We start from the raw sequence: 63,036 nt of genomic DNA, 5'->3' as shown, positions 1-63,036 counted from the left end.
GCCACCTCGCTCTCAGTTTTCCCCTTAAAAGCATGTTACAGAGCTTCACATGCAGACTGAGCCACCTCACTCTCAGTTTGTTCCAGTAAAAACAATAAAATATCCCCAATTAAAATTTGGATAAAAACAGTAAAATATCCCCAATTAAAATTTGGATAAAAACAAATAAAATACTTTTTCCCCTTAAAAGCATGTTACAGAGCTTCACATGCAGACTGAGCCACCTCACTCTCAGTTTGTTCCAGTAAAAACAATAAAATATCCCCAATTAAAATTTGGATAAAAACAGTAAAATATCCCCAATTAAAATTTGGAAATATCCCCAATTAAAATTTGGATAAAAACAAATAAAATACTTTTTTCCCCTTAAAAGCATGTTACAGAGCTTCACATGCAGGCTGAGCCACCTCACTCTCAGTTTGTTCCAGTAAAAACAATAAAATATCCCCAATTAAAATTTGGATAAAAACAGTAAAATATCCCCAATTAAAATTTGGATAAAAACAAATAAAATACTTTTTTCCCCTTAAAAGCATGTTACAGAGCTTCACATGCAGGCTGAGCCACCTCACTCTCAGTTTGTTCCAGTAAAAACAATAAAATATCCCCAATTAAAATTTGGATAAAAACAAATAAAATACTTTTTACAATTAAAAGCATGTTACAGAGCTTCACATGCAGACTGAGCCACCTCGCTCTCAGTTTTCCCCTTAAAAGCATGTTACAGAGCTTCACATGCAGACTGAGCCACCTCTCTCTCAGTTTGTGCCAGGAATAGCAAAAAATATTTTGACTGAGCCATCGCACATCAGTCAAACTGAGCCACCTCACTCTCAGTTTAACGTACCAGTAAGAATGGATACTTGATACGTATGATGGGGGACGTTCCTATACCTAAAAGGGAGGTATAGTATCTGTGAACCCCAAACACAGAGCGCGGCTTAACTTCGTCATACGTATACACAAGTATCCAATGCTAACTGATACATAACGTTGTCATGTTTTTCATGTCAGTCACTGAAAATAATTTTTAAATGTTACAACTGAAATAATAACAAAAACCTTGATTCCAAGTTGCCTGTGGTAAGAAGTGAAATAATATCAAAAACCTTGATTCCAAGTTGCCTGTGTTAAGTGAAATAACTTCTCTGTAAAATATATCTAGTTTTGAAATTCTTGATGGTTTTCTTAAGGATTGAAGAACATGTGGCATTCCGGTAAACACAGTGTGACAGCAACTCAACTATAAAGTAAAACCAGAAAGATATGAAAATGTAAAAAGTTGAGGTCTGAAGCTGGCATGTCAGTAACTGCTAGTAGTCTGTTGTTATTTATGTATTATTGTCATTTTGTTTATTTTCTTTTGTTTCATATTCTGACATCGAACTCAGACAACTCTTAAACTGAGTTTCACTGTGCGTATTTTTGTGCGATTTTTTTTTCTACATTGGCTAGAGGTATAAGGGGAGAGTTGAGATCTCAAAAAAACATGTTTAACCCCGCCACAATTTTGTGCCTGTCCCAAGTCAGGAGCCTCTGGCCTTTGTTACTCTTGTATGATTTTCAATTGTAGTTTCTTGTGTATAATTAGTTTAGTATGATGTCCATTATCACTGAACTAGTATATATGTTTAGGGGCCAGCTGAAGGACGCATAAGGGTGCGGGAGTTTCTAGCTGCATTCAAGACCCATAAGGTGCCTTCAGCTGTTGTCTGCTCTATGGTCGAGTTGTTGTCTCTTTGACACATTCCCCATTTCCATTCTCAATTTTAGTCTTTAATCATTACTTTTTCAAATTATGACTTGGATTGAGAGTTGCCTCATTGGCACTCATACCACATATTTCTTATATCTATTTAACAATGACTTGTTCTTAGGTGGAAAGTAATTTTACTATTTATTCGAATTTCAAGATATCTCATATAATATATAAGATATCTAATATATGATATCTTATTTAATGTATAAGATATCTTATTTAATATAAGATATCTCATATAGTTTAAAAGATATTTTATAAATTTTATGAGATATCTTAAAAACTATATGAGATATCTTATAAACTATATAAGATATCTTATATAATATGTGAGATATCTTATAAAATTATATGAGATATCTTATATAGTTAATGAGATATCTTATATAGTTTATATTAAAGATATCTTATATAGTTTATAAGATATCTTATATAGTTTATAAGATATCTTATATAGTTTATAAGATATCTTATATAGTTTATTAGATATCTTATATAGTTAATGAGATATCTTATATAGTTTATAAGATATCATTGGCATTCAAGGATAGTTATTCTCATTGGCAACCCTTCCATATATCCTTATTTTGTATATGGTTGAGAGATAAATGTAGTTTCCTGTCTGTATAACCCGTGCATTGAGTTGCACTTTCAGGCTAAAAATAGACTTGATAAATTTCTGGCAGCACATCTATCAAGAATTAGCATATGACAATTTATTCTGTTATAAGTTTCAAGAAAGAAAATAAAAATTTGTCTATCTTTTATGTTGTTTTTTATTCTAAACATATAAAACATTTTCATAATTCATTTAAATGAGCAAAAATTCTTCAATTCATACCAAGAATGTACCGTTTTAAACAAATTCTACTGAAATCTGAAGAATACCATACAAGTTCTTCAAGTCTTTAACTGCATACAAATGTTTGTCACAGACTATTATCTGTCTTGTAAGTGTTCATATGAAAAATACCACATTTAGGTCATACAAATGCTAGTCCAGATAACATCCATGTAGTCTTTGAATTATTTGATTATTGTCTCATTTCTGTTAAGGATTCACTTCTAATACAATTGACCTTGTTCAAAGATGACGTGTTGACAACTCCTCTTCAACCAAATTGCTTGTTCTGAACTTCTCTCAACATACTGAAAAGTAAAAATAAGATTTATTATCCCTAAAGTATGCAAGTTTAATCAGCCATTCATATGTAAAGTTTAGTTTAATCAATTTTGAATAATTGGTAAATGATAATAAAAAAGATGTGGAATGATTGCCAATGAGACAAATCTCAACAAGAGACCAAATGGCACAGAAATTAACTACTTTAAGTCACAGAATATGGTCATAGATAAAAGGCTCCAAAATTACCATAGTAAAATAATTCAAACAAGAAAACTAATGGCCTGATATAAGTACAAAACTAGAGGCTCTAAAGAGCCTGTGTCGCTCACCTTGGTCTATGTTCATACTAAACAAAGGACATGTATACATAATAGATGAGAATAGAATTCATGACAAACTTATGTTTTGATGATGATGTGTTTGTCAATCTTACTTTACTGAACATTCTTGCTGTTTCGATTATCTCTACCTATAATGAACTTGGCTCAGTAGTTTCAAAGGAAAATATTTTGTAAATAAAATGCTCCGCTGGGCGCAGCTTGATATGACCGCAGAGGTCGAACCCTGAACAGTTGGGGCAAGTATGGACACAACATTCAAGTTTGATACAGCTCTGAATTTGGATTGTGATTAAATATTTGACACAGCATAGGTTTCTGACACAGAATGAATGTGGTCTAAGAACTTAAATTTTAATTTACCTAGTATGGTCCAATATCCAAAATCTAAATACATGGTTAGATTCAGCATATCAAAGAATCCAAAGAATTCAATTTTTGATGAAACCAAAAGTTTAATTTTGGACCCTTTTGACCTCAATGTGGACCAATTTGATAACGGGGCCCAAAAATCAAAATACATGGTTAGATTTAGCATATCAAAGAACCCCATATATTCATTTTTTGTTGAAATCAAACGAAGTTTAATTTTGGACCCCAACTTGGACCAACTTGAAAACTGGGCCCATAATCAAAAATCTAAACACATGTTTAGATTCAGCATATCAAAGAACCCCAAGAATTCAATTTTTGTTAAAATCAAACTAAGTTTAATTTTGGACCCTTTTGGACCTTAATGTAGACCATTTTAAAAAACAGGACCCAAAATTAAAAATCTAAATACAGGGTTAGATTTGGCATATCAAAGAACCCCAATAATTCAATTTTTGATGAAATAAAACAAAGTTTAATTTTGGACACTTTTGACCTCAATATGAACCAATTTGATAGCGGGGCCCACATATAAAAAATCTAAATACATGGTTAGATTCAGCATATCAAAGAACCCCATATATTCAATTTTTGTTGAAATCAAACAAAGTTTAATTTTGAACCCCAATTTGGACCAACTTGAAAACTGGGGCCAAAATCAAAAATCTAAATACATGTTTAGATTCAGCATATCAAGGAACCCCATATATTCAATTTTTGTTTAAATCAAACTAAGTTTAATTTTGGATCCTTTGAACCTTAATGTAGACCAATTTGAAAACTGGACCCAAAAATTAAAAATCTAAATACATGGTTAGATTTGGCATATCAAAGAACCCCAATAATTAAATTTTTGATGAAATCAAACAAAGTTTAATTTTGGAACCTTTTGACCTCAATATGAACCAATTTGATAGTGGGGCCCACAAATAAAAAATCTAAATACATGGTTAGATTCAGCATATCAAAGAACCCCATATATTCAATTTTTGTTGAAATCAAACAAAGTTTAATTTTGGACCCCAATTTGGACCAACTTGAAAACTGGGCCCAAAATCAAAAATCTAAATACATGTTTAGATTCAGCATATCAAAGAACCCCATATATTCAATTAATTTTGGTTAAAATCAAACTAAGTTTAATTTTGGACCCTTTGGACCTTAATGTAGACCAATTTGAAAACTGGACCCAAAATTAAAAATCTAAATATCATGGTCAGATTTGGCATAACAAATAAATAAATGTGGTCAAAGATTTTACAAATCTAATGCGCCATACTGTGCAATTAAAGATTACTTCTTGAAATTTTTCAATATTAGAAATTTGAAAAAAAAATAATATTTAAAGAATAATTCTTTTTAATTTCTGAAATCTGAAATGAGAAAAAATTGACCCCCACAATTTCTTTTTACCCCCCCCCCCCTTTTTCCCCCCAAAAAATTCTTTCCCTCAAGATATGGTCATAATCTCAATTCAAATTTCCAATGGAATTTGTAACCATAATTACCCATTTAAATTATGTTTTGTACTAACGTATTTGTCCATATAAATTTGCTTGTTTTGTGCCCCTTTTTTGGCCCCTAATTCCTAAAATTTTGAGGCAATTACCCCCAAAATCAATCCCAGCATTCCCTTTGTGATATGGAATCTTGTGGTACAATGTTAGAGAGATCCATACACTAACACACAAGTTATGTCTGGAAGTTACAAAAATTCGTAAGGGTTCCGCGGAACCCAGTGTCTCACCTACTTTTGCTGTTAATTGCAGGCTCAACAAAAATGAGGAAAAAAATTAATAAAAATATTCCTCTCTATACTATCTTTTGATTGTAAGTAGCTTCTGTCCAAGTTTGGTAAAAATCCAGGATGGTTTTTGAATCTAATAAATGTTTTTAAAACTTTAACTGCAGACTGTATGTAAAGTTAACTGGAAGAAAAACTAAGTCCATTTATAAGTAAAATACGGAAAAAATGGAACATATTTTTATCAAAATTTTCTTCTAGATACTATCTTATGATCATAAATAAGCTTCTGTCCAAGTGTAGTACAAATCCAGGATAGTTTAAGAAAGTTGTTAAAATTTTAAAAACTTTAACCACAGAGTGAATGTAATGTTAACTGGCAGAAAAACTAAGTCCATTTATAAGTAAAATACGGAAAAAATGGAATTTTTTTTTTACAAAATTTACTTCTGGATACTATCTTATGATCATAAACAAGCTTCTTTCCAAGTTTGGTAGAAATCCAGGATAGTTTAAGAAAGTTATTAAAATTTCAAAAACTTTAACCACAGAGTGAATGTAATGTTTCCTGGCAGAAAAACTAAGTCCATTTATAAGTAAAATACGGAAAAAATGGAATTTTTTTTTTTACAAAATTTACTTTTGAATATAATCTTATGATCATAAACAAGCTTCTGTCCAAGTTTGGTAGAAATCCAGGATAGTTTAAGAAAGTTATTAAAATTTCAAAAACTTTAACCACAGAGTGAATATTTGTGGACGCCGCCGACGACAACGACGACGACGGAATGTAGGATCGCTATGTCTCGCTTTTTCGACAAAAGTCGAAGGCTCGACAAAAATGCTTATTTTTGGCCCCTTTTTGGCCCCTAATTCCTTAACTGTTGGTACCATAACCCCCAAAATCAATCCCAACCTTCCTGTTGTGGTATTGAACCTAATGGTAAAATTTCATAGAGATCCATTCACTTAAACTAAAGTTAGAGTGCGAAAACTAATGTGTCTTCGGACGACGACTCCGACGCTGGACAACGACGCCAATGTCATACCAATATACGACCACAAAAATTTTTTTGCGGTCGTATAAAAATTACAAAAATTTACATAATTTACGAAAATTGTTTAAAATTTACTAAAACGCAATAACTCCTTATTGACCATTTTGGTCAAGTTGACTTATTTGTAGATCTTACTTTGCTATACATAATTGCTGTTTACAGTTTATCTTTATCTAAGATAATATTGAAGATAATAACCAAAAACTGCAAAATTTCTTAAAATTACCAATTCAGGGGCAGGAACCCAACAACAGGTTGCCTGATTTGTCTGAAAATTTAAGGGCAGTTAGATCTTGACTTAATGAAAATATTTTAATGAATGAGATTTGCTCTTTATGCTTTGAAATTCAGAGATATTAGCCAAAAATTGCATTTTACCCCTATATACTATTTTTAGCCATGTCGGCCATCTTGGTTTGTGGACAGGGTCATTGGACACATTCTTAAAACTACATACCCTTAAGATGATGATTGCCAAGTTTGGTTAAATTTGTCAAAGTAGTTTCAGAGGAGAAGATTTTTTTAAAAGATTACTAAAATTTTTGAAAAATTCGTAAGGGTTCCGCGGAACCCAGTGTCTCGCCTACTTTTCTGTTAATCGCAGGCTCAACAAAAATGAGGAATTAAATCAATCAAAATATTCCTCTTGATACTATCTTTTGATTGTATGAAGCTTCTGTCCAAGTTTGGTAAAAATCCAGGATAGTTTATGAATCTAATAAATGTTTAAAAACTTTAACTGCAGACTGAATGTAATGTTAACTGGAAGAAAACAAAATTTCCTTCTAGATACTAGCATTTGATCATAAACAAGCTTCTGTCCAAGTTTGGTACAAATCCAAAATAGTATAAGAAAGTTATTAAAATTTTAAAAACTTTAACCACAGAGTGAATGTGTTGTTTCCTGGCAGAAAATCTAAGTCCATTTAAAAGTAAAATACGGAAAAAATGGATTTATTTTTTTACAAAATTTCCTTCTAGATACTAGCTTTCGATCATAAACAAGTTTCTGTCCAAGTTTGGTACAAATCCAAAATAGTATAAGAAAGTTATTAAAATTTTGAAAACTTTAACCACAGAGTGAATGTGTTGTTTCCTGCAGAAAATCTAAGTCCATTTAAAAGTAAAATAAGGAAAAAATGATTTTTTTTTTTTACAAAATTTACTTCTGGATACTATCTTATGATCATAAACAAGCTTCTGTCCAAGTTTGGTAGAAACCCAGGATAGTTTAAGAAAGTTATTAAAATTTGAAAAACTTTAACCACAGAGTGAATGTAATATTTCCCGGCAGAAAAACTAAGTCCATTTATAAGTAAAATACGGAAAAAATGGAATTTTATTTTTACAAAATTTACTTCTGGATACTATCTTATGATCATAAACAAGCTTCTGTCCAAGTTTGGTAGAAATCCAGGATAGTTTAAGAAAGTTATTAAAATTTCAAAAACTTTAACCACAGAGTGAATATTTGTGGACGCCGCCGACGACGACGACGACGACGACGCCGACGGAATGTAGGATCGCTATGTCTCGCTTTTTCGACTAAAGTCGAAGGCTCGACAAAAATGGTTAAAAATTGACTATAAAGGGCAATAACTCCTTAAGGGGTCAACTGACAATTTAAGTCATTATGACTTATTTGTAGATCTTACTTTGCTGAACATTATTGCTGTTTTCAGTTTATCTCTATCTATAATAATATTCAAGATTATAACCAAAAACTGCAGAATTTCCTTAAAATTACTAAATTGGGGGCAGCAACCCAACAACGGGGTGTCCGATTTGTCAAAAAAAATTCCGGGCAGATAGATCTTGACCTGATAAACAATTTTTCCCCATGTCAGATTTGCTCTAAATGCTTTGGTTTCAGAGATATAAGCCAAAATCTACATTTTACCCCTATGTTCTATTTTTAGCCATGGCGGCCATCTTGGTTAGTTGGCCGGGTCATCGCACACATTTTTTAAACTAGATACCCCAATGATGATTGTGGCCAAGTTTGGTTAAATTTGGCCCAGTAGTTTCAGAGGAGAAGATTTTTGTAAAAGTTTACGGACGACGGACGCCAAGTGATGAGAAAAGCTCACTTAGCCCAGGTGAGCTAAAAATAGGCACGTAAACACTGAGATTACTATATAATAATACTATGCTTTGGGGTAGACATCAACCTGAACCATTGATCTTTTGATTCTTAAACCTTCACCCCAGCCACACAAACACACACACACACAGTCGATGCCTTATGCAGAAGTTCTGTTCTGTTCATACTATCGTAACAATATTCAAGAAATTCATATTTTCTTATATCCTCTACTGTAAAATCCCTACCTGCTTAGGAATTTGAATTAATGTGGTCATTACACACAGATCTGAGATTACTGGAAGATAGTTGATTGATTTATTGCTAAACATCCAGTGGCAAATAGTTTTGCATGATCAGGACAAAAACAAATTTACGATACTAGTAAATACAACAGTTAGCCACTAGGTCCTGTAATAGGGGTCGTCCAGGATGAAAGTCTGAACTTTTGAAAATGCCATTGGAAAATTAGGGTTTATTGATCTTTATTGGATAGGGACAGATATTTTGCCTTTCAGCAGACCCCTCAAAGAGTTGTTGCAAGTGTTATTAGCGTGCAGAGAGCGAGGCGAAAATTTGTTTGGACTATTTTAAGCTAAAGGCCTACAGAGGGTCAAGGGAAACGATTTTCAACTTTTTCGAACGAATCTTTTAACTGACATTGGGGAAAAATTGGTTAAACAAATCTAAAATTTCTGAACTTTTATGAATAACTTTCAGATCCAGTTTCATACACAAAGTCAATGATACACTTATTCAAAGTCAAGTCAACGTTTTTTTTCTGCCAATAAAATCAGTTATACTCTCATCAACTTCAACATTGAGGTGTGGGTGGGTATGAAGAAGGGATAGATTAGAAAGTCGCTCATCTCCGATCTCAGGTAGGACTTGATGCGTCCCATCGCACTAAAGGATCTTTCACTAGTTGCCGATGAAACGGGCATTGTCAATAAAATCAAAATAATCCTATGCACCGAAGGGTACAGATCGGTGTTTGAATACGGACGGGCACCGTATAAGTAATAATACGCATTAGAATTACAATGTGTATTTTTATTTTTTTATTCCAAAGGGGTATATAATTGGCAAATTTATGTATAGGCACATGCCTAGTCGAGCCTTAGGTAGCTATGCCACTGAATGTGACAGCCAAGCGATGCATTTACTAAAAATTCGTAAGGGTTCCGCGGAACCCAGTGTCTCGCCTACTTTTTCTGTTAAACGCAGGCTCAACAAAAATGAGGAAGTAAATCAATAAAAATATTCCTCTTGATACTATCTTTTGATTGTAAGAAGCTTCTGTCCAAGTTTGGTAAAAATCCAGGATAGTTTATGAATCTAATAAATGTTTAAAAACTTTAACTGCAGACTGAATGTAATGTTAACTGGAAGAAAACAAAATTTCCTTCTAGATACTAGCATTTGATCATAAACAAGCTTCTGTCCAAGTTTGGTACAAATCCAAAATAGTATAAGAAAGTTATTAAAATTTTAAAAACTTTAACCACAGAGTGAATGTGTTGTTTCCTGGCAGAAAATCTAAGTCAATTTAAAAGTAAAAAATGGAAAAAATGGATTTATTTTTTTTACAAAATTTCCTTCTAGATACTAGCTTTTGATCATAAACAAGCGTCTGTCCAAGTTTGGTACAAATCCAAAATAGTATAAGAAAGTTATTAAAATTTTAAAAACTTTAACCACAGAGTGAATGTGTTGTTTCCTGGCAGAAAATCTTAGTCCATTTAAAAGTAAAATAAGGAAAAAATGGATTTATTTTTTTACAAAATTTACTTCTGGATACTATCTTATGATCATAAACAAGCTTCTGTCCAAGTTTGGTACAAACCCAGGATAGTTTAAGAAAGTTATTAAAATTTTAAAAACTTTAACCACAGAGTGAATGTAATATTTCCCGGCAGAAAAACTAAGTCCATTTATAGGTAAAATACGGAAAAAATGGAATTTTATTTTTACAAAATTTACTTCTGGATACTATCTTATGATCATAAACAAGCTTCTGTCCAAGTTTGGTAGAAATCAAGGATTGTTTAAGAAAGTTATTAAAATTTCAAAAACTTTAACCACAGAGTGAAAATTTGTGGACGCCCCGACGACGACTGATTTTGAAATTGATTTGAAAAGAAGTTGTTGACATATTTTATAATACCAAACAAAGAAAAATGTTGCTTGCTTAAATGAAACCAGTAAATTGTTGTTATTTGCAAATCACGTATCAGTTAACAAGTTAAAAACCAGATGCGTTGACCTCTAGACGTCTTTTATTATTTTTGTGTGTCGTTTGGTTGCTGTCTTATATATACACCACAATTTCGTTAATTCACATTGAAAAAAATTAGATACCGATTTCAAAAATTCGTTTCACATCGCTTCATGATTATGTGCTTTACCCAAGATGAAGTCAGGAAGTCACTCTATCTTTATAATTTTGTCATTTTCGAAATTTGGTGTCAATGACAGATCTTTTATAGTCTCTGCAAATTGTATTCACAACTGTGTTGCTCTGGCCGGTTTAGAGCTTGATATATATTATTTAGACACTTGTCCATTGTTGGAGGACGTTTGTTAATATCGTTTGACATTTTTTTTTTATCTATGTCGATAAAATGCTGTCTCGCTTGCGTGTAACCATTTCCTTTTATTCCCATTTATCGGTACGTCAAGCAAACTTGAATAATTGGATTGTTTGAGTCTGCATGATTTGTTCTTCAGACTCCTTTTCCTCGTACTAATCAATCTTAAAAATGCATAACTATTGGTTTTATTTGTGCACCTTTTCTGTATTGACTTGTTCGTAATCAGCTGACTGCTTTGGTGCTGTCATAGCGGCCAAAAACCAGCAACGATATGACTAAGCCAATGTATTATCTATTTCATAATATTATGTTACAGCCTACATATATTACAAAATTGTTTGCATCACTCTTTGAAGGTCGATTGTCTCCGTCGAGTTCTCTAGCATATTCAATAGGCAAATTAGTAGAGCAGCATTATACTGGTTTATAAACAAATTGTCGTCACTGAATCAGTCCAACACTCATGTCCGTTTATCGAGGTATAACTGGACCCTGTCATTTCATATATTTCTTAAGAAAATTAGACAGAACAGATAAATTTCCAACAACAAAATTCTTCTTTGTGTTTACTTAATTCTCTGAGCTTCAGGCGGGCTTTGCCCCCTACCAGAGCTTTGCACACAGAACCTGGCTACGCCACTGAAGTGCCCGGTATATGGTTTAGCAACACTCAGCGGCTATGGGTTTTGTAACCATGTGTGTTAAACAATCAATATCCTAGAAGTATACTGAGCCAGGGATAACTTCTTATATAGATATAGGAAGATGTGGTATGAGTGCCAATGAGACAACTCTCCATCCAAGTTAAAATTTATAAAACCATTATAGGGCAAGGTACGGCCTTCAACATGGAGCATTGGCTCACACCGAACAGCAAGCTATAAAGGGCCCCAAAAAATTACTAGTGTAAAACCATTCAAATGGAAAAACCAACGGTCTAATCTATATTGAAACGAGAAACGAGAAACACGTATGAACTACATAAACAGACGACAACTACTTTAATCAGATTCCTGACTTAGGACAGGTGCAAACATTTGCAGCGGGATTAAACGTTTTAATGGTACCAAACCTTCTCCCTTTTCTGAAACAATAGTATAACATCACAACATAGAAAAACACACTATAAAATATCAATTGGAAGGCTTAACTCAATCAAAAAACGTAAATTAACACATAATGAACAAATAAATTTGACCTGTGACACCTGAATGAAAATACACAGTTAATAAAAAATTACAAGGGACAAATAATTAAAGTCAAAAGTAAATAAACAGGTTTAAACAAAGTTAAAGTATGATATCACTGTTATATCTATTTTCAGGCTAGTGATACAGTAGTTTCACTACTTAGACCATTCAGCCACAGAGGCCCCATTATGGCAGATCCAGGGGAGGGTTGCTGGGGTTGGAACCCCCCTTTTTTTAACGATCAATGCATTTGAGGTCATATAGTTCTCTTACTTTAGATTGCCTTAACTAAATGGTATGAAAGTTATAATACACAATACTTATTACCACAAAACTCAGTTCAAGTACAAATTTGGGTAGCATCACTTTTACCATTCTTCATGATCAGTTATGTCCCTTTATGCCAATATGTTTTTTTCAGTAAAATACAAATCTATACAGTAGGGTCAAAATATTGACCCTAGAAACTGATGAGTATAATAGTACCAGGTAAAATATGGAATTTATGAATATTAGTCCAATAGTCCATGTAGAATATGGAAAATGAATAAAAAAAATTATATCTTGAAGCTACTCCTGAATTTCAAATGGCAATTGTTCATAAAACATGTAAACCATAATGCCAAAGAAGTATAAGACCTATGTCTTCTTTTTGTTTGTGACAATGCAAACATTCTGTAGCCAATGTCAATGAATTAAGACTGAGATGTAGGGTTAAATAATTTCCACGAAGACAAGAAATGCCAATGCTAATCATTCTTATACAATTTTATACCAAAACTACCATTCATTGACTAAAATTTATAAGCGGTTCCCTCTAAACTGGATAAAGCACAAACTTGAACCTATATTAATTACATTTTTCTGATACTAACTTTTCATAGATTATGAACTATGATGAGGGAACAGTACAATGTAATTTCCATAGAAATGAGATGAGCAAATGCTTATAGCATGTATAGGATTGCATACCAATATATTTAACAGAAAAATTTCGATCTGATCTGGAAATTTGAGTGATAATACAAGAACGCAAATGTTTCTATTTCTATTCAATAACTGGTCGTCTCCTTTGTAACAACTTCTTATATGAAGAATCTGCAGATGGTTTGTTGCAAAGCAAATTTTATTGCCACCACCACCTATCTTTCGTCCATAGCTAGTTCCTCCCCTCTCCAACAATTTTTACAAAATTTTTAGAAGCTACTTAAGTTATTTACATCTATTAACATTTTATATCATCTTGAATATGCATTAAACATTTGCCACATTACAGTAAACAAGCAATGTCTAAGCAGATGCATAGCTGAAGATATGGTATGGGTTTTGCTCATTGTTGAAAGCCATAGTAACATACCATTGCTTAAATCTCCAATATTTGGACTCTCAGGGATAGTTGTCTCATTGGCAATCATAGTACCACATCTTTTTTATTTATGACTATTGATAAAAATCAACCGATCAAGTCTCCTACCTGTAAACTTTGATTAAATCTTCTGTGATGAATGACCTCTCCTTTATATCAATTTCAAAATTCATAACTGCTTCTCCTTATGTCAATCATTGGCTCTCTTCAAATATCCTTTCTATGCATTTAACCATGACGATTCTTCATTTGATTCATTTACTAATAGAAATTTCCTGCAAAACATAAAAACATGTCAATTAGGATAAATAAATAGGCATATTATTTTTAGAATATTTGTACAAAACTGAGTAGTTTTGGTAGTATAATAAAAATCTGACCCTGCAATATTAATAATCAGTACAAAGAAAGATAACTCTGTTCATTTAATATGACAATATCAACGGGATGGCTCTAGGGAGTGTGTTGGTTTGTGCAAACTTGTCATATAAGGGCAATCACGATTTTGGCAAAATTTGACATATTTGTAGATCTTGTCTTGCTGATCATTTTTGCTATTAAAGTGGCTTTCTATCTATAATAGTTAAATGTAAAATATTATTATTGTTTTTCAGAAAAGGAAAACAAATGATAAAAGTCATCATTAAACAGTCAATAACTCTAATAATGAGTAGTTTTTAATTTCATTAAAGTTTGACTTGTTTGTAGATATTGTCTTGTTGATCATTTTTGCAATTTGAAGTTTCTTTAAGCTGTAATGTTTCCTGGGGCTGATCCAGCAATTACATAAGGGGGGAGGGGGGTTCCAACCCAGGATAAAAAGGGGGAGGGGGTTTCCAACCATATGTCCCCATTCATTTACATTAAATGTAAAAAAAAAAGGGGGGTCCAATACATAATTACTTTTAATTTTTTTGGCAATAACTGAGATATTCAAATATTGTTTGGCATAAATTCTTATAAAATGACTATTTAGACTTATCTGATTGAACCAATATTTTATAAATATGTGCTTTTGTGTTTCATAATAATCATTCATTTGAACCTTTTATTCTGAAATCATTCATTTTGACCATTCATACAAAATCATTAATGTAATACATTAATTCATATCAGTATATTAGAAGGCATGTGAGGTATTAATTATGGAACACTGACCTTATTTGAAAAAAAATCAAAGATGTCCACCAAATTTGAATAAAATTATATAAGGAACAGCACAGCTCCAATCAGTTCAAACTATAAGTAAAGTCTGACTAAACAAAAGAATTTCCCTCCTAAATAGACACATGACTTAATAAACCAATTATCATAAAGGAGATAGAGTTTTCATAGCACAAACTAGTTAAACCTAGAGAGTAAACTAATACTCAATGGATCAAAATTCACTGAGCCATGAAGAAAGAAGTCTTACAATAAATAAAACCACTGATGCATGACTAGAAACTACTCATTAATTACTTAGAATTAAATTTACTAAAATCTGATGTAAAATATAAAAATATCAAAGTATGATACACAAAACAACAGTATCCAAATTAACATACTACATGTAGTTACCATGGTTACTTGTTTGATTAACATTCAGTGGCAATAACATTTAAATGGAGTACTTCTGAGTTTTCCCCCAAAAAAACCATACATTTTCTTTTGAATATTAAAAAAAATATCTGAAGATTTTGTTTTGGTGATTATTTTGTGAATCTTGTCCTCATGATCATTTCTGCTCTGAATTTTTTTATTGCCCCTGCCGCAGTTGAGGGGCATTAAGTTTAACCCTTGTCTGTCTGTACGTACGTACATCCCAAAATTGGTTTCAGTTTTCTAACTTTAGTTTGCCTCAACCAAATGTTATGAAACGTTGAACACAATGCTTATTACCACAAAACACAAGACAAGTTTGAATTTTGGTGGCATCACTTTTACCATTCAAGAGTTATGCCCCTTTACAAATGAAAAAAAATTCTGAATTTTTTGTTACGTTCTCCCACTTCAGTTTGACTCAACCAAATGATATGAAACTTATACACAATGCTCATTACCACAAAATACAGATTGAGTTTGAGTTTTGGTGGCGTCACTTTTACCGTTCAAAAGTTATGTTTTTTTTACAAATAGAAAAGTTTCTGAATTTTTTGTTTCCAACTTCAGTTTGTCTCAACTAAATGTTATGAAATGTATATACAATGCTTATTACCACAAAACTCAGTTTAAGTTCAAATTTTGGTAGCGTCACTTATACAGTTAGTGAGTTATGTCCCTTTATAACGTTATATGCTAGCGGGGACATCATCTGAGTCCCTATGGACACATTCCCCATTTATTTTATCTTTTATAGTTTTTGAATTAAAAGGAAAAACACTAAAATTGGTAAAAATCATCAATTAGGGGCAATTACTCCTTTACAGAGTTAACCAACAGTTTTGTCCTTGTCATATTTCTTGTCTTGCTGTGGCAAGGTGAGCTAAAGTAAGGAGTTGTTGTATAATTGCAAATGAGACACTTATACACCAAATACCAAATGATGTAGATGCTAGCTACTTTTGGTGATCATACAATCTTCAACGATGATCCTTAAAGCCATAAAACTCTATAGCAAGATATAAAAGGTAGTCATGAACCAATTTAAAAAATAAAATAAAATGAGAAAACCTATGTCTGATTTAGGCTAAAACTATAATATTAGAATTACAGCCATTCAATCACAGGCGCCTGACTTTGGACAGGAATTTAAAGAATGTGTTGGGTGGGGGAGGAGGTTTTCATAGGACTTAATAATGTTCCCTATGAAATAATGTACCGTATAACATAATTTTTTTCATAATAAATATAAATACTGTCCATGGACAATATTTACTTATTTAAATGTGTCCAAGTCACAATTTTCCTATGAAAAATGGCCTTAAGTATGAAAAAGTGTCCATGAACATATATCACTGTATATAGCCATATTTAATCATGTTAATACTAAACATATTTTAACCTATTATATATATGTATTGCTTACTTTTAATACATTGTTTCTTTGACAGAGAGAAGTGTTGTCTCATTGGCTCTCATACCATCCTTATATTCTTGTTTACATTTTTATACGACCGCAAAAAATTTTTTGGGTTCGTATAATGCTATGATGTCGTCGTCTGCATCGTCAGCATCGTATGCATCGTCATCCAAAGACATATTTGGTTTCCGGACAATAACTTGAATTTATGTGAATGGATCTCTATGAAATTTTTTAAGAAGGTTATTACAAAAGGATGGTTGGGATTTATTTTGGGGATGATGGTCCCAACCGCTTAGAAATTAGGGGCCCAAAACAAGCATTTTTCTAGTTTCAGGATACTTACTTGTGTAAAAGTATTTCGATTGGTCTGAAATTATACCACAATGTTTAATGCCACATTTTGGGGGTTATGGTGCCAACAGATTGGGAACTAAGGGCCAAAAAGGGTTAAAAAAAAAAGCATTTTTGTGGTTTCCGGACAATAACTTGTGTGTAAGTGTATGGATCTCTCTGACATTGTACCACAAGGTTCCATATCAAGGGAAGGCTGAGATTGAGTTTGGGGGTAATTGCCACAAACATGCAGGAGTTGGGGGGCAAACAAAGGACCAAAAACAAGCATTTTTCTAGTTCAATACTACAAAGGGAAGGTTGGGATTTATTTTGGGGGTAATGGTACCAAAGGTTTAGAAATTAAGGGCCCCAAAAGGGTAAATAAACAGCTGCGCCATGAGCGCATGATACACCCGTCGTCTTGTGTGTGAATTTTTATGCAATAAGCATAAATAGTTTCTGACATACGGCGTGACATGCGAAAACCCCTCTTTTTTTTTACAAAAAACTCAATATCTCTAAAATAAAATTTTGAATCAAAACCAAAAAGTATACAGATCTTTAGATTAATATAACTAAGAAGTGTGTAAAATTTTAAGCAATAATCATAAATCGTTTTTGAGATACGGCGCGACATGTGAAAACCCCCCCTTTTAAAAAAAAAAAAATCAATATCTCAAAAATAGAATTTTGAATCAAAACCAAAAAGTATACAGATCTTTAGATTAATATAACTAAGAAGTGTGTAAAATTTTAAGCAATAATCATAAATCGTTTTAGAGATACGGCGCGACATGTGAAAAACCCCTCCCCCTTTTTTTACAAAATACTCAATAACTCAAAAATAAAATTTTGAATCATCACCAAAAAGTATACAGATCTTAAGGTTAATATAACTAAGAAGTGTGTAAAGTTTTAAGCAATAATCATTAACTGTTTTTGAGATACAGCGCGACATGTGAAAAAAAACACACACCTGTTTTAGTTAGTAAGTCCCGTAACTCAAAAAGTTTTAATCTTATTTTCACCAAAAAGTATACAGATAGTTTGACCATCATAAGAAACAACTATGTTAAGTTTCATAAAATTTGGATAAGTCATTCTCAAGTTATGGTGCGACATGTTTACGCCGGACAGACAGACGGACAGACAGACAGACGGACAGACAGACAGACGGACGGACGCCGGACATTTGTATAACATAATACGTCCCGTCAAAAATTTGACGGGCGTATAAAAACAAGCAATTTTGTAGTTTCCTGACCATAACTTGTGTGTAAGTCTATGGATATCTCTGAAAATGTACCACAAGGTTCCATATCACAATGGGAATACTGGGATTGGTTTTGGGTTATGGTACCAACTGTTTTAAAAAAATTGGGGACCAAAAAGGATAAAAAAACAAGCAATTTTGTAGTTTCCGGACCATAACTTGTGTGTAAGTGTATGGATCTCTCTGAAATTGTACAACAAGGTTCCATATCACAATGGGAAGGCTGGGTATGAGTTTGGGGTAATTGTTCCAAACGTTCAGGAATGAGGGGCCAAAAAAGGGGCTAAAAACAAGCAATTTTGTAGTTTCTGGACAATAACTTGTGTGTAAGTGTATGGATCTCTCTGAAATTGTACTACAAGGTTCCATATCTCAATGTGAAGACTGGGTAAGAGGTTGGGGGGTAATTGGCCCAAAAGTTCAGGAATTAGGGGCCAATCAAGGGGCAAAAAAATAGCATTTTTCTTGTTTCCAGATAATAACTTGTGTCTTAGTGTATGGATCTCTCTGAAATTGTACTGCAAGGTACCATACCTCTAAGAGAAGGCTGGGATTGAGTTTTGGGGTAATTACTTTAAGGGGGGTCAAAATAATTGGGGAGGGGGGGGGGGGGTCATAAATTTTATGTATTTTTTTTTTAATTTTCCATTTTTCAATCAATTATATTAGATATATGTAAAAGCAAAAAATATTGATATGACAGGAGAAACACACAAGTTATCATATGAAGTATTGTGCAATAGCAAGAAATCTTCCAATTGCATAGAATTGCGCTATAGCACAGTATTGCACAATAGCAAGAAATCTACAATTGCACAGTATTGAGCAATAGCAAGAAATAACCAATTGCAAAGTATTGCACAATAGCAAGAAATCATCAATTGCACAGTATTGCACAATAGCAAGAAATCTTCAATTGCACAATATTGCACAATAGCAAGAAATATCTTATTGCACAGTATTGCGCAATAGCAAGAAATCTTAAATTGCACAGTATTAAGCAATAGCACAGTATTGTGTGTAGTAAGATGTCTCATTTCAGATTTCAGAAATTAAAAAGAAAATGTCTTCAAATATTCAATTCACAACAGCATAGTGTATTGCACAAAAGCAAAACATTGAATATAAATTCAAATAATATAACCAATTCTAAGTTCTTTGACTACAGTTATTCTGTGTCAGAAACATGGTATGTGTCAAATATTTAATTACAATCCAAATTCAGACCTGTATCAAGCACGAATATTGTGTTCATTTTTGCCCCAACTGTTCAGTGTTGAACCTCTGCGGTCGTATCCAGCTGCGCTCAGCGAAGCAATTTATTATCCATTTGGGAATGGGGGTCAAAGGGGATATTTTTCCTTTTTTAAGACAAAATTTTTAAATTGTACATATGACTGTTTTTTTATATATTTTTCAATTTTATCTCAGTTAATTTTAAGCCCCCCAAGTCAAATCGGAGACTAAAAAACTGGTACTCCAAAAGGAAAAGATAGGTGACCCACTGCGGGTGTTTGTCTTGGTGAACTAATGTAACAAAAAATTTGTTCCGGCATGACATTTGTTCCACCGGAACAAATTTCATAGGAAATATGTTCCATCGGAATTTATATCACAGAAAATATGTTCCAGCACTGTAAAATTTGTTCCAGAACTAATTTTATGACCAAATGTGAAATAAGTTCCGGAACAAATATCATAGCTCCAAGAATTTTGTTCCAATTAATATTACATGTATTTAGAGTTATAAATAAGATAAATATTTAAGTTTCTGTGATATTAGTTTTAAACGAACATATACATATTTCATAGAAATTAATAAGTTCAGCTCAAACATATTTTCACAGAAATTAGTACTTTTGCAACATATTGCACAGCGAAATATTTTCTTGTTACACTTAAATTATAATGCAAGCTAAATGCTGTACCGAGTGTGCTTGCATGGGATACATTTGCAATCAAGGGATGTCTGTAACCATAGGATGAAGATACGAAATAAAGCCATTGAAAAGTATTATAATTTGTATTTATTTTTTATGTAGTATTCCTCCTTGGTTCCTTTTAATTGTCATGGCCCCTTGTTTTTGTCATACATGTACTTAGGTCATGACACAGTTTCAAAAGAGTATGTCTTTTGAAACTACATGTCTTTTGATACAATTGATCAGTTATTATGTCCTTTTCAAATAAGTACATATGTTTATCCTTAGCTATACTTTTTTCTGAATGATTTTTCTTATTCTACTCTTTTCTGGCTCAAAAGTGTCATTTTGATATTTTTACAGAGTATATAACTAAACAAATTGCTAAACATTTGCTATACTCCACAGGATCCGAATTGGATGATTTATACTGTTTGCTTATATTATTAATATAATACTTATTTTTATAATGCATATGAATGATAACTTTAAACGCACTGATGACAAATGCTCAGTATATAAGATAACTTGTTTAACCATTGGAACATATTTTACAGACAAGGAACTTATTTCACCAGGTGAGGAACAAATCTCACAGACCTAGAACTTATTTCACCAGGTGAGGAACAAATCTCATAAACCTGGAACTTATTTCACTAGGTAGGGAACAAATTTCACCACCCCAGTACTTATTTCACCAGGTAAAGTGTGGAACAAATTTTATAGAGATGGAACAAATAATATAGAAATCATCTGTGAAAAAAGTTCTCCCAGAACATATTTCCTGTGATATTACTTTTTTCACAGGAACAAATTTTGGCTCATACTAGCACCTTAAAGACTCGCTAACCCACAGGACGGCTGGCTAGTACATTAGCAGACAGGTATTTTTAATACCATTAGCATTTTTTAACTTTGGCATTTTTTCATTTTGCTTTTTGCTTTTACATGTTGTTTTACTATTCATATTTTTATATCATTTGGCATTTTTTCATCAACACACCAAAAACACTTTGAAATTGAGAGTTAAATATACACTTTTGGCATTCATAATGTTTATCAATCAAAATAGCATTCTATTTTTAAATTTACATTACACAATTTGGCTTTCTGTAACTTTGGCTGTTAATCTTTTGTACGAATGCTATGATGACTATTATGTGTAGAAAATAAGACTACATTTCTAAAAGTGGCTCAGTATCATATGTTTATGTTTGGTATCAATTAGTTCTAAATTTCCTTCATATTTCTAAAATGTAAATTCTTCCATTTCTGGTACATCTTATAATATTGTATTCATCTACTAACCCAATCTTCTCATAGGGACTTAACACAAAGCAGAAGGGGTATAGGTGGTAGGTGGTTAAGGGTGTTACGAAAAAGCGAAAGGGCAAGAAAGGGAGGGATAAAAAATAAAATGATGGAGAGGATGATGGTATATGATTGTGAGTGGAAATTAGAGAGGGAGTTAATCTGTGAGAGAATGTGATTTCATAGTAAGGGTAGGATGTACTGGTCTAATGGAATTGCAGTTTCTGTTTTCTTCATCAATCTGATAAGTTTAAATATTGAAATTGCTGCCGTCTACAGTTCACAGGTTAACAGCCTTTCTTGTTACTGTTTATGTGCTGCTTAATTTATATATAAACATTGTAGCTCTTCTCAGTAGCTAGATAGAGTTGTAGCTTTTCATCAAATTAAGCAGTAGCTTCTTTACAGTCTATTTTAGAATGATGCCAAGTGGTGATAGCCTTATTCTTCTGTGCTTTTCTTTGAAGTTTAGAAATGTTCTTATCTTACTATGAACTGAACTAGTAATTACACATGATTAAGCTGTTAGTTTTCAAACTGGTTTATATTCAGATCATTGTGAACTCTCTCGTTTAGTCTTTTCAATCTTGATGTATCTTGGAATAATATACTAGTTAGCTGTTTATCTAATGTCATAAAAATTCATAATATCTAATAAGATTAGTAGGTTTTGCTAACAAAGTCCTTATATTTGAATAAAGTAACATTCATTTTAGTGGAAAATTGTTTTAACGTTAATTAAGCTATAACAAGCATTCTGAGAGTATTGCATGGCAATACATAGTCCCCTACCGGTTAAAAATTCATTATACTGGAACAAAATGCTAACTTATTCTATAACTTGTCATGGTGCAAACAAATAAAAAATATCAAGTCAATATCTTCAAGCATGACTAAAAACAGTGTGGAAAACTGAATATATGAGAGAATTTTTTCAAGTCCAAGGACCATAACTCTGCACAAAATTATCAGACTGAAACAAAAATTTGAACTTGATCTGTAACTTGTCATGATAAAACTATATACCAATTGTCAATCAATATCTTCAAGCATGATGAAAAAAAGTGTGGAAAACCTATAACACTCTAACATTAGATATGATGTAATACAATGTATATCTATTTTCGAATTACAATCAAATATAATTAATAGTTCCAAATATTTTTTTCTTTCATTTGTCACAAACTAATATAGATTTGTAACTTATCTATAAAATGTCAACAACTTTTATCTACACAATTTAATGTAATGAAATATATACTTTAATAAAAATAGATTATTGTCTAATTAAAGGATTTCACTTAATAAAAAATATATATATATATATAAATACATGTAGCAATCAGAAAATTAGTTTATACAAAATAACATATAAACCTGCCACAAAATTCCTCAATTTACCAAAGAATGTCTTTTAAAAAATGAGTTATCTCCCTTTGTACAGATATATGGTTTAACATAGTACTCTTAACATTAGTTATGGATTTTTTTTATGGACCATAACTCTGGACTAAATCATCAGACCAGAACAAAATTCGAACTTGATCTATAACTTGTCATTATAAAACTATATACCAAATATCAAATCAATATCTTCAAGAATGAAGAAAAAACGTGTGGAAAGCTGAGTTGCTGAATATAACAATGGCCATTTTCCTGACTTGGTACAGGACATTTTAAGAAAAAAAATGGTGGGTTGAACCTGGTTTTGTGGCATGGCAGATTCCATATAAGTAAGTGAAACAACTCCCATAAGCACGTTAGGCAAAAATCATAAGCAATGAACTTCTGTTTTTGAATACATGCTTTACTAATAACGATAAAGACAATTTGACCAAAAAAAAAATTATGAGCATCATCCTTTTTAAATAAACGAAGCCTTAAATATTATGTTTCTGACATAAGATTTGACAGACTTTATTGTTTCTGACATAAGATTTGACAGACTTTATTGTTTCTGACATAAGATTTGACAGACTTTATTTTTTCTGACATAAGATTTTGACAGACTTTATTATTTCTGACATAAGATTTGACAGACTTTATTTTTTCTGACATAAGATTTGACAGACTTTATTATTTCTGACATAAGATTTGACAGACAAATTGAGTTTCTGACATAAGATTTTGACAGACTTGATTCTGACATAAGATTTTTCATACATAAGATATTTTGACAGACAATATATATTTGTTTTTTTTGACTGACATTGGAAATCAAATCCTAGTTGAAAGTCATTTTTAAAACTCCTGGAAAATACTGTAGGCTTACATCTAACAAGATTTCACTACAGGTCAAAGAACTTTAACTGTTAGCACATTCAAATGTTTCAGACATAAGAAAACAAGTTTGACAGATCTTATGTAGGAAACATATAAGTTAAAACTATTGCTTGAATAAAGTTAAATGAAAGAATCAACATGTGTTTTTTCTTATGTACAGCATGACTTACAGTTTTAACTGGCATATATTGGAACCTACAATGATTTTGAAAGTTTTTACAGCGATATTCCTGACATAAGATTTATTGACAGACACTGAGCTATAAAGCAAAATATTTGAAAGTGAAAAAAAATATATATCACAGATGTTTTTGACTAAAAAAAGTAACAAATTTGGGAACAGGGATGTTTGAATAACCAGACTACACTAGTAAAAACCAGTATACAAGTGTCAACATAAAGCATTGCAACACATAAACATTGTGTTAAAAAATGGGAGTTAATTCTGTCAAAATTTTTGCATTTTTTCAACTTGTTTTAATCATTTCTACTTAAAACGGAAACAATCATATCCAAAAATTATTTTTATAATTTCTTTTAACATCATTATTCTTCAAAACATTTACAGATTATCTTTAAAATAACAGTAATTATTATTTTTATTTATTTATTCATTTTGACAGACATTTCAATTTCTTATATGGAATCTGCCGCATGCCAAACCTCCCGCTTTTATGGCAACTTCAAACACAACACCAAAATGACAACATCACATGACAGGACCACAATACAATTAAATGGGAGAACATATAGGACAAAGAAACACACGAATAATAGCTAACAAAAGGTACTAGGCTTAAAATTCAATACGCCAGACGTGCGTCTCGTCCACACAAGACCAACCAGTGACGCCCAGATGAAAAAAGTCTGAAAGCCAAAACAAGTACAAAGCTGAAGAGCACCGAGGACCAAAACTTCCAAAAAGTTGCACCTAACACGGCCAGGGTTTTCTGCCTGGGACAAGAACATCCTTATTATTTAGAATAATTTATAATTTTGCAAACAGTAAATTTTATAAAATGACTATATAATAGATATACATGATAAAACCGAAGTGGGGACTAACTACAGAATAAAAATGGATACATTACATTAAACAACTTAATCCAACACATAAAAATACACAGCCGAGTTAGCCAAAGCCTCAACGCACAAAGTGACGTCACATTTGAAATTCTAAAAAAACACACAAAGTGACGTCACATTTGAATTTGTAAAAATATTTCCCAAAAATAAGATAGGATTAGGATTGATTCAAGATTAGATTTGTAATACTGACATTACATTTATTAATAACAATGAAAATTACAATACTTATTAATATCAGATTGTGGTAGTAATTAGATAATTAATTGTAATATCTAGCTATGTCGGTGTTTCTTCTGAATCAAACTGAAAACCAAATATATTGTATAAATTACAGGGGAATATAGGTAACTTAGTTTTCGGCTATCAACGGCAGAATGAAAAACTTTAATTCCTTTAAATCACAAGTCTATAAAGGAACCAATCAAAATTCATTGTTATGTTATAAAAATCATAACAAGTTGTATCATTAGCTAAATGTAAAGAACCGAAATAATTCGAACAGTATAAAGTCTATTTCTTTAATCTTCAGTCGCCAATTATATATTTTTAATTAATTAAAAATAGCACGATTGACAAAAAATACAGTATCAACTGAACATACTTTCCCAAACTGAGGGATGAGTCAGGTGTAGGAAAATATGAAATAATTTTACATACAGATGAAAATGAATTTTTGAGAATTTTTGAGAATTTTGTATTCACTGCACGATAAAAGACCTAAATGCACTAGTGGCCTTAGGTTTTTAAAAATAGCAAAAAAAGTAAACGGTCATGATACACATTCAAATTCATTTCTGAATAGTAAAATGAAAGTACTTCAGTTAACTGTGAATGTAGAATTTTTGGCAGTGTTAGAAAGTGGTGGAAATTCTAAAAAGGCTATCATTATCCCTTATGGGCCAGGAAATACTACCGTGCCACCTATAAGTAAGTGAAGTGAAAGTGAAAAATGATTAAGGTAGATTCATGGTATACCGCCATCTTGGATTGTACAATCCCAGTACAAAATCGGTCTAGATATTTGCCCAAATCTGCAAATTTGGAGACAGATTTTCAATTTATTGGTTAGACTGTTTATTTATATAAAGAAAACTTGATGATTTATTGTATAACTCAAAATATTTAAACAAATATCAAATTTTGTGTTTTTAGAATCATTTTAAATAAGCCATTTAAGAGGAGATAACTCTTTTAGTAAAAATTATATACTGGACTGATAGGGACATTTTTTATTTTTACTTGTAGCAAGAAAACAAGTTCGGCGACACCATTTTTTCTTTTTATTTTCTTAAAACATATTATAAAACCTATCTTCTCACAATTTATTTCAAAATTCTATCTCATAGTTTTTTTTTATGCACATAAATGTGTTTTTTCATGAACAATCTAACCAAATTTAGGCAATTTTCAACGACTCATAGCTTGGAAAATAGCACGGTGACCCATACTTTATATTTTTGAAAAAAAGCATAGTAAAATCTTCATTTTGGCAAAGTATAAGAAAATTCTACCTCAAGAAATATATACCTTTGATCTACCTTAAATGGCAAATAAATTCCACAATTTCCGGTTCAAAACGTGTGAAACAATTCCGGAAAATATTCCACTACAGCTGAGCGAGAGAGTGCGCGTTTTGCAGTTAAAAAAGCTGTTAAAATTACGGTGTTAATTAATTTCAAAATTCCCTTCACGTTTGTCACAAAAGATTTAATTTTATGTTTAGATAACTCCAATTACAAACTAACGATTTCGCCGGACATTTTGACCTCCTTGTAGATCTTGTCTTGCTGGTAATTTTTGCTATTAAAAGTAACCTATCTACTTAATAATTCAATATAATAGGCAAATATGGAAAGCCTCAGCTGTCATATATTAGAGATTTACAAAACGTTATGCTGTAGCTTAAAATGTAAAGTTAAGGCAGCGTGATGTTGAATTGAGTCATCAAAATGCTAACTCTAAATAACAATATACTAAGTTGAATTTGCTCAATGTTGACTTGCAATGACAAGTGCTGTAGTCGTGATATTATAATGATAAGTCACGATGTTGTGATGATATGCCAAACACACGTAACGTTGGGTTTAAAGTACATGATGTGAAGTTGACGTTGCATGATGTTAGCTTGCAGATGTATACTGCTCAGTCATCCACTTCGATAGCTATGATAACAAATAAAATGAATAGCTAAAATGTATGGTGCTGACTTGTTATTAATAAATGTTGAGTTGAGATAGTATGATGTTATATCATTGTGATATTACGATTGGTCTATCATGCAATCTGTTGATTTAAAACACCATGATGCACAGTTGAAAGTACATGATGTTAAGTTAAGATAACACGATGCTACACCACTATATTGAAACGAAAGGCTTACCATACAATTTGTTGACTTAAAACAAAACGATGCAACGTGTTAAGCTAAGATGCTCCCTTGAAACTACACGAAGTACAGTCGAAATTTTGTAATGTTTAGCTATGATAGTACGATGTTATATCATTATAATGTCACAATAGGCTCATTATACAATTTGCTCATTTAAAACTACATAACGTACAGTTGAAAGTACGTGATGTTTAGCTAAGATGGCACGTTGTTAAATCATTAGAATGTCACGATAGGCTTACCACACGATATGCTCGTTTAAAACTACACGACGTACAGTTGAAAGTATGTGATGTTGAGCTATGATAGCACGACGTTATATCATAATAATATCACAATAGGCTTGCCATACAATATGCTCATTCAAAACTACACGACGTACAGTTGAAAGTACGTGTTGTTGAGCTAAGATAGCACGATGTTATATCATTATGACGTTACGAGAGACTTATCATACAATGTGTTGACTTGAAACTACACGATGTAAATTTGAAGTAGTTTGGTCTTGACTTGAAACAGTAAAATGTTAAGTTATAAAAACAGAACGTAAAGTCAAAACAAAACAATGATAGGATGACATATACTTGTGCAGAATTGAAGTTTTTTGTTGTTGACTTCGAATATAGTACAAATATTAGATCGTTTTATGTTAAATTGAAAGACAATAATGATGCGTAAAACATTACAGAATTATGTGAATTGAAACTGCAATTCTATGGAAAAGAATGAGGGACAAATCCCCAGGATTTTTTCTTCTTCATTTGCAAGTTCGGAGGCAAAATGATATACAAAGAAAGTTTTCCATAAATTCATAAAGCAAAAGAATTACCCATCGCTATATATTACACTTGAATACAGTTTTGCCGTATATTTTACATGTTTTGTTTGGATCTTTTTTTATGATTGAAAACCAGACTTTTTTTAATGAACAATATTTAAGAAAATATTTATCTATGTTGTGTGTTCATATATACAACAGAATATTGTGCTTATAAGACTTATGACTGTGAGGGTCAAATTTTACTCATATAAAATCACATCTATGTAAGAGTTTGCGGAGAATTTGTATTTATCACTTCCGTTTTCCCCGAAATAAAACATAAGAATCTGGAGTCTAAATCTTAAAAAACAAAGATCAACTGATATGACAAATAATACGCTAAAGCGTAGGACTGAGAGGGTCAGAGCTATATCAGAATGTGACCCCCCACCCCCCCGGCCTTGTTAGAGGTATCTGAAAATTTGAATTTTCTTTTCCACGCAATAAAACAAAAAGAATTGATAGGTGGAAGTCCTACTGCATGGGACCAACCATAAAGTATGGTAGATTCTGTTGTTTACTTTTCGCTCATACATGAAGTCTATATGAAACCTAATGAAATTTGATCTAGAGCCTCTAGTCTAAATCATCAACTTTCAAAAAAAATACATCATTTACAGCAGTGCAAACCATTTTTCAGCACCAAGTAAAATAGTTCCCAGGGTTATGTATATATCCACTCGGAGAATATTTCATTTTTTTAAATTGGTAAACTCATTAATGGACAATGACCCCTATAACTTATAATAAGAAGCAAATTAATGATTTCCGTCACTTATTTTCTTGTCCATAGTGATTTTGTTGGTTCTTTGCAGCTTCTCTCTATCTATATGTGTTTTCAAAGAAAAAGAAAAAAATCAAAAATCTGTAAAAAAATTTTAAGTCCATGAATTGATTTGGTATTGCTTTGATTAATTTGTAGATATGTTTTTTTTATGTCAACAGTTTCTCTCTCTCTCTTATAGTTTTCATGAGTGTGGTCAAAATTAAAATCGGTAGATTTTTTTTGATTATTTGCCAAAATGTAGTTTATTCTTTTTTGAAAAACATAATAAAAATTTGGGCCACAGAGCATTTTGCAAGCTACAGGTTATGCAGTATTGTCAGATTTTGTATAAACTATAAATGGAAAACTCAATGTTATCATGAAAATAAAAATAAAAATTGGGATCACGAGACTCATTTCTGTCTACAAAACAAAATAGATAAAGTCCCTACACATTCCATCATTAGAGACGAAATATGCCAAAGGGATTTCAACCTCATAAGTCGAAAACAGACTGACAATGCCATGGCAAAAAAGTAAAAAAAAAGTAAAAACGACAAAAAATAATGTTATCCGAGTTATCTCCCCTATGTGGAAAAGTTGAAAAACATATGCAAAAAACGGTCTGTATTCAAAAACAAATAGTCGTTTTAATCAAATAAATCTCATAATTTTCTTCATCAAGATGAAAAGTACTACATATGAATAACATTCCTCTCTCAAAATGTGTATATTTTTTTTAGATCTAGACCGATTGTGTTGAGCTATATGAGAATTTAAGGGAGCTACCATGTGATTTTTTAGGGGGGCTAGGATGCAAAATTTTGTCCTGCCTTTTTTTTAGTTGTGATCTCTGTCCTTCCTTTTTATTTTTCACTCTATTCGGTCCTGCATTTTTTTTTTTTTATTATTTTTTTCTGACTTTTTTTTTTACATAAATTATCATCGTGCCTTTTTTTTTTTTTTTTGCCAAGTTGCTCATCCTGCCTTTTTTTTCACTCAAAACTCCTGTCCTGCATTTTTTTCAAATTTCATCCTAGCCCCCAATAAAAATCGAATGGTAGCTCCCTAAGATGGCGGAAGACACCTGATCTACCCTAAGGGCAATATATCAAATGAGGAAGAAACTTACAATTTCGGTCACGTCGAGTTACTTGTAGATCTCCTTTTGTTGAAAAGGGTTTCTGTTTTCATTTATCTATCTATTATACTGTTCATGATGAGGGGAGAATCGAAAAAACAAATACACAAAAATGGATAAAAGAAGGCGAAAGATACAAAAGGGATAGTAAAAATCTTAACCAAACTGACAATGTCATGACAAAAACTCATCAGCCGAAATAAACGAGAGAGAAAAGATCGAAAGCCAAACAACAGTATATTAAGAGCAACATATAGAAAACCAAAAACTGAGCAACACGAAACCATCAAAAAAGGGGTGATCTCAGGTGCTATAGAAGGGTAAGCAGATCCTGTTTCATATGTGGTACCCCTCACTTAGCGATTTTGTAAATAAAGAAGGAATGTTTTATAATTTTCGAGGAACTCCTTAAAAACATGAATTACAGGATGTCAAATCGATGAACGTGCTTAGAATAAGCTCCTTTTCATAAAAAAGAATTGATAACAATGTATTTGTATTTAGTGTACAGTGGCAAATATCACATGCATATTAGGACGAGAATATGTAAGTGTGTTATAAATATGAACAAATCTTGGCTCTGTACAAGACATATTTTGCTTGCTTAGCCGAATTTTTAACAAACTAGTTGACAAACCGTCTCTGACAATCTATGGAAATCCAAATAGCATCGGTTTTGATTAAGTCCAGATTTTTTTGTTTTATTTTGGGGGGAAAAGGGTGCGTTTTACGTACAGTGGCATATATTACATGCATATCAGGACGAGAACATGTAAGTGTGATATGAATATGAATAAACCCTGCTTTGTTACAAGACAACTTTACTTGCCTAGAATTTTCAACGAACTAGTCGACAAACTGTCTCTGACATTCTATGGAAATCGTAATCGCATCGCTTTTGATTAAGTCCAGATTCTTTTGTTTTATTTCGTGGAAAAGTAAATTCAAATTTCAGATACCTCTAACAAGACCGGGGGGGGGGGTCACATTCTGATATAGCTCTGACCCTCTCAGTCCTACGCTAAGCGTATTACTTGTCATATCAGTTGATCTTTGTTTTTTAAGATTAAGACTCCAGATTCTTATGTTCTATTTCGTGGAAAACGGGAGTGGTAAATACAAATTCTCCGATCATAGATGTGATTTTATATGAGTAAAATTTGACCCTCACAGTCATAAGTCTTATAAGCACTATCTTGTGTTGTATATATTTACACACAACATACATAAATATTTTCTTAAATATTGTTCATAAAAAAAGTCTGGTTTTAAATCATAAAAAAAAAAATCCAAACAAAACATGTAAAATATACGGCAAAAGTGTATTCAAGTGTCATATATAGCGATGGGTAATTCTTTTGCTTTATGAATTTATGGAAAACTTTCTTTGTATATCATTTTGCCTCCGAACTTGCAAATGAAGAAGAAAAAATCCTGGGGATTTGTCCCTCATTCTTTTCCATAGAATTGCAGTTTCAATTCACATAATTCTGTTATGTTTTACGCATCATAATTGTCTTTCAATTTAACATAAAACGATCTAATATTTGTACTATATTCGAAGTCAACACCAAAAATCTTCAATTCTGCACAAGTATTTGTCATCCTATCATTGTTTTATTTTGACTTTACGTTCTGTTTTTATAACTTAACATTTTACTGTTTCAAGTCAAGACCAAACTACTTCAAATTTACATCGTGTAGTTTCAAGTCAACACATTGTATGATAAGTCTCTCGTAACGTCATAATGATATAACATCGTGCTATCTTAGCTCAACAACACGTACTTTCAACTGTACGTCGTGTAGTTTTGAATGAGCATATTGTATGGCAAGCCTATCGTGATATTATTATGATATAACGTCGTGCTATCATAGCTCAACATCACATACTTTCAACTGTACGTTGTGTAGTTTTAAATGAGCATATTGTATGGTAAGCCTATCGTGACATTCAAATGATATAACAACATGCTATCTAAGATTAACATCACCTACTTTCAACTGAAAGTCATGTAGTTTTAAATGTGCATATCGTGTGGTAAACCTATCGTGACATTCTAATGATATAACAACGTGCTATCTAAGCTTAACATCACGTACTTTCAGCTGTATGTGGTGTAATTCTAAATGAGCAAATTGTATAACAAGCCTATCGTGACATTATAATGATATAACATCGTGCTGTCTTAGCTGAACAACACGTACTTTCAACTGTACGTCGTGTAGTTTTAAATGAGCATATTGTATGGCAAGCCTATCGTGATATTATTATGATATAAGATATTGCTATCATAGCTCAACATCACGTACTTTCAACTGTACGTCGTGTAGTTTTAAACGAGCATATCGTGTGGTAAGCCTATCGTGACATTCTAATGATTTAACAACGTGCCATCTTAGCTAAACATCACGTACTTTCAACTGTACGTTATGTAGTTTTAAATGAGCAGATTGTATAATGAGCCTATTGTGACATTATAATGATATAACATCGTGCGATCATAGCTAAACATTACAAAATTTCGACTGTACTTCGTGTAGTTTCAAGGGAGCATCTTAGCTTATACGTTGCATCGTTTTGTTTTAAGTCAACAAATTGTATGGTAAGCCTTTCGTTTCAATATAGTGGTGTAGCATCGTGTTATCTTAACTTAACATCATGTACTTTCAACTGTGCATCATGGTGTTTTAAATCAACAGATTGCATGATAGACCAATCGTAATATCACAATGATATAACATCGTACTATCTCAACTCAACATTTATTAATAACAAGTCAGCACCATACATTTTAGCTATTCATTTTATTTGTTATCATAGCTATCGAAGTGGATGACTGAGCAGTATACATCTGCAAGCTTACATCATGCAACGTCAACTTCACATCATGTACTTTAAACCCAACGTTACGTGTGTTTGGCATATCATCACAACATCGTGACTTATCATTATAATATCACGACTACAGCACTTGTCATTGCAAGTCAACATTGAGCAAATTCAACTTAGTATATTGTTATTTAGAGTTAGCATTTTGATGACTCAATTCAACATCACGCTGCCTTAACTTTACATTTTAAGCTACAGCATAACGTTTTGTAAATCTCTAATATATGACAGCTGAGGCTTTCCATAGGCAAACATTGAAAGTAGTAAAATTTGTCATATTAAGGCGATATCTCCTATAAGAAATCATTTGACCGTTTTGACGGAGATTCACTTGTTGTCGAGTATCAAGTTGCGAGTTGTGAGAATCGAGTTGCGAGTTACGAAAGTCGAGTTGCGAGTTACGAAAGTCAAGTTGCGAGTTAAGAAAGTCGAGTTGCGAGTTAAGAAAGTCGAGTTGCGAGTTAAGAAATTCGAGTTGCGATTTAAGAAAGTCGAGTTGCGAGTTACAAAAGTCGAATTGCGTAAAAATGTGGAAAAGAAACTATTTTAACTATTTGGTGTAACTGTTTAACATTTTAGAATGATGATTGCTTATAAAATTGTATACAGTATTGTTGATTATTTTTGTTGTTTGGACTTCATCTGAGTCTCTTGTAAAAATAAAATGGATTGCTTTTAAAATCACTACGTATGGTATTTTCTGAAGCAGCAGATATCCTTTTGAAATACAGCGGATAGCTTGCAGTTTAATCATTATTAAATTTCATAGCTAGCACTGTCATATTAATCGTAAAGGGAGATAGCAACAAACTATAATAGTACATATATGTAAAAGGCCCCTTCTGCAGATTTCGTTTAGAGTGGGCTTTTTGGGGCAGCTGCAGAGCCGGGCAATATTCGTTAGGGACCGCAAAATTTATGACACTCAAAATTGTGGACGTTAAAATTATATATGTCGAGACCTACATTGGCTAGAGATGAAGGGGAAATGATGGGCGTGCATAAAACCAGTTTAAACCATATGCCGCCGCATTTTTGTGTCTGACCTAGGTCAGGAACCTTTAGCCTTTGTTGCTCTGTTATATTTTTCAATTTTGGTTCATCTTTATATTTAGGAGCATAGAATGGCGTCCATATTTTTGATCTAATGAACATTGTGTTTCGGGGACTGCTCGGGGTTCCCTCTAGGTGTGTGATTTCTCGCTGTGTTGAATACTCAATGACCTTTGGTTGAATTGTATATTTTGGTTGGGTTGCTGTCTCTTTGACTCATTACCCGTTTTTATTCTTTAGTCTATACATCTAGCTGTCAAAGATACTATTGTAAAAACTACATTTGCACCATTTTACAGGTAAGATTTAATTGGAAAGTTTAAAATGTTTATTGCTCCATCGTGAATAAGAATTTTTTTAAGTATTCCTCCTGGGTATGGGGTAACTTATAAAACTGAGTCACTTAGGTTTAAAATTATATAGTGTTCACATGTTTGAGATTGTCAATTAAGAGTTAGTAAAACGGTTTCCGTTAAGTTTCCAAGAATTTAATTTGGATTGTTTCACATTTTTCATGTTTGGGCCGTTTATAGCAGACTACAAAGCATGGATTTTGAAGGCCATACGGTTGTCTATGGTGGCTTTAATCCACTTCATTTGACCTTGATAGTGCCTCATTGCCAATCATACACATCTCCTTATTTTTATATAGTAGAAATGATTCTGTAGCTTTCTAGGACCACACATATATAGGCAGTTATCCAGTGTAAATTAGTACGTCTGACCTATTGCTTTCAAGTCTTGTGTTAGAACAAACTTTTGGTTTAACTATTGTGTATAGTGCTTTCTTTTAGTTTTTATGATGTCGTTAATTTATAACAGAACTGAGCTTTAACATTATTAGTGGTTACGATGTCCTTTTCTGGAAATATGCTTTATTATGCAATAAAAACTATGCTTTAAAGTTATTATTAAAATTATCTTTTGAATAAAACTATTTTTATACTATTTACCTGTACTTATATGTTGTACCTGTATTATTGGCGTAAATGATTTTTTTTTATTTTGGCGCAAAATGACTGAATACTTATAGTATCTGCGAAATACACTTGAAAAGTAAACACTGACCACTGAACCATGAAAATGAGGTCAAGGTCAGATGACAACTGCCAGTTGGGAGGTGTACACCTTACAATCATTCCATATATCAAACATAGAAGACCTATTACTTATAGTATCTGCGATATGGACTTGACCACAAAAACATAACTTTCTTCACTGATCCATGAAATGGTCAACGTCAATTAAAAACCGTGTGACAGGCATGGGGACGTTGCAGGATACGCACATACCAAATATAGTTATCATTTTACTTATGAGGGAGAAATTAATATAGCAGGTCCAAAAGGCTCAATAACTACAAATGGACTATCTATGGGTTCTTTATAGTGATTTTATTAACACTGACTGCATATTATTAAACCTTATAACATATATAACAATAATAAATACACATTACATAGACAACACATAACAACATAAAACAGACTTATAGACAAAGGGGAATAAGTCAAATATATTCCAATGCTATTACTTCTCTTATATTAAAATGAAATGCACAAATAACGTCTCATAATCATGTGCTCTAAAGGTTACAAGAGCGCAATTATTCGTAATGCATTTTCCATAGGGTACCAGTGGTGTTCCGTATTTTTTTTCTCGAAGACTACACAAACTAGCAAAAAACGTGTAGCAGTTCCTGTTACTGGAAATGCCAGTGTTGCATAATAACCAACAAAATACATATGGTCATGCGGCAAAATTGACTTAAAATGCAGTTGAAAAACATCGTCTATTTTTTTGGCTTAATGAAAAGGGCATATTTTTAATTGCTCCGACGTGCACAAATGGAAGATATTTTCTATACTTTGTAAAATGGGAATTAGATTTTCTGGATTTTTTAAACCTAATTGGATAAGCTTTCGATTAAAAGTAATTCCAATCCTGTATCATCCAATCAGAAGCCGTACAAGATTCTATTCTTAGTACCATCTTGGGGTAAAAAACTTGCCGGTAAAATGTAAACAAATAATTGCGCTCTTGTAACCTATAGAGTGATGGTGAAATTTTTCAAAAATTAAGCGCACGGGCCATATGAAGCGCAAGCGTCTATCTAGCTCATATCACAGCTTCAAAACATTATCTGATTATTGGACGTCGATCTGGCCTAAAATTTGAACTGATTTTTTGACCAAATACGGCACTGTTCAAAAGGACAAGAAGATAATGTTAATTTACTGCCCTAATTTTTTAAAGGTCATCCAGCACTAACCATTTGGCCGACAAAACCGTTCTGATATGGAAAAGCTACATAGAATTTTGAAGAATGGCTTTAAATGAAACCATTTTTTGAAAAAATACGTTTTTGAAACAGACTATAGTTTTTCCAAATTTCGAATATATGAGAATATTACTACTTTGGCATGAAAAACTATTCTCTAACTACAATACTTAATGCAAAGATTAATTTTTCCACTTTGCAATTCAACTCAATCATTGGTGTTTGCTGAGGGGCTCTTTCTGCCAATTTTCACCAAATTTGCTTTTTGTTAGATTAGCAACTGAGTCACGATCATTATGTTTAAAAAAACAAAATATATCTCCAAATGCAAGCTATATACATGCTTTTCCCAATAAAAACAGTAGATATCACAAAAACGTTCTATTCTCTTCATACTATATCAACATTCGAGCCCACCCTAGTTTCAGATATAGAAATCAATACAAATAGGAAACAGACTATAGCTTGAATACACGCTGATGAAAAGTCCATTTGACCCCATAAATTTCTGTTTCACATTTTTTGCAAGCAAAATGACTATTTTTAACATTTTTCAAAGCCTTATAAAAAAAAAATGTCATTTTTCCTATAGGTTACAAGAGCGCAATTATTCGTAATGCATTTTCCATAGGGTACCAGTGGTGTTCCGTATCTTTTTCTCGAAGACTACACAAACTAGCAAAAAACGGGTAGCAGTTCCTGTCACTGGAAATGACAGTGTTGCATAACAACCAACAAAATACATATAATCATGCGGCAAAAATTGACTTAAAATGCAGTTGAAAAACATCGTCTAATTTTTTGGCTTAATGAAAAGGGCATATTTTTAATAGCTCCGACGTGCAGAAATGGAAGATATTTTCTATACTTTGTAAAATGGGAATTAGATTTTCTGGTAATTCCAATCCTATATCATCCAATCAGAAGCCGTACAAGATTCTATTCTTAGTACCATCTTGGGGTAAAAAACTTGCCGGTAAAATGTAAACAAATAATTGCGCTCTTGTAACCTATAGAGTGATGGAGAAATTTTATAAAAAGTAAGCGCACGGGCCATATGAAGCGCAAGCGTCTATCTAGCTCATATCACAGCTTCAAAACATTATCTGATCACTCTCTGAATTTTGAGATTAATTTATTGGACGTCGATCTGGCCTAAAATTTGAACTGATTTTTTGACCAAATACGGCACTGTTCAAAAGGACAACAAGATAATGTTAATTTACTGCCCTAATTTTTTAAAGGTCATCCAGCACTAACCATTTGGCCGACAAAACCGTTCTGATATGGAAAAGCTACATAGAATTTTGAAGAATGGCTTTAAATGAAACCATTTTTTGAAAAAATACGTTTTTGAAACAGACTATAGTTTTTCCAAATTTCGAATATATGAGAATATTACTACTTTGGCATGAAAAACTATTCTCTAACTACAATACTTAATGCAAAGATTAATTTTTCCACTTTGCAATTCAACTCAATCATTGGTGTTTGCTGAGGGGCTCTTTCTGCCAATTTTCACCAAATTTGCTTTTTGTTAGATTAGCAACTGAGTCACGATCATTATGTTTAAAAAAACAAAATATATCTCCAAATGCAAGCTATATACATGCTTTTCCCAATAAAAACAGTAGATATCACAAAAACGTTCTATTCTCTTCATACTATATCAACATTCGAGCCCACCCTAGTTTCAGATATAGAAATCAATACAAATAGGAAACAGACTATAGCTTGAATACACGCTGATGAAAAGTCCATTTGACCCCATAAATTTCTGTTTCACATTTTTTGCAAGCAAAATGACTATTTTTAACATTTTTCAAAGCCTTATAAAAAAAAAATGTCATTTTTCCTATAGGTTACAAGAGCGCAATTATTCGTAATGCATTTTCCATAGGGTACCAGTGGTGTTCCGTATCTTTTTCTCGAAGACTACACAAACTAGCAAAAAACGGGTAGCAGTTCCTGTCACTGGAAATGACAGTGTTGCATAACAACCAACAAAATACATATAATCATGCGGCAAAAATTGACTTAAAATGCAGTTGAAAAACATCGTCTAATTTTTTGGCTTAATGAAAAGGGCATATTTTTAATGGCTCCGACGTGCAGAAATGGAAGATATTTTCTATACTTTGTAAAATGGGAATTAGATTTTCTGGTAATTCCAATCCTATATCATCCAATCAGAAGCCGTACAAGATTCTATTCTTAGTACCATCTTGGGGTAAAAAACTTGCCGGTAAAATGTAAACAAATAATTGCGCTCTTGTAACCTATAGAGTGATGGAGAAATTTTATAAAAAGTAAGCGCACGGGCCATATGAAGCGCAAGCGTCTATCTAGCTCATATCACAGCTTCAAAACATTATCTGATCACTCTCTGAATTTTGAGATTAATTTATTGGACGTCGATCTGGCCTAAAATTTGAACTGATTTTTTGACCAAATACGGCACTGTTCAAAAGGACAAGAAGATAATGTTAATTTACTGCCCTAATTTTTTAAAGGTCATCCAGCACTAACCATTTGGCCGACAAAACCGTTCTGATATGGAAAAGCTACATAGAATTTTGAAGAATGGCTTTAAATGAAACCATTTTTTGAAAAAATACGTTTTTGAAACAGACTATAGTTTTTCCAAATTTCGAATATATGAGAATATTACTACTTTGGCATGAAAAACTATTCTCTAACTACAATACTTAATGCAAAGATTAATTTTTCCACTTTGCAATTCAACTCAATCATTGGTGTTTGCTGAGGGGCTCTTTCTGCCAATTTTCACCAAATTTGCTTTTTGTTAGATTAGCAACTGAGTCACGATCATTATGTTTAAAAAAACAAAATATATCTCCAAATGCAAGCTATATACATGCTTTTCCCAATAAAAACAGTAGATATCACAAAAACGTTCTATTCTCTTCATACTATATCAACATTCGAGCCCACCCTAGTTTCAGATATAGAAATCAATACAAATAGGAAACAGAATATAGCTTGAATACACGCTGATGAAAAGTCCATTTGACCCCATAAATTTCTGTTTCACATTTTTTGCAAGCAAAATGACTATTTTTAACATTTTTCAAAGCCTTATAAAAAAAAAATATCATTTTTCCTATAGGTTACAAGAGCGCAATTATTCGTAATGCATTTTCCATAGGGTACCAGTGGTGTTCCGTATCTTTTTCTCGAAGACTACACAAACTAGCAAAAAACGGGTAGCAGTTCCTGTCACTGGAAATGACAGTGTTGCATAACAACCAACAAAATACATATAATCATGCGGCAAAAATTGACTTAAAATGCAGTTGAAAAACATCGTCTAATTTTTTGGCTTAATGAAAAGGGCATATTTTTAATGGCTCCGACGTGCAGAAATGGAAGATATTTTCTATACTTTGTAAAATGGGAATTAGATTTTCTGGTAATTCCAATCCTATATCATCCAATCAGAAGCCGTACAAGATTCTATTCTTAGTACCATCTTGGGGTAAAAAACTTGCCGGTAAAATGTAAACAAATAATTGCGCTCTTGTAACCTATAGAGTGATGGAGAAATTTTATAAAAAGTAAGCGCACGGGCCATATGAAGCGCAAGCGTCTATCTAGCTCATATCACAGCTTCAAAACATTATCTGATCACTCTCTGAATTTTGAGATTAATTTATTGGACGTCGATCTGGCCTAAAATTTGAACTGATTTTTTGACCAAATACGGCACTGTTCAAAAGGACAACAAGATAATGTTAATTTACTGCCCTAATTTTTTAAAGGTCATCCAGCACTAACCATTTGGCCGACAAAACCGTTCTGATATGGAAAAGCTACATAGAATTTTGAAGAATGGCTTTAAATGAAACCATTTTTTGAAAAAATACGTTTTTGAAACAGACTATAGTTTTTCCAAATTTCGAATATATGAGAATATTACTACTTTGGCATGAAAAACTATTCTCTAACTACAATACTTAATGCAAAGATTAATTTTTCCACTTTGCAATTCAACTCAATCATTGGTGTTTGCTGAGGGGCTCTTTCTGCCAATTTTCACCAAATTTGCTTTTTGTTAGATTAGCAACTGAGTCACGATCATTATGTTTAAAAAAACAAAATATATCTCCAAATGCAAGCTATATACATGCTTTTCCCAATAAAAACAGTAGATATCACAAAAACGTTCTATTCTCTTCATACTATATCAACATTCGAGCCCACCCTAGTTTCAGATATAGAAATCAATACAAATAGGAAACAGACTATAGCTTGAATACACGCTGATGAAAAGTCCATTTGACCCCATAAATTTCTGTTTCACATTTTTTGCAAGCAAAATGACTATTTTTAACATTTTTCAAAGCCTTATAAAAAAAAAATGTCATTTTTCCTATAGGTTACAAGAGCGCAATTATTCGTAATGCATTTTCCATAGGGTACCAGTGGTGTTCCGTATCTTTTTCTCGAAGACTACACAAACTAGCAAAAAACGGGTAGCAGTTCCTGTCACTGGAAATGACAGTGTTGCATAACAACCAACAAAATACATATAATCATGCGGCAAAAATTGACTTAAAATGCAGTTGAAAAACATCGTCTAATTTTTTGGCTTAATGAAAAGGGCATATTTTTAATGGCTCCGACGTGCAGAAATGGAAGATATTTTCTATACTTTGTAAAATGGGAATTAGATTTTCTGGTAATTCCAATCCTATATCATCCAATCAGAAGCCGTACAAGATTCTATTCTTAGTACCATCTTGGGGTAAAAAACTTGCCGGTAAAATGTAAACAAATAATTGCGCTCTTGTAACCTATAGAGTGATGGAGAAATTTTATAAAAAGTAAGCGCACGGGCCATATGAAGCGCAAGCGTCTATCTAGCTCATATCACAGCTTCAAAACATTATCTGATCACTCTCTGAATTTTGAGATTAATTTATTGGACGTCGATCTGGCCTAAAATTTGAACTGATTTTTTGACCAAATACGGCACTGTTCAAAAGGACAAGAAGATAATGTTAATTTACTGCCCTAATTTTTTAAAGGTCATCCAGCACTAACCATTTGGCCGACAAAACCGTTCTGATATGGAAAAGCTACATAGAATTTTGAAGAATGGCTTTAAATGAAACCATTTTTTGAAAAAATACGTTTTTGAAACAGACTATAGTTTTTCCAAATTTCGAATATATGAGAATATTACTACTTTGGCATGAAAAACTATTCTCTAACTACAATACTTAATGCAAAGATTAATTTTTCCACTTTGCAATTCAACTCAATCATTGGTGTTTGCTGAGGGGCTCTTTCTGCCAATTTTCACCAAATTTGCTTTTTGTTAGATTAGCAACTGAGTCACGATCATTATGTTTAAAAAACAAAATATATCTCCAAATGCAAGCTATATACATGCTTTTCCCAATAAAAACAGTAGATATCACAAAAACGTTCTATTCTCTTCATACTATATCAACATTCGAGCCCACCCTAGTTTCAGATATAGAAATCAATACAAATAGGAAACAGACTATAGCTTGAATACACGCTGATGAAAAGTCCATTTGACCCCATAAATTTCTGTTTCACATTTTTTGCAAGCAAAATGACTATTTTTAACATTTTTCAAAGCCTTATAAAAAAAAATGTCATTTTTCCTATAGGTTACAAGAGCGCAATTATTCGTAATGCATTTTCCATAGGGTACCAGTGGTGTTCCGTATCTTTTTCTCGAAGACTACACAAACTAGCAAAAAACGGGTAGCAGTTCCTGTCACTGGAAATGACAGTGTTGCATAACAACCAACAAAATACATATAATCATGCGGCAAAAATTGACTTAAAATGCAGTTGAAAAACATCGTCTAATTTTTGGGCTTAATGAAAAGGGCATATTTTTAATGGCTCCGACGTGCAGAAATGGAAGATATTTTCTATACTTTGTAAAATGGGAATTAGATTTTCTGGTAATTCCAATCCTATATCATCCAATCAGAAGCCGTACAAGATTCTATTCTTAGTACCATCTTGGGGTAAAAAACTTGCCGGTAAAATGTAAACAAATAATTGCGCTCTTGTAACCTATAGAGTGATGGAGAAATTTTATAAAAAGTAAGCGCACGGGCCATATGAAGCGCAAGCGTCTATCTAGCTCATATCACAGCTTCAAAACATTATCTGATCACTCTCTGAATTTTGAGATTAATTTATTGGACGTCGATCTGGCCTAAAATTTGAACTGATTTTTTGACCAAATACGGCACTGTTCAAAAGGACAAGAAGATAATGTTAATTTACTGCCCTAATTTTTTAAAGGTCATCCAGCACTAACCATTTGGCCGACAAAACCGTTCTGATATGGAAAAGCTACATAGAATTTTGAAGAATGGCTTTAAATGAAACCATTTTTTGAAAAAATACGTTTTTGAAACAGACTATAGTTTTTCCAAATTTCGAATATATGAGAATATTACTACTTTGGCATGAAAAACTATTCTCTAACTACAATACTTAATGCAAAGATTAATTTTTCCACTTTGCAATTCAACTCAATCATTGGTGTTTGCTGAGGGGCTCTTTCTGCCAATTTTCACCAAATTTGCTTTTTGTTAGATTAGCAACTGAGTCACGATCATTATGTTTAAAAAACAAAATATATCTCCAAATGCAAGCTATATACATGCTTTTCCCAATAAAACAGTAGATATCACAAACACGTTCTATTCTCTTCATACTATATCAACATTCGAGCCCACTCTAGTTTCAGATATAGAAATCAATACAAATAGGAAACAGACTATAGCTTGAAAACACGCTGATGAAAAGTTCATTTGACCCCATAAATTTCTGTTTCACATTTTTTGCAAGCAAAATGACTATTTTTAACATTTTTCAATGCCTTATAAAAAAAAATGTCATTTTTCCTATAGGGTGATGGAGAAATTTTTCAAAAATTAAGCGCACGGGCCATATGAAGCGCAAGCGTCTATCTAGCTCATATCACAGCTTCAAAACATTATCTGATCACGCTCTGAATTTTGAGATTAATTTATTGACGTCGATCTGGCCTAAAATTTGAACTGATATTTTGACCAAATACGGCACTGTTCAAAAGGACAAGAAGATAATGTTAATTTACTGCCCTAATTTTTTAAAGGTCATCCGGCACTAATCATTTTGCCGACAAAACCGTTCTGATATGGAAAAGCTACATAGAATTTTGAAGAATGGCTTTAAATGAAACCATTTTTTGAAAAAATACGTTTTTGAAACAGACTATAGTTTTTCCAAATTTCGAATATATGAGAATATTACTACTTTGGCATGAAAAACTATTCTCTAACTACAATACTTAATGCAAAGATTAATTTTTCCACTTTGCAATTCAACTCAATCATTGGTGTTTGCTGAGGGGCTCTTTCTGCCAATTTTCACCAAATTTGCTTTTTGTTAGATTAGCAACTGAGTCACGATCATTATGTTTAAAAAAACAAAATATATCTCCAAATGCAAGCTATATACATGCTTTTCCCAATAAAAACAGTAGATATCACAAAAACGTTCTATTCTCTTCATACTATATCAACATTCGAGCCCACCCTAGTTTCAGATATAGAAATCAATACAAATAGGAAACAGACTATAGCTTGAATACACGCTGATGAAAAGTCCATTTGACCCCATAAATTTCTGTTTCACATTTTTTGCAAGCAAAATGACTATTTTAACATTTTTCAAAGCCTTATAAAAAAAAATGTCATTTTTCCTATAGGTTACAAGAGCGCAATTATTCGTAATGCATTTTCCATAGGGTACCAGTGGTGTTCCGTATCTTTTTCTCGAAGACTACACAAACTAGTAAAAAACGGGTAGCAGTTCCTGTCACTGGAAATGACAGTGTTGCATAACAACCAACAAAATACATATAATCATGCGGCAAAAATTGACTTAAAATGCAGTTGAAAAACATCGTCTAATTTTTGGGCTTAATGAAAAGGGCATATTTTTAATGGCTCCGACGTGCAGAAATGGAAGATATTTTCTATACTTAGTAAAATGGGAATTAGATTTTCTGGTAATTCCAATCCTATATCATCCAATCAGAAGCCGTACAAGATTCTATTCTTAGTACCATCTTGGGGTAAAAAACTTGCCGGTAAAATGTAAACAAATAATTGCGCTCTTGTAACCTATAGAGTGATGGAGAAATTTTATAAAAAGTAAGCGCACGGGCCATATGAAGCGCAAGCGTCTATCTAGCTCATATCACAGCTTCAAAACATTATCTGATCACTCTCTGAATTTTGAGATTAATTTATTGGACGTCGATCTGGCCTAAAATTTGAACTGATTTTTTGACCAAATACGGCACTGTTCAAAAGGACAAGAAGATAATGTTAATTTACTGCCCTAATTTTTTAAAGGTCATCCAGCACTAACCATTTGGCCGACAAAACCGTTCTGATATGGAAAAGCTACATAGAATTTTGAAGAATGGCTTTAAATGAAACCATTTTTTGAAAAAATACGTTTTTGAAACAGACTATAGTTTTTCCAAATTTCGAATATATGAGAATATTACTACTTTGGCATGAAAAACTATTCTCTAACTACAATACTTAATGCAAAGATTAATTTTTCCACTTTGCAATTCAACTCAATCATTGGTGTTTGCTGAGGGGCTCTTTCTGCCAATTTCCACCAAATTTGCTTTTTGTTAGATTAGCAACTGAGTCACGATCATTATGTTTAAAAAACAAAATATATCTCCAAATGCAAGCTATATACATGCTTTTCCCAATAAAAACAGTAGATATCACAAACACGTTCTATTCTCTTCATACTATATCAACATTCGAGCCCACTCTAGTTTCAGATATAGAAATCAATACAAATAGGAAACAGACTATAGCTTGAAAACACGCTGATGAAAAGTTCATTTGACCCCATAAATTTCTGTTTCACATTTTTTGCAAGCAAAATGACTATTTTTAACATTTTTCAATGCCTTATAAAAAAAAATGTCATTTTTCCTATAGGGTGATGGAGAAATTTTTCAAAAATTAAGCGCACGGGCCATATGAAGCGCAAGCGTCTATCTAGCTCATATCACAGCTTCAAAACATTATCTGATCACGCTCTGAATTTTGAGATTAATTTATTGACGTCGATCTGGCCTAAAATTTGAACTGATATTTTGACCAAATACGGCACTGTTCAAAAGGACAAGAAGATAATGTTAATTTACTGCCCTAATTTTTTAAAGGTCATCCGGCACTAATCATTTTGCCGACAAAACCGTTCTGATATGGAAAAGCTACATAGAATTTTGAAGAATGGCTTTAAATGAAACCATTTTTTGAAAAAATACGTTTTTGAAACAGACTATAGTTTTTCCAAATTTCGAATATATGAGAATATTACTACTTTGGCATGAAAAACTATTCTCTAACTACAATACTTAATGCAAAGATTAATTTTTCCACTTTGCAATTCAACTCAATCATTGGTGTTTGCTGAGGGGCTCTTTCTGCCAATTTTCACCAAATTTGCTTTTTGTTAGATTAGCAACTGAGTCACGATCATTATGTTTAAAAAAACAAAATATATCTCCAAATGCAAGCTATATACATGCTTTTCCCAATAAAAACAGTAGATATCACAAAAACGTTCTATTCTCTTCATACTATATCAACATTCGAGCCCACCCTAGTTTCAGATATAGAAATCAATACAAATAGGAAACAGACTATAGCTTGAATACACGCTGATGAAAAGTCCATTTGACCCCATAAATTTCTGTTTCACATTTTTTGCAAGCAAAATGACTATTTTAACATTTTTCAAAGCCTTATAAAAAAAAATGTCATTTTTCCTATAGGTTACAAGAGCGCAATTATTCGTAATGCATTTTCCATAGGGTACCAGTGGTGTTCCGTATCTTTTTCTCGAAGACTACACAAACTAGCAAAAAACGGGTAGCAGTTCCTGTCACTGGAAATGACAGTGTTGCATAACAACCAACAAAATACATATAATCATGCGGCAAAAATTGACTTAAAATGCAGTTGAAAAACATCGTCTAATTTTTTGGCTTAATGAAAAGGGCATATTTTTAATGGCTCCGACGTGCAGAAATGGAAGATATTTTCTATACTTTGTAAAATGGGAATTAGATTTTCTGGTAATTCCAATCCTATATCATCCAATCAGAAGCCGTACAAGATTCTATTCTTAGTACCATCTTGGGGTAAAAAACTTGCCGGTAAAATGTAAACAAATAATTGCGCTCTTGTAACCTATAGAGTGATGGAGAAATTTTTCAAAAAGTAAGCGCACGGGCCATATGAAGCGCAAGCGTCTATCTACCTCATATCACAGCTTCAAAACATTATCTGATCACTCTCTGAATTTTGAGATTAATTTATTGGACGTCGATCTGGCCTAAAATTTGAACTGATTTTTTGACCAAATACGGCACTGTTCAAAAGGACAAGAAGATAATGTTAATTTACTGCCCTAATTTTTTAAAGGTCATCCAGCACTAACCATTTTGCCGACAAAACCGTTCTGATATGGAAAAGCTACATAGAATTTTGAAGAATGGCTTTAAATGAAACCATTTTTTGAAAAAATACGTTTTTTAAAAAGACTATAGTTTTTCCAAATTTCGAATATATGAGAATATTACTACTTTGGCATGAAAAACTATTCTCTAACTACAATACTTAATGCAAAGATTAATTTTTCCACTTTGCAATTCAACTCAATCATTGGTGTTTGCTGAGGGGCTCTTTCTGCCAATTTTCACCAAATTTGCTTTTTGTTAGATTAGCAACTGAGTCACGATCATTATGTTTAAAAAAACAAAATATATATCTCCAAATGCAAGCTATATACATGCTTTTCCCAATAAAACAGTAGATATCACAAAAACGTTCTATTCTCTTCATACTATATCAACATTCGAGCCCACTCTAGTTTCAGATATAGAAATCAATACAAATAGGAAACAGACTATAGCTTGAAAACACGCTGATGAAAAGTTCATTTGACCCCATAAATTTCTGTTTCACATTTTTTGCAAGCAAAATGACTATTTTTAACATTTTTCAATGCCTTATAAAAAAAAATGTCATTTTTCCTATAGGGTGATGGAGAAATTTTTCAAAAATTAAGCGCACGGGCCATATGAAGCGCAAGCGTCTATCTAGCTCATATCACAGCTTCAAAACATTATCTGATCACGCTCTGAATTTTGAGATTAATTTATTGGACGTCGATCTGGCCTAAAATTTGAACTGATATTTTGACCAAATACGGCACTGTTCAAAAGGACAAGAAGATAATGTTAATTTACTGCCCTAATTTTTTAAAGGTCATCCGGCACTAATCATTTTGCCGACAAAACCGTTCTGATATGGAAAAGCTACATAGAATTTTGAAGAATGGCTTTAAATGAAACCATTTTTTGAAAAAATACGTTTTTGAAACAGACTATAGTTTTTCCAAATTTCGAATATATGAGAATATTACTACTTTGGCATGAAAAACTATTCTCTAACTACAATACTTAATGCAAAGATTAATTTTTCCACTTTGCAATTCAACTCAATCATTGGTGTTTGCTGAGGGGCTCTTTCTGCCAATTTTCACCAAATTTGCTTTTTGTTAGATTAGCAACTGAGTCACGATCATTATGTTTAAAAAAACAAAATATATCTCCAAATGCAAGCTATATACATGCTTTTCCCAATAAAAACAGTAGATATCACAAAAACGTTCTATTCTCTTCATACTATATCAACATTCGAGCCCACCCTAGTTTCAGATATAGAAATCAATACAAATAGGAAACAGACTATAGCTTGAATACACGCTGATGAAAAGTCCATTTGACCCCATAAATTTCTGTTTCACATTTTTTGCAAGCAAAATGACTATTTTAACATTTTTCAAAGCCTTATAAAAAAAAATGTCATTTTTCCTATAGGTTACAAGAGCGCAATTATTCGTAATGCATTTTCCATAGGGTACCAGTGGTGTTCCGTATCTTTTTCTCGAAGACTACACAAACTAGCAAAAAACGGGTAGCAGTTCCTGTCACTGGAAATGACAGTGTTGCATAACAACCAACAAAATACATATAATCATGCGGCAAAAATTGACTTAAAATGCAGTTGAAAAACATCGTCTAATTTTTTGGCTTAATGAAAAGGGCATATTTTTAATGGCTCCGACGTGCAGAAATGGAAGATATTTTCTATACTTTGTAAAATGGGAATTAGATTTTCTGGTAATTCCAATCCTATATCATCCAATCAGAAGCCGTACAAGATTCTATTCTTAGTACCATCTTGGGGTAAAAAACTTGCCGGTAAAATGTAAACAAATAATTGCGCTCTTGTAACCTATAGAGTGATGGAGAAATTTTTCAAAAAGTAAGCGCACGGGCCATATGAAGCGCAAGCGTCTATCTACCTCATATCACAGCTTCAAAACATTATCTGATCACTCTCTGAATTTTGAGATTAATTTATTGGACGTCGATCTGGCCTAAAATTTGAACTGATTTTTTGACCAAATACGGCACTGTTCAAAAGGACAAGAAGATAATGTTAATTTACTGCCCTAATTTTTTAAAGGTCATCCAGCACTAACCATTTGGCCGACAAAACCGTTCTGATATGGAAAAGCTACATAGAATTTTGAAGAATGGCTTTAAATGAAACCATTTTTTGAAAAAATACGTTTTTGAAACAGACTATAGTTTTTCCAAATTTCGAATATATGAGAATATTACTACTTTGGCATGAAAAACTATTCTCTAACTACAATACTTAATGCAAAGATTAATTTTTCCACTTTGCAATTCAACTCAATCATTGGTGTTTGCTGAGGGGCTCTTTCTGCCAATTTTCACCAAATTTGCTTTTTGTTAGATTAGCAACTGAGTCACGATCATTATGTTTAAAAAAACAAAATATATCTCCAAATGCAAGCTATATACATGCTTTTCCCAATAAAAACAGTAGATATCACAAAAACGTTCTATTCTCTTCATACTATATCAACATTCGAGCCCACCCTAGTTTCAGATATAGAAATCAATACAAATAGGAAACAGACTATAGCTTGAATACACGCTGATGAAAAGTCCATTTGACCCCATAAATTTCTGTTTCACATTTTTTGCAAGCAAAATGACTATTTTTAACATTTTTCAAAGCCTTATAAAAAAAAATGTCATTTTTCCTATAGGTTACAAGAGCGCAATTATTCGTAATGCATTTTCCATAGGGTACCAGTGGTGTTCCGTATCTTTTTCTCGAAGACTACACAAACTAGCAAAAAACGGGTAGCAGTTCCTGTCACTGGAAATGACAGTGTTGCATAACAACCAACAAAATACATATAATCATGCGGCAAAAATTGACTTAAAATGCAGTTGAAAAACATCGTCTAATTTTTGGGCTTAATGAAAAGGGCATATTTTTAATGGCTCCGACGTGCAGAAATGGAAGATATTTTCTATACTTTGTAAAATGGGAATTAGATTTTCTGGTAATTCCAATCCTATATCATCCAATCAGAAGCCGTACAAGATTCTATTCTTAGTACCATCTTGGGGTAAAAAACTTGCCGGTAAAATGTAAACAAATAATTGCGCTCTTGTAACCTATAGAGTGATGGAGAAATTTTTCAAAAAGTAAGCGCACGGGCCATATGAAGCGCAAGCGTCTATCTACCTCATATCACAGCTTCAAAACATTATCTGATCACTCTCTGAATTTTGAGATTAATTTATTGGACGTCGATCTGGCCTAAAATTTGAACTGATTTTTTGACCAAATACGGCACTGTTCAAAAGGACAAGAAGATAATGTTAATTTACTGCCCTAATTTTTTAAAGGTCATCCAGCACTAACCATTTGGACGACAAAACCGTTCTGATATGGAAAAGCTACATAGAATTTTGAAGAATGGCTTTAAATGAAACCATTTTTTGAAAAAATACGTTTTTGAAACAGACTATAGTTTTTCCAAATTTCGAATATATGAGAATATTACTACTTTGGCATGAAAAACTATTCTCTAACTACAATACTTAATGCAAAGATTAATTTTTCCACTTTGCAATTCAACTCAATCATTGGTGTTTGCTGAGGGGCTCTTTCTGCCAATTTTCACCAAATTTGCTTTTTGTTAGATTAGCAACTGAGTCACGATCATTATGTTTAAAAAAACAAAATATATCTCCAAATGCAAGCTATATACATGCTTTTCCCAATAAAAACAGTAGATATCACAAAAACGTTCTATTCTCTTCATACTATATCAACATTCGAGCCCACCCTAGTTTCAGATATAGAAATCAATACAAATAGGAAACAGACTATAGCTTGAATACACGCTGATGAAAAGTCCATTTGACCCCATAAATTTCTGTTTCACATTTTTTGCAAGCAAAATGACTATTTTAACATTTTTCAAAGCCTTATAAAAAAAAATGTCATTTTTCCTATAGGTTACAAGAGCGCAATTATTCGTAATGCATTTTCCATAGGGTACCAGTGGTGTTCCGTATCTTTTTCTCGAAGACTACACAAACTAGCAAAAAACGGGTAGCAGTTCCTGTCACTGGAAATGACAGTGTTGCATAACAACCAACAAAATACATATAATCATGCGGCAAAAATTGACTTAAAATGCAGTTGAAAAACATCGTCTAATTTTTTGGCTTAATGAAAAGGGCATATTTTTAATGGCTCCGACGTGCAGAAATGGAAGATATTTTCTATACTTTGTAAAATGGGAATTAGATTTTCTGGTAATTCCAATCCTATATCATCCAATCAGAAGCCGTACAAGATTCTATTCTTAGTACCATCTTGGGGTAAAAAACTTGCCGGTAAAATGTAAACAAATAATTGCGCTCTTGTAACCTATAGAGTGATGGAGAAATTTTTCAAAAAGTAAGCGCACGGGCCATATGAAGCGCAAGCGTCTATCTACCTCATATCACAGCTTCAAAACATTATCTGATCACTCTCTGAATTTTGAGATTAATTTATTGGACGTCGATCTGGCCTAAAATTTGAACTGATTTTTTGACCAAATACGGCACTGTTCAAAAGGACAAGAAGATAATGTTAATTTACTGCCCTAATTTTTTTAAAGGTCATCCAGCACTAACCATTTGGCCGACAAAACCGTTCTGATATGGAAAAGCTACATAGAATTTTGAAGAATGGCTTTAAATGAAACCATTTTTTGAAAAAATACGTTTTTGAAACAGACTATAGTTTTTCCAAATTTCGAATATATGAGAATATTACTACTTTGGCATGAAAAACTATTCTCTAACTACAATACTTAATGCAAAGATTAATTTTTCCACTTTGCAATTCAACTCAATCATTGGTGTTTGCTGAGGGGCTCTTTCTGCCAATTTTCACCAAATTTGCTTTTTGTTAGATTAGCAACTGAGTCACGATCATTATGTTTAAAAAAACAAAATATATATCTCCAAATGCAAGCTATATACATGCTTTTCCCAATAAAAACAGTAGATATCACAAAAACGTTCTATTCTCTTCATACTATATCAACATTCGAGCCCACCATAGTTTCAGATATAGAAATTAATACAAATAGGAAACAGACTATAGCTTGAATACACGCTGATGAAAAGTCCATTTGACCCCATAAATTTCTGTTTCACATTTTTGCAAGCAAAATGACTATTTTTAACATTTTCAAAGCCTTATAAAAAAAAAGGTCATTTTTCCTATAGAGTGATGGAGAAATTTTTCAAAAATTAAGCGCACGGGCCATATGAAGCGCAAGCGTCTATCTAGCTCATATCACAGCTTCAAAACATTATCTGATCACTCTCTGAATTTTGAGATTAATTTATTGGACGTCGATCTGGCTTAATATTTGAACTGATTTTTTGAGCAAATACGGCACTGTTCAGAAGGACAAGAAGAAAATGTTAATTTACTGCCCTAATTTTTTAAAAGTCATCCGGCACTAATCATTTTGCCGACAAAACCGTTCTGATATGGAAAAGCTACATAGAATTTTGAAGAATGGCTTTAAATGAAACCATTTTTTGAAAAAATACGTTTTTTAAACAGACTATAGTTTTTCCAAATTTCGAATATATGAGAATATTACTACTTTGGCATGAAAAACTATTCTCTAACTACAATACTTAATGCAAAGATTAATTTTTCCACTTTGCAATTCAACTCAATCATTGGTGTTTGCTGAGGGGCTCTTTCTGCCAATTTTCACCAAATTTGCTTTTTGTTAGATTAGCAACTGAGTCACGATCATTATGTTTAAAAAAACAAAATATATATCTCCAAATGCAAGCTATATACATGCTTTTCCCAATAAAAACAGTAGATATCACAAAAACGTTCTATTCTCTTCATACTATATCAACATTCGAGCCCACCCTAGTTTCAGATATAGAAATCAATACAAATAGGAAACAGACTATAGCTTGAATACACGCTGATGAAAAGTCCATTTGACCCCATAAATTTCTGTTTCACATTTTTTGCAAGCAAAATGACTATTTTTAACATTTTTCAAAGCCTTATAAAAAAAAATGTCATTTTCCTATAGGTTACAAGAGCGCAATTATTCGTAATGCATTTTCCATAGGGTACCAGTGATGTTCCGTATTTTTTTTCTCGAAGACTACACAAACTAGCAAAAAACGGGTAGCAGTTCCTGTTACTGAAAATGCCAGTGTTGCATAACAACCAAAAAAATACATATGGTCATGCGGCAAAAATTGACTTAAAATGTAGTTGAAAAACATCGTCTATTGTTTTGGCTAAATGAAAAAGGCATATTTTTAATGGCTCCGACGTGCAGAAATGGAAGATATTTTCTATACTTTGCAAAATGGGAATTAGATTTCTGGATTTTTTAAACCTAATTGGATGAACTTTCGATTAAAAGTAATTCCAATCCTGTATCATCCAATCAGAAGCCGTACAAGATTCTATTCTTAGTACCATCTTGGGGTAAAAAACTTGCCGGTAAAATGTAAACAAATAATTGCGCTCTTGTAACTTATAGAGTGATGGAGAAATTTTTCAAAAATTAAGCGCACGGGCCATATGAAGCGCAAGCGTCTATCTAGCTCATATCACAGCTTCAAAACATTATCTGATCACTCTCTGAATTTTGAGATTAATTTATTGGACGTCGATCTGGCCTAAAATTTGAACTGATTTTTTGACCAAATACGGCACTGTTCAAAAGGACAAGAAGATAATGTTAATTTACTGCCCTAATTTTTTAAAGGTCATCCAGCACTAACCATTTGGCCGACAAAACCGTTCTGATATGGAAAAGCTACATGCAATTTTAAAGAATGGCTTTAAATGAAACCATTTTTTGAAAAAATACATTTTTGAAACAGACTATAGTTTTTCCAAATTTCGAATATATGAGAATATTACTACTTTGGCATGAAAAACTATTCTCTAACTACAATACTTAATGCAAAGATTAATTTTTCCACTTTGATATTCAACTCAATCATTGGTGTTTGCTGAGGGGCTTTTTCTGCCAATTTTCACCAAATTTGCTTTTTGTTAGATTAGCAACTGAGTCACGATCATTATGTTTAAAAAAACAAAATATATCTCCAAATGCAAGCTATATACATGCTTTTCCCAATAAAAACAGTAGATATCACAAAAACGTTCTATTCTCTTCATACTATATCAACATTCGAGCCCACCCTAGTTTCAGATATAGAAATTAATACAAATAGGAAACATACTATAGCTTGAATACACGCTGATGAAAAGTCCATTTGACCCCATAAATTTCTGTTTCACATTTTTGCAAGCAAAATGACTATTTTTAACATTTTCAAAGCCTTATAAAAAAAAAGGTCATTTTTCCTATAGAGTGATGGAGAAATTTTTCAAAAATTAAGCGCACGGGCCATATGAAGCGCAAGCGTCTATCTAGCTCATATCAAAGCTTCAAAACATTATCTGATCACTCTCTGAATTTTGAGATTAATTTATTGGACGTCGATCTGGCTTAATATTTGAACTGATTTTTTGACCAAATACGGCACTGTTCAAAAGGACAAGAAGATAATGTTAATTTACTGCCCTAATTTTTTAAAGGTCATCCAGCACTAATCATTTTGCCGACAAAACCGTTCTGATATGGAAAAGCTACATAGAATTTTGAAGAATGGCTTTAAATGAAACCATTTTTTGAAAAAATACGTTTTTGAAACAGACTATAGTTTTTCCAAATTTCGAATATATGAGAATATTACTACTTTGGCATGAAAAACTATTCTCTAACTACAATACTTAATGCAAAGATTAATTTTTCCACTTTGCAATTCAACTCAATCATTGGTGTTTGCTGAGGGGCTCTTTCTGCCAATTTTCACCAAATTTGCTTTTTGTTAGATTAGCAACTGAGTCACGATCATTATGTTTAAAAAAACAAAATATATCTCCAAATGCAAGCTATATACATGCTTTTCCCAATAAAAACAGTAGATATCACAAAAACGTTCTATTCTCTTCATACTATATCAACATTCGAGCCCACCCTAGTTTCAGATATAGAAATCAATACAAAAAGGAAACAGACTATAGCTTGAATACACGCTGATGAAAAGTCCATTTGACCCCATAAATTTCTGTTTCACATTTTTTGCAAGCAAAATGACTATTTTTAACATTTTTCAAAGCCTTATAAAAAAAAATGTCATTTTCCTATAGGTTACAAGAGCGCAATTATTCGTAATGCATTTTCCATAGGGTACCAGTGGTGTTCCGTATTTTTTTCTCGAAGACTACACAAACTAGCAAAAAACGGGTAGCAGTTCCTGTTACTGGAAATGCCAGTGTTGCATAACAACCAAAAAAATACATTTGGTCATGCGGCAAAAATTGACTTAAAATGCAGTTGAAAAACATCGTCTATTTTTTTGGCTTAATGAAAAGGGCATATTTTTAATGGCTCCGACGTGCAGAAATGGAAGATATTTTCTATACTTTGTAAAATGGGAATTAGATTTTCTGGATTTTTTAAACCTAATTGGATAAGCTTTCGATTAAAAGTAATTCCAATCCTGTATCATCCAATCAGAAGCCGTACAAGATTCTATTCTTAGTACCATCTTGGGGTAAAAAACTTGCCGGTAAAATGTAAACAAATAATTGCGCTCTTGTAACTTATAGAGTGATGGAGAAATTTTTCAAAAATTAAGCGCACGGGCCATATGAAGCGCAAGCGTCTATCTAGCTCATATCACAGCTTCAAAACATTATCTGATCACTCTCTGAATTTTGAGATTAATTTATTGGACGTCGATCTGGCCTAAAATTTGAACTGATTTTTTGACCAAATACGGCACTGTTCAAAAGGACAAGAAGATAATGTTAATTTACTGCCCTAATTTTTTAAAGGTCATCCAGCACTAACCATTTGGCCGACAAAACCGTTCTGATATGGAAAAGCTACATGCAATTTTAAAGAATGGCTTTAAATGAAACCATTTTTTGAAAAAATACATTTTTGAAACAGACTATAGTTTTTCCAAATTTCGAATATATGAGAATATTACTACTTTGGCATGAAAAACTATTCTCTAACTACAATACTTAATGCAAAGATTAATTTTTCCACTTTGATATTCAACTCAATCATTGGTGTTTGCTGAGGGGCTTTTTCTGCCAATTTTCACCAAATTTGCTTTTTGTTAGATTAGCAACTGAGTCACGATCATTATGTTTAAAAAAACAAAATATATCTCCAAATGCAAGCTATATACATGCTTTTCCCAATAAAAACAGTAGATATCACAAAAACGTTCTATTCTCTTCATACTATATCAACATTCGAGCCCACCCTAGTTTCAGATATAGAAATTAATACAAATAGGAAACATACTATAGCTTGAATACACGCTGATGAAAAGTCCATTTGACCCCATAAATTTCTGTTTCACATTTTTGCAAGCAAAATGACTATTTTTAACATTTTCAAAGCCTTATAAAAAAAAAGGTCATTTTTCCTATAGAGTGATGGAGAAATTTTTCAAAAATTAAGCGCACGGGCCATATGAAGCGCAAGCGTCTATCTAGCTCATATCAAAGCTTCAAAACATTATCTGATCACTCTCTGAATTTTGAGATTAATTTATTGGACGTCGATCTGGCTTAATATTTGAACTGATTTTTTGACCAAATACGGCACTGTTCAAAAGGACAAGAAGATAATGTTAATTTACTGCCCTAATTTTTTAAAGGTCATCCAGCACTAATCATTTTGCCGACAAAACCGTTCTGATATGGAAAAGCTACATAGAATTTTGAAGAATGGCTTTAAATGAAACCATTTTTTGAAAAAATACGTTTTTGAAACAGACTATAGTTTTTCCAAATTTCGAATATATGAGAATATTACTACTTTGGCATGAAAAACTATTCTCTAACTACAATACTTAATGCAAAGATTAATTTTTCCACTTTGCAATTCAACTCAATCATTGGTGTTTGCTGAGGGGCTCTTTCTGCCAATTTTCACCAAATTTGCTTTTTGTTAGATTAGCAACTGAGTCACGATCATTATGTTTAAAAAAACAAAATATATCTCCAAATGCAAGCTATATACATGCTTTTCCCAATAAAAACAGTAGATATCACAAAAACGTTCTATTCTCTTCATACTATATCAACATTCGAGCCCACCCTAGTTTCAGATATAGAAATCAATACAAAAAGGAAACAGACTATAGCTTGAATACACGCTGATGAAAAGTCCATTTGACCCCATAAATTTCTGTTTCACATTTTTTGCAAGCAAAATGACTATTTTTAACATTTTTCAAAGCCTTATAAAAAAAAATGTCATTTTCCTATAGGTTACAAGAGCGCAATTATTCGTAATGCATTTTCCATAGGGTACCAGTGGTGTTCCGTATTTTTTTCTCGAAGACTACACAAACTAGCAAAAAACGGGTAGCAGTTCCTGTTACTGGAAATGCCAGTGTTGCATAACAACCAAAAAAATACATTTGGTCATGCGGCAAAAATTGACTTAAAATGCAGTTGAAAAACATCGTCTATTTTTTTGGCTTAATGAAAAGGGCATATTTTTAATGGCTCCGACGTGCAGAAATGGAAGATATTTTCTATACTTTGTAAAATGGGAATTAGATTTTCTGGATTTTTTAAACCTAATTGGATAAGCTTTCGATTAAAAGTAATTCCAATCCTGTATCATCCAATCAGAAGCCGTACAAGATTCTATTCTTAGTACCATCTTGGGGTAAAAAACTTGCCGGTAAAATGTAAACAAATAATTGCGCTCTTGTAACCTATAGAGTGATGGAGAAATTTTTCAAAAATTAAGCGCACGGGCCATATGAAGCGCAAGCGTCTATCTAGCTCATATCACAGCTTCAAAACATTATCTGATCACTCTCTGAATTTTGAGATTAATTTATTGGACGTCGATCTGGCCTAAAATTTGAACTGATTTTTTGACCAAATACGGCACTGTTCAAAAGGACAACAAGATAATGTTAATTTACTGCCCTAATTTTTTAAAGGTCATCAAGCACTAATCATTTTGTCGACAAAACCGTTCTGATATGGAAAAGCTACATAGAATTTTGAAGAATGGCTTTAAATGAAACCATTTTTTGAAAAAATACGTTTTTTAAACAGACTATAGTTTTTCCAAATTTCGAATATATGAGAATATTACTACTTTGGCATGAAAAACTATTCTCTAACTACAATACTTAATGCAAAGATTAATTTTTCCACTTTGTAATTCAACTCAATCATTGGTGTTTGCTGAGGGGCTCTTTCTGCCAATTTTCACCAAATTTGTTTTTTGTTAGATTAGCAACTGAGTCACGATCATTATGTTTAAAAAAACAAAATATATCTCCAAATGCAAGCTATATACATGCTTTTCCCAATTAAAACAGTAGATATCACAAAAACGTTCTATTCTCTTCATACTATATCAACATTCGAGCCCACCATAGTTTCAGATATAGAAATCAATACAAATAGGAAACAGACTATAGCTTGAATACACGCTGATGAAAAGTCCATTTGACCCCATAAATTTCTGTTTCACATTTTTTGCAAGCAAAATGACTATTTTTAATATTTTTCAAAGCCTTATAAAAAAAAATGTCATTTTTCCTATAGGTTACAAGAGCGCAATTATTCGTAATGCATTTTCCATAGGGTACCAGTGGTGTTCCGTATCTTTTTCTCGAAGACTACACAAACTAGCAAAAAACGGGTAGCAGTTCCTGTCACTGGAAATGACAGTGTTGCATAACAACCAACAAAATACATATAATCATGCGGCAAAAATTGACTTAAAATGCAGTTGAAAAACATCGTCTAATTTTTGGGCTTAATGAAAAGGGCATATTTTTAATGGCTCCGACGTGCAGAAATGGAAGATATTTTCTATACTTTGTAAAATGGGAATTAGATTTTCTGGTAATTCCAATCCTATATCATCCAATCAGAAGCCGTACAAGATTCTATTCTTAGTACCATCTTGGGGTAAAAAACTTGCCGGTAAAATGTAAACAAATAATTGCGCTCTTGTAACCTATAGAGTGATGGAGAAATTTTTCAAAAAGTAAGCGCACGGGCCATATGAAGCGCAAGCGTCTATCTAGCTCATATCACAGCTTCAAAACATTATCTGATCACTCTCTGAATTTTGAGATTAATTTATTGGACGTCGATCTGGCCTAAAATTTGAACTGATTTTTTGACCAAATACGGCACTGTTCAAAAGGACAAGAAGATAATGTTAATTTACTGCCCTAATTTTTTAAAGGTCATCCAGCACTAACCATTTTGCCGACAAAACCGTTCTGATATGGAAAAGCTACATAGAATTTTGAAGAATGGCTTTAAATGAAACCATTTTTTGAAAAAATACGTTTTTTAAACAGACTATAGTTTTTCCAAATTTCGAATATATGAGAATATTACTACTTTGGCATGAAAAACTATTCTCTAACTACAATACTTAATGCAAAGATTAATTTTTCCACTTTGCAATTCAACTCAATCATTGGTGTTTGCTGAGGGGCTCTTTCTGCCAATTTTCACCAAATTTGCTTTTTGTTAGATTAGCAACTGAGTCACGATCATTATGTTTAAAAAAACAAAATATATATCTCCAAATGCAAGCTATATACATGCTTTTCCCAATAAAAACAGTAGATATCACAAAAACGTTCTATTCTCTTCATACTATATCAACATTCGAGCCCACCATAGTTTCAGATATAGAAATTAATACAAATAGGAAACAGACTATAGCTTGAATACACGCTGATGAAAAGTCCATTTGACCCCATAAATTTCTGTTTCACATTTTTGCAAGCAAAATGACTATTTTTAACATTTTCAAAGCCTTATAAAAAAAAAGGTCATTTTTCCTATAGAGTGATGGAGAAATTTTTCAAAAATTAAGCGCACGGGCCATATGAAGCGCAAGCGTCTATCTAGCTCATATCACAGCTTCAAAACATTATCTGATCACTCTCTGAATTTTGAGATTAATTTATTGGACGTCGATCTGGCTTAATATTTGAACTGATTTTTTGACCAAATACGGCACTGTTCAGAAGGACAAGAAGAAAATGTTAATTTACTGCCCTAATTTTTTAAAGGTCATCCGGCACTAATCATTTTGCCGACAAAACCGTTTGATATGGAAAAGCTACATAGAATTTTGAAGAATGGCTTTAAATGAAACCATTTTTTGAAAAAATACGTTTTTTAAACAGACTATAGTTTTTCCAAATTTCGAATATATGAGAATATTACTACTTTGGCATGAAAAACTATTCTCTAACTACAATACTTAATGCAAAGATTAATTTTTCCACTTTGCAATTCAACTCAATCATTGGTGTTTGCTGAGGGGCTCTTTCTGCCAATTTTCACCAAATTTGCTTTTTGTTAGATTAGCAACTGAGTCACGATCATTATGTTTAAAAAAACAAAATATATATCTCCAAATGCAAGCTATATACATGCTTTTCCCAATAAAAACAGTAGATATCACAAAAACGTTCTATTCTCTTCATACTATATCAACATTCGAGCCCACCCTAGTTTCAGATATAGAAATCAATACAAATAGGAAACAGACTATAGCTTGAATACACGCTGATGAAAAGTCCATTTGACCCCATAAATTTCTGTTTCACATTTTTTGCAAGCAAAATGACTATTTTTAACATTTTTCAAAGCCTTATAAAAAAAAATGTCATTTTCCTATAGGTTACAAGAGCGCAATTATTCGTAATGCATTTTCCATAGGGTACCAGTGATGTTCCGTATTTTTTTTCTCGAAGACTACACAAACTAGCAAAAAACGGGTAGCAGTTCCTGTTACTGAAAATGCCAGTGTTGCATAACAACCAAAAAAATACATATGGTCATGCGGCAAAAATTGATTTAAAATGCAGTTGAAAAACATCGTCTATTGTTTTGGCTAAATGAAAAAGGCATATTTTTAATGGCTCCGACGTGCAGAAATGGAAGATATTTTCTATACTTTGCAAAATGGGAATTAGATTTCTGGATTTTTTAAACCTAATTGGATGAACTTTCGATTAAAAGTAATTCCAATCCTGTATCATCCAATCAGAAGCCGTACAAGATTCTATTCTTAGTACCATCTTGGGGTAAAAAACTTGCCGGTAAAATGTAAACAAATAATTGCGCTCTTGTAACTTATAGAGTGATGGAGAAATTTTTCAAAAATTAAGCGCACGGGCCATATGAAGCGCAAGCGTCTATCTAGCTCATATCACAGCTTCAAAACATTATCTGATCACTCTCTGAATTTTGAGATTAATTTATTGGACGTCGATCTGGCCTAAAATTTGAACTGATTTTTTGACCAAATACGGCACTGTTCAAAAGGACAACAAGATAATGTTAATTTACTGCCCTAATTTTTTAAAGGTCATCAAGCACTAATCATTTTGCCGACAAAACCGTTCTGATATGGAAAAGCTACATAGAATTTTGAAGAATGGCTTTAAATGAAACCATTTTTTGAAAAAATACGTTTTTGAAACAGACTATAGTTTTTCCAAATTTCAAATATATGAGAATATTACTACTTTGGCATGAAAAACTATTCTCTAACTACAATACTTAATGCAAAGATTAATTTTTCCACTTTGCAATTCAACTCAATCATTGGTGTTTGCTGAGGGGCTCTTTCTGCCAATTTTCACCAAATTTGCTTTTTGTTAGATTAGCAACTGAGTCACGATCATTATGTTTAAAAAAACAAAATATATATCTCCAAATGCAAGCTATATACATGCTTTTCCCAATAAAAACAGTAGATATCACAAAAACGTTCTATTCTCTTCATACTATATCAACATTCGAGCCCACCCTAGTTTCAGATATAGAAATCAATACAAAAAGGAAACAGACTATAGCTTGAATACACGCTGATGAAAAGTCCATTTGACCCCATAAATTTCTGTTTCACATTTTTTGCAAGCAAAATGACTATTTTTAACATTTTTCAAAGCCTTACAAAAAAAAATGTCATTTTCCTATAGGTTACAAGAGCGCAATTATTCGTAATGCATTTTCCATAGGGTACCAGTGGTGTTCCGTATTTTTTTCTCGAAGACTACACAAACTAGCAAAAAACGGGTAGCAGTTCCTGTTACTGGAAATGCCAGTGTTGCATAACAACCAAAAAAATACATATGGTCATGCGGCAAAAATTGACTTAAAATGCAGTTGAAAAACATCGTCTATTTTTTTGGCTTAATGAAAAGGGCATATTTTTAATGGCTCCGACGTGCAGAAATGGAAGATATTTTCTATACTTTGTAAAATGGGAATTAGATGGGAATTAGATTTTCTGGTAATTCCAATCCTATATCATCCAATCAGAAGCCGTACAAGATTCTATTCTTAGTACCATCTTGGGGTAAAAAACTTGCCGGTAAAATGTAAACAAATAATTGCGCTCTTGTAACCTATAGAGTGATGGAGAAATTTTTCAAAAAGTAAGCGCACGGGCCATATGAAGCGCAAGCGTCTATCTAGCTCATATCACAGCTTCAAAACATTATCTGATCACTCTCTGAATTTTGAGATTAATTTATTGGACGTCGATCTGGCCTAAAATTTGAACTGATTTTTTGACCAATTACGGCACTGTTCAAAAGGACAAGAAGATAATGTTAATTTACTGCCCTAATTTTTTAAAGGTCATCCAGCACTAACCATTTTGCCGACAAAACCGTTCTGATATGGAAAAGCTACATAGAATTTTGAAGAATGGCTTTAAATGAAACCATTTTTTGAAAAAATACGTTTTTTAAACAGACTATAGTTTTTCCAAATTTCGAATATATGAGAATATTACTACTTTGGCATGAAAAACTATTCTCTAACTACAATACTTAATGCAAAGATTAATTTTTCCACTTTGCAATTCAACTCAATCATTGGTGTTTGCTGAGGGGCTCTTTCTGCCAATTTTCACCAAATTTGCTTTTTGTTAGATTAGCAACTGAGTCACGATCATTATGTTTAAAAAAACAAAATATATATCTCCAAATGCAAGCTATATACATGCTTTTCCCAATAAAAACAGTAGATATCACAAAAACGTTCTATTCTCTTCATACTATTTCAACATTCGAGCCCACCATAGTTTCAGATATAGAAATTAATACAAATAGGAAACAGACTATAGCTTGAATACACGCTGATGAAAAGTCCATTTG

General features: G+C 32.4%; 1 long non-coding RNA gene across 2 annotated transcripts; it reads right to left on the bottom strand.

Annotated features, from left to right (window-relative positions):
• Positions 1-2,460: 2,460 nt before the first annotated feature.
• On the bottom strand, positions 2,461-26,406 carry LOC127718942 (uncharacterized). 2 transcript variants are annotated; one of them, XR_007990041.1, is made up of 3 exons: positions 26,373-26,406; positions 13,739-13,905; positions 2,461-2,908 (listed from the first exon to the last, which is right to left on the bottom strand). It is a non-coding gene; the product is annotated as an uncharacterized LOC127718942 (long non-coding RNA). The 2 variants fall into 2 exon arrangements; XR_007990040.1 differs by lacking the exon at positions 26,373-26,406 and adding an exon at positions 14,789-14,873.
• Between the last annotated feature and the right edge of the window lie 36,630 nt (positions 26,407-63,036).

This window comes from Mytilus californianus, unplaced genomic scaffold, assembly GCF_021869535.1.
Source record: "Mytilus californianus isolate M0D057914Y unplaced genomic scaffold, xbMytCali1.0.p SCAF_10, whole genome shotgun sequence".
NCBI classification, from domain to species: domain Eukaryota; kingdom Metazoa; phylum Mollusca; class Bivalvia; order Mytilida; family Mytilidae; genus Mytilus; species Mytilus californianus.
Note: the sequence above shows the minus strand (reverse complement) of the source record. Positions and strands in the feature narration are given on the sequence as shown.